The 55186-nt window shown below is 37.2% G+C and overlaps 1 protein-coding gene and 1 long non-coding RNA gene across 2 annotated transcripts in view; both read right to left on the bottom strand.

The window, feature by feature from the left end:
• Positions 1-15460: 15460 nt before the first annotated feature.
• SOX17 (SRY-box transcription factor 17) lies at positions 15461-21529 on the bottom strand. Its single transcript, XM_068671867.1, has 2 exons — positions 21092-21529; positions 15461-20925 (listed from the first exon to the last, which is right to left on the bottom strand). Exons 1-2 carry the CDS (start codon positions 21387-21389, stop codon positions 19976-19978), a joined length of 1248 nt encoding a protein of 415 aa, XP_068527968.1. The 5' UTR covers positions 21390-21529; the 3' UTR covers positions 15461-19975.
• Positions 21530-51407: 29878 nt separating this feature from the next.
• The window catches only part of LOC137851813 (uncharacterized), a 7978-nt gene continuing 4199 nt past the window's right edge, over positions 51408-55186 (bottom strand). The window contains exon 3 of the long non-coding RNA XR_011093493.1: positions 51408-53485. This is a non-coding gene — a long non-coding RNA (uncharacterized lncRNA). The remainder of the gene's footprint in view (positions 53486-55186) is intronic.

Here is a 55186-nt window from a genome sequence, read left to right as displayed (position 1 = left end):
AGACATATTTTATGTTGCCAAAGGAAACACAAAACAGTCCTCTGCACATATACATATACTTAACTATACATATACACACACATGCATTTAGAGGTGCATCTATGTATCAGCTACTTTAAAGGGTCAGAGAGCTAAATACAGTTTGGTGAAACTAGTTGGAAGAAAATATTTAAACAAAAAGCACAATTATTAGGAAATGAGACAGTTGGTCAAGAAGCCACAATCTGAGAGAAAGAAAAGAAAAGAAAAGAAAAGAAAAGAAAAGAAAAGAAAAGAAAAGAAAAGAAAAGAAAAGAAAAGAAAAGAAAAGAAAAGAAAAGAAAAGAAAAGAAAAGAAAAGAAAAGAAAAGAAAAGAAAAGAAAAGAAAAGAAAAGAAAAGAAAAGAAAAGAAAAGAAAAGAGAACTAATGACAGTCATAAAAATCAGGAATAAAAGAACTGTTGAACGCTGATAAGAAAAGACTGAGAATGATTTTTCAGTAAACTAAGAATAATAGAAATCTAATGGTAGTGCTATAAATCTTTGGTTATAATATGGGCACAGCAGAAATATTCAATGAATAGTTCATTAAACTGTTTTATATATGGATAATCAGATGTAGTCAAGCCATAAGATTGATGAAATTCTATTTTATTTCAGTGGTAATTAAGGCTTTTGTAAAGAGCTTACTAAAGTTAGATATTTTTTGATCAATGGGCTGGACCCATGAGCCTGAAGAACAAGTGGCAGAGGAACTCTGCAGAACACCTAACAATTTTCAGGAGGTCAGAGAACACTGTGGAAGAATCAGGACACAGAAACAAATCCAGTTTTCATCACTATTAAAAAGTATAAATATAATAACTTCAATACTACAGAGCCTGCCAACCTCATAAAAGTGCTGGATAAAATAGAACAATGTCTATAGCAGGACTCAGTCAATAAAAATGTTCAGAACAGAAATGATATGCTAACGTATGTGTGTTTACATTAGATCATGGCAACTAACCTGATCAATTTTTTGATGGCATTGCAAGTCTGGCTGATAATAGCAAAGAGTGTCAATGTAATATAAAAAGAACACATTCATTTCCACAGCTGAATGTACTTTCCAGCCCGTGCCACCCATACTTTCTGCCAGCTAGCCAAAGGTCAGGTAGGCTATGCAATTCCAGTCCAAAAGCCATGGCACGTGCTTATAAGCAGGATGCTGCTCAGCATGGGACTAACATGGCCATCTAGACATAAGCTGACAAGAAATCATGTGTCTTTAATGGGATTCTATAGGATCAATTCTTATCTCCTCCAGCTTAACACTTCTGGAAGAAAACAAAGTCATTACAGAAGATGCAAAGGCTAGGGAAAAGGCAAATAACAGAAAGGGTAGAGTTCACTGATACAGAGCTATCTAGATCACATGGTAACATGGACACAAGCAGTTGCAGTGTATTTGAAGATAAGGAAATGTAAAATCATGCATGGGAACAAAGACAATGACTTCTACTCTGGTAATCAGAACCACTGGAAAGGACAATCAACTGAACATAGGTTTTAGAGAATTCTGTGCCCAGTTAGCCTTATGTGATTCTGTGATTTTTAAAAGGAGAAATATGCAACAACAGCAGAAAATACAAGCAGAGAACTTCCATTATCATTCTGTTTGGTGGTGCTGCATCTTCTCTTAGAAGGCATAATCAGATTTCAAGTTAATATGTTAAGAACACTGACAAACTACAATGACATCAAAGACAAGTACAGGAATGATTCAGACATTTGATGATGCAGGACTCCAGAGATTCAATCTTTTTAGCTTAACAAAGAAAAGCTGAAGCAATGATTTGATCACATTCTTTAAGTACCCAGAGAGAGAAGACTGGCAGTACAACATTTTTTCAGTCTATCAGCAAAGATATGGCAATATCCAATGGCTGGAAGTTGAAGCCAGAACAGATGGGACAAATGTTAATAATGAGAGTGCTTACCAACTAGTTAAACTCTTTTTTTTTTCCTGATATTTAATAGTAAGCATCTAAGAGCATCAGTTTATTCTGAATATTGAAGTAACTTAAACAGAAAGTTGATGTACTCAGACAAAAAAAAATAAAAATAAAAAGTATCAGAACAGATTTTATTGTATCCAATTATAAATTACATAAAGTTGGACTATTTTATTAAAATACAAAAACAGTAACAATATTTTTAAAAATGAATGAATTCAAGATGCAAATGCCTAGACAAGGTCTCTGTCTAGGTAGAGTTCAATTTTTGAATAAAAATTACTAACAATGTTAGAGAGTTGATTGTTTTTGCTTAGGCTTGCAAAACAAACCATACTCAACCATAGACAGGATCTGGAAAATAATACTTCCAATGTATCCATTTAAACAAAGGAAAGTTTAGAGCAAAATTATTGGGAAAGCTCAGATTAAGGTTTTGCTGTACAATTCATAGAAAAAAAAATGCTGGGAAGATAATGAGTCGTGTAAGTAAATAAACATCCTGATTCAGGTAGCTAAAGCTCTCAGCATTTCATTTGCAGAATGAAAATTTAAGCTCTAAAATATTTTAGTATCTCTTAATGTATCATCACCATATGTGGTTTGAATGCACTAAAATACTGTTTACTGACATTGATCTGTATCACTTTGTAAATTCTAAATTAAAATCAAAACAAAAAGGTTAAAATTAAAATATCGTTCCTGTTCTTAAAGATCAATTGTTTGGCCTTTTTTTAAACTTCCTGTTTTGCTATATAGGAACTCTTCTTTATCACACTTGATTCAAGGAACATGCTATTATTGTTTGCCTTTGCTTTACTCCCCATCAGCAAAAAAAACTACTGCACCTGAACAAGACACTAAACCCCTTTTCCATGCGTGTTTTCTCACAGAATAAACTGACATCAGTAGATTGTTTGCTTTTAACCCTGACACCCCCCTGACCTATTTTTGAAACAAATTTTATTTTAGGATGTCCTGACTCTGATACCAAATTGGAAACCCTGGTGTGAATTTTATAGAACACAATTTCCTTTTATAGAGGATGTTCGCAGCTAATCTGTCATCTACAGGGCAGACAGAGGCCAAAAGGCTAGGAAACCAAGACAGGTGGCCAAGCAGAAGCCTGAAACCTAAACTCTTTCTGGTATTTTACACTAAATTGTGGGGAAATGGAGTATTTTCCCACTGAACCTTGTTTTATTAACATTATAGAAACACTCCTGTAACAGAACAGCTTTCTGGGAGAACAGAGACAGGTAGCAAATTTGCCCTGTTTCCTACAGGTCTTATCCCAAGAAGTTGCATGAGGAAATGAAGAATCCAGGCTTGTCAGGCTTCCCCTGCAACCCTGCAAGTACCTACTTGTACTTACATGTTTTCAACATCTCTTTAACATGATTTTACCAATCCCCCCTCATTCTATTAAGTTATATATAATAAATAATCAGATTATTCTCCTATTAAGCATCACTCTTTTTAATCACTAGCAACATGTTAGCTACTAGTTCCATGCATTGCCACCTGGCCCCATGGATGTGCAGCACATAGCAGTGCTGTCACCAAGGCAAACCTAAACACAAGGTCTGGGACTCCTCCCCTGCACAGCATACCAGCCATCTCCAGGAGATAGCCGGTACTTAGTACCCTGCTTCTTGTAGCCTGATAAGGCAGTGTGATTCTGAAAACAAAGTGTAGTTTGTCCTTGTGCAGGCAAGATAGTGTGGAGATAGGCAACCTAAGTCTGTGGGAGCTATCTGGAGTCTAGAACAGTAGCAGAAATGGGTTACACCAGTCCACATCCAGCTCCTGTGCCTGTATTGTGTCTAAATCCCTGAGCTAGTCCATTTATACGTTAATTAGGAATGGGATTTCTACTGTGCAACACAATGTGAGGTAGCTCTGACCCAAATTATGCAGAGGAAACCTTGTTTTGTTCACAACTTGAACTGAAGTTAGAGCTCTAACAGCTCTAACACTTGCAAGTGAACACATCCAAAGCCTACTGCACTGCTCTTGGCACCAGTTCAAAAAGATGCATGAGGTTTCCTCACACACAGCACAATGGTATGGAACACCCAAATATGCTGCAACAACACACATTCTCCTTTTTCACGTCAGCCTTCCATTATGCCGAACCTTTTAATTTGGGTGCCAAATTTGGGTGCAAAATTTGGCTGAAGGCATCAGTTTGCAAGCATTCACAGAAAAATTCCTTTTTGAATGTAGTGTTTTATAGACTTAAACAGCAGGCTCAAACCTAAAGGAAGAAATACTGCTAAAGATACAACCCAGAGGAGTTAATTTATTGAAAATGTTCCCAGTTATGAACACAGTTATACTGGCTTCTACCGTTATCTTTCTGAAGACAGACACCAATCTGCCTATTTGGGGAAGGGACTTGCAAAACACAGAAAGCAAATATATTTGTCTGTGTTTATGTCTATGTCTGCAAATGGGGTGGAAGTATATGTGTCAATAAAAATAATTTCTGCAAAAAAAAAATAACTGTTAATCTTCATTACAGTGCTTCCATTTAATACCTACAATATATAAAATATTCTACTAAAATAATAACACTGCAAACCACAGAAAAATGAGATAGTATGTACATTTTGAGAAAATTCCTGGCTTTCCATTCCTGGCAATATCTCTGTATTCTCAGACATATTAGATAAACACAGCTAGACTGGCTTCAGTTTTCTCATGGTTTATACACCACAGTCTCCAAATCTGCCAAAATCTGCATATATGAAGATAAGATATCAGGAATGAAACAACAACAAAAAATGTTTTCACTACTGCATTTTTCTACTCTATCCCACCTGTAAGCAGTTTCTCACAGGAATATCTTTTTTCCTTAGAAGGCTACGTTTAACTTTTCATTTTAGACTTCTGATAATAACTCTAAATGAGATGTTTTGTTTATGTGAAAAATTCTGCAGCCTTGTGAAAATGCATTATTTTCATCAATAGCTTTTCCATACTAAGATAACTTCTGCTTTTAGCTTGGGATGTTTCTGAAGAGGACATCTGGCAGAGATGGAAGATAAACTTTATGAACTTGATACTTTATGAACCATGATACTTGAGCCACAAATGCTGAACTAACAGGAATTTTTGCTGTCTCTCCCCCCAGTGTCCCATTCATATTTTGCACAAACTTCTTCATCTCTTCTTTAAAGTAAAAGTACTACTAATCAAAAGGTTCTACAGTGATTCTAGATTTGCTATTCAATGCATTAGTGTAGTCCTATTTTTATGTTATATTTTATCTTGAAATATGTTAAATATAATTTGTCAGCAATTACACTCTTATGTTGGATTGGCATATCCTTTGTTAATTAGAATAGTCCTCCTAAAATAATCTGTGAGCCCCTAGCCTATCATCAGCACCAAAAGTTTCTTAATTTTCACCTGCTGAGATAGGATCAGCAGACTTAGGTTTGGTTAAATGAAATTTCTGTTTGGCTTACAGGCTGAAGCTGCCTACACATGGGTGTACACATCAGGACAAACAGACACCATAGGTGGCCACTATCCAAACAAAAAACATTACTGAAAGTTGGCTGTACATTTAAAAAAATAAATGAAGGTATACAAGACAAGCATCTGCATTTACTGTATTTCAAATAACATAAAACTAATTTTGTTAGATTCAGAGTTACTCTACCATAAGCATTTTAGAGCTCTTTAAAGATAAGTTTTAATGTGTCTGTGAGAACAGTTACACATAGACTACCAAAGTTTTCAAAACTAATTAATAGTTATTAGCCTAATTGTATGAATCTAACACCTTTATTTCAAGAATCCAAATATTATTTTTTTTAGAAAAAATAATAAAACACATTTTCACAGTATTTTAAAATTAATTGGAACTTTATTTTCTGATTTGCTTTAACTAGAAGGTTAGTTTTCAATTAATCTTTTCAGTAGAAAGTATCAAGAAGCCTGCTATTTGTGGATTATGTTTTGCTTTGTTTTGTTTTTCAAAAAAGCAGTTTTCTGAAAATACCTGAATGCTATTTAAAAATAATAATTATCAAGAAATAAATCAGAAAATAGTTTTGTTTTGTTTTGTTTCTAAATGAAAGGACTCAGGTATTATGAAGTCATGTTTCCAAATGTTTCCAATGTGTTCCGTAAAATTTTGTGTATCATAGTTTTTTCTCCCAGTGTATCTACGATGAAAAGAACTAAACTAATTGAATCTTAAATGTTTGAGTTCCTCTTAAGGAAATGTACTCCTGATTTGCACTGTCTCCAGACTTACATATTTCCTTGTGACTGTCAGATACTTGATTATATTACTGTTTTTTCTAGTATGAATCAACTACCCTGTTTGATTTAGAGATTTGCTCCCTACTGCAATGTATTTAAGTAAAGTTGGCAACTAGGAACATAACATGATAACCTGATGATGTGAATGGTTAAAATCAACAAATACAGAGCTTTTAGTTGTGAAAACAACCATTAAACCTTGAGGCAAGCCAATAATGTTTTCTTGTATATTCTCACCAATTAAGTAAGATCCTCTTTCCTCGCCTGAGGTGTGTGCAGGTTATCAGGTGTGTGTGTGCTTTTAGGATTAGCTGTGTTGGTGACAATACCATCACCTTCAGGAACTGGGAAGCATTCGCACTGTCCAAGTCCAACTTTTCAATGTTCCATTTCTCATGTCACAAAATACCAGACATTCAATTTCCACCGATTGCTGACTACACATTCACCTGCAGCAATAATTATGGTTCACAGTACAGTTTACCAGGTAAGGTCAGTGTCTCTGGCTCTGACATAAAAAAAAAAAAAAAATGAATGCAATATAGCACATTATGTCCATTTCTCAATTTATTCACTATGCATGACTACTGAAAAATTCACAGATACTTGGGGTGCCATAGTAAAGAAAAACATCCACGAAGGGGCAGGCACTTTTAGCAGTGGAAAACATATTTACTTTTATAAATAACTGTTACTGCAGTGGTCCTATAATCATGAGAACATATCATCTTCTATTCAACATCTTGCATTTTACTAGTGAGGGACTCCTCTATAAGGGACTGAAAGCTAACAGAGGTACCAAGTAATTCTTTTAATAGGGACTAAATCATGTAAAACAATCATCCAACACATTTCCCAGGCAGGCAGTAAGGGAAAAAGTATGAAATATTTTTATACATATACATACGTACTCCTTATCGCTGTAATGCACACAGAAAACTACAGTCTTGTGATATTTAACTTTGCTCCCTAAATGATTCCAAATATCATAACTTCTCTTAACTAAGTATGAATTGAGTATTATTCTCCATTCACATAAACCTCTGACTTTCATCTACAGGCTTATTTCCATCATCTGTTATTGCAGTCTTTCTGAGGGAGGGACTGTTGCATATACTGTATATATTACACCGAGTGTGTATATATACTGTAGATGTTGTACCTAGTGTGGGGCTGTTATCTTGTCCTCTATCACAGTGAAGATGCTGATCTTAAAACCATTAGTCGTGTCATAGGAGTGACATATAAAATCCAAGGTGATTTTGTTTGGACAATTTCTCACTTGCTGTACAAGGTCAAATCTAAATTCAGAGCCTGGTCTTTGCAACTGGGCAGTAAATGAGCTTTCCATCCATACATTAGAGACGGGTGAGTTCAGGTATGTGCTAAGGACAAGGTATGGCCCTGAATGTGTAAGTCTTCAAATGAATGAAAATATTAGTACAAAAATACTGATAATAGTGAAGTAGTATTATAAAATGAAGTCATATGGTGAGCACGTTGCAGGAAGAGATGATGGTGATTAAACAGCACGTGGCTATTCCCATGAAATACTATGGGAGTAATTTAACAAACTAATTTCCATCAAATTATACATCATCTCACAAATTGCACAGTACCTTCTCTACCACTACCAAGGGTAGATGCTTGCTCCTGTACAGGTGTTCTTGGGATGGGGAAGGTGTGTGAGGTTATGGAAGGTTACCAATGGATGAAATGTGGAAGATGGCTGCAGGGGCTAGGAGTAATCTAGAGGAGGACATGAAAGGGAAGCTGGTGGAGTCATTCGATGTACAGGTGTGGGGGTCTGTGATGAGCTGAAGGACAGGAGGTACCCATGAGTGTTCATGTCATACCGAGCTCCATTATTTTCCTGCTCAGTCTCTTGATAACTTTTCCCTCACGGCTGGGATCCAACACATGAAACAAAAGTAACAGAAATGGAGCAGATCTACCTGTCGTGCCCTGTTAGCACATTTCAAGAGCTTCATACTGTTTCATTGATGAAGGAAAATATCAACATGCATGTTATTACAATCTCTGAAATACTATTTGCTCACACAGTATTTCATATTGTGAAGGCAATTGCTCACATGCTAGCACAATTCTATTTGCATTGAAAAACACTACTAAAATACTTTCTAGTCCTATTTTATTTATATTGTAGGGAAATAAACTGAGATAAATCATTTTGCCTTGTGGTCATGCAGAACAGCTGATCATCTTTTCTGCAATGTTTTACATTTTGAAACTAGAACCATGACTCAGTTTCCTCTTTCTAAAGAAACAAGTTTAATTCCTTCAATCTCGTACTCATAAATCATGTTTTCAAACCTCTGTCCCCCACTTTTACTTTATCTTTCTCTTTATTCAAGTGTGGTGTACAAACATAGAGGCAGTACTCACCTGAGGTCTCCTATCTATTGTGTATGGCAAAATCGTTAAAACCTTGGGTGTCACATATGTTCTTCATGCATGTCAATATGACCTTTGTTTTTTTCACAGCATTTTTTTAGGTCCACATCATTAAGAATGTGAAGAGAAAAGAAAGCAAATAAGGTATTGAACTTTATTTTACACTGAAGGGAACTAGGCTTGTAAATACAGTCAGTTATTATATCTCTACTGAGGTGTAACTCCCCAATCACAGCAGCTGCTCAAACTGTTCTAAAACATTTATAACCCATAGCATTCTTTTAGATAAGGGATTTCGTTCACACACCAGTGTTGCTTTGAGATTCTTCCCATCCTCATTTTTTAACAGAAATAATTTAACAGGTTTTTTTTTTCTTTATATTTGTTCCTTTATTAAACTGTGTTTGTGCTTTTCTTGAAATCCATCTTGTTGCTTTCAGGCTATTCCTCCAAATTAGAAGGACCAGTTTAAATTCTCATTTTATCCTTTATAATTTTTTTTGCAGCCCTTCCCACATTGATAAAAGAAAAAAAAAAATCTAGTCTGTATTCATCCAACTCAGTACTAAAAGTACAAAATAAAGAAATTGGAACATAAAAGTATTCCATATAAAATCAGCTTTCATATTTATAGGTGAAGGCACTGATAGCTATTCTTAACTGTAATTTAAAATCTGGACCATATTTCTGGACCATAAATCTGGACCATAATTTAAAATCTGGACCATATGTCCTTAATATAAGAGAAAATAGCATAAAACAACAACATCAAAATATATCATCAAGCTATATTTACCGTTTCTGCCTAAAACACTCTACTATTTACTCTGCTAGCATAGTAAAACAGTTTGGTTTGACAAAATTAATTCCTGAAAAACTCTGTTTTCTTTTAATCATAGAATATCCTGAGTTGGAAGGGACCCTTAAGGATCATCAAGTCCAACTCTTGAAGGATTTCATTATCCTCTCACTAGTTGCAATGTAGTGTTAATTATTGTTTTTAATATATTTTTGGTTGTCAAAGTTAAGCCAAATTATTTGCAACTCTCCATGTCAGGCTTTCCTTAAGAAAAATACTATGTTCATCCTTTTCCATTTGAGGGAATCTGCCCTAAGATTGTGAACTTGTAAAATTTGTAAAATTGGAAAATGTCACGATGACTTTCACCAAGTTACCTCTGATGTCTAGATTTTCCACCAGTGTCAACATTGTGAATTTTAAAAAATTTGAGATTACATAACTAACATTTCTGAAAATCTTACTATACCTATCAGTATAAAACTGTTAATTCAATGGCGTAATCAAGCAAAAGTCAATTACTTGAATTATTTTTCCCCTTAGTTCTTGACTGCTGTTGTGTTTTTTTGTTTGTTTGTTTGTTTGTTTGTTTTTGTATTAGTTGTATTAGTTCCTCAGCATTTTTTATTTAATAACCTATAAATACAGCACAGTGTTTTCAGAGAATGGTCTTCTCAATCTTGCTGGAAGAGGAGGGAAAACTTGTTTGACAAATGAGCTTTCCAAGCTGTGACAGTCATAGTTAAGGTTGACACTGTTTGCCTTCCTGTTATCAAGGATAATGAAGGTAAACTTTGGAAAACAGTTAGTTTCTCTTGCTTTAGAGTGAATCATGAGAACTCCTGAAGGTTACAAATATTGGAAAATATCTGTAATTCCTGGATATTGCTGTAGTTCTAATTTTGGAAATATGAAGAGTCAAGTTAACGTGGTTTGTTTATATGAGACATCGCAACAAAGTTATTGTTCATCACTTGGCACAAAGGGAAGCTTGGAATATTTCCAAACTATCTACAAACTGCAGAAATTTCACATAACACTTAAGACAGCTGAAGAGGTTGCAGGAGATGTGGCCTTTTATCTAGCTCAGACACTGTGATTCACTCCCAGGTTTTAGGTCAAGAACACTTCAGGTCTATGACAAATTCAGCTCCAAAAGGAGCTATTTATATGGTATGAGCAAGTGTGTATTCCAGCCAAGACACTGTTGCTGTTCCACAAGGCTGCAGAGGTCTTCAGCAAATCCTATGCCACATCTGCTTGTCCTGTGCTATTGTCTTGAATACCCTGAGACATCTCAAATGATGTTAGGCTTAGGCAACCATAGTATTATTTGGAAGGTATTTGTGCTATGAAATCCATTTATGTAGAATACATTGAAAACCTTGAGAATATATTTCACAGGCTGTAGATGAGAGCATAGCTCACAAGAATGACAGCAAGCTTTTCTAAAACTCAGAGATATTCCATGGCCTTGTTGTTGATGTAAATTCAAAGACAAAGTTAAAGGGAAACTTTCTGGCATGCAGTTACAAAATGTTTAAACTTCTGTTCCCTTTCTGAGATGTTCGATTATTACCATATTTTGTACCTCATTTGAGGAAAGATTCTCTAAACCATGAATAAAAAATGAAAATTGTAAGGTTCTTGATTAGGCTCACAGTCTGAAAATGCATCTGAAAAGATTAGTACATACCACAGTACATGCTTGCCTGTAAAGTCAGTCTGTTAAGCCTCTCTCCAGAAAACAGGAACACAGTTTTGTGTGCAATAGGAGATCACACTGAAAAGCCTGTTGGCTTTCCTTTCAGATTTCTAACTGATTTAACCCCAGTAAAACACAAAAACATTCAAATTCAAAAAGCTTTTCTAATAACTTTATGAAAATGTGTCAATTGTGGTTACAGATCATCAGCATCATGTTTCAAACTCTAACCCCAAAAATGGCAGCACCCATTACAGAGATGAACACTAATATTATAGCTGAAATTCAAAATATAAAGCAGATTGTTTGTTGCTAGCAACAACAATTGGCAACATTTTCTGAAGGTATTGGATAGTTAAATGAGCAACGCAGGAAGCAGAGCAGTGGAGGCAACAGTCTTTCCCAAGGAAGAGGAAGCAGCTTAGTTGCCAGGCTGCACATAAGCAGAGGTTGAGAACGGCATAGGTTACACAGCAGAAGGCAAGCACGGAATTTCTAAGATTTCATTTCAGGGAAAAATTCTCATTTTATATGCACTGCCAGTCACACTTGCTAGCAGCAGATCATAACTAAAGGAGACTAAAAGCAGACAATGTTTACTATGTCAAATAAATTTTCTGCAGTAGTATTATAGTGTTGCATAAAGTAAAAAGCTACGGTATTATGCAAATCCAAACTAAAGCACAATAAACAAATTGCTTCTGGAATAGAAAAGGCAGCTGAAGGTCTAACTGCCCTGCTAATATACTTCCCTGCTGAGCTTTAGGATCGGTGTAGTTATTTCTGCAATACTCAGGCTATGCACACACAGCAAATTGTATGAAGGCCATTTGGGAACTGTGAAGTGAAAACTCACGTCCAAGGATGTGCGTGGTAGCCAAGGATTGTTATACAAATAGAGGAAATAGCACATTTATGTCAAGGCTGTCAGGCAGCAGTACTAGCCTGAACATGCCATGCTGTGTTACTGCAACGGGCAGCTTTGCTACAGTAGTAAGCCCATATGGAGCCAATTATTAGCAGGATATACATTTGGGTAGTAATAGGAATTCATTCCAAATTAGCATAGGCACAGCAAGCACATATCCTACGAGGAGAAGCTGGGAGAGGTAGGACTGTTCAGCCTGGAGAAGAGGAGGGTCAGTGGTGCCCAGTGCCAGGGCAAGAGGCAACAGGCACAAACTGGCACACAGGAGGCCCCCTCTGAACATCAGGATACACTTCCTTACTGTGCAGGTGATGGAGCACTGGCACAGGTTGTCCAGAGAGGTTGTGGAGTCTCCTCCCTTGAGATCTTTGAAAGCTGCCTGCACCTGGGCCTGGGCAACCTGTTCTGAGTGGCCTGAGCAGAGAGCTGGTCCAGATGGCCTCCAGAGGTCCCTTCCAGCCTCAGCCATTCTGTGATGCTGTGATTCTGTGAATCCACACAGCTTATCCTAACCGGCAGCAGCACTGATGTAGTTAGGAATGCAAGAACATTCATGTCCAATTCACCCCTACAGAGTTTTAGGTATCTGTCAAAAGAAATAACACTAATTGTGTCACATCAAATCATTCAAATTCTGCTAAAACTAGGAAAGTATTTACAAACACAAGCAATTGGTCTGCTGTCTGCTTCTAAGTATAGATTGTGTACACTGCAACATTTTCATAAATTATAGAAATGCAGATTATGCCAGAACAAATTAGTTATCAGGTACTATTTATCCTTTCTGATCTAACGAGTGGTCGTGCCCCCTGGTAAGGCTTTCCTTGGACACAGGCAGCAGAAAAGAACTCCAGCTACAGTTCTATGAACACTATTCTCCTAGCAAAACTGGATTAAAAACAAAAATAAATATTTTAACCTGGATCAGTGTTATTGGCTTTGTCACCATGAAAAATGTTTGTGGAACTACAGCCTCAGGTTTGTCACTCTAGTTTAAAAGCCCTGACACAGGATTTTCAAACAGCGTTTTCTTCTCTGCCTTGGAAGTGATTTAGTAGTGATGCTCTGCATTTGATGTACTTGAAGCAAATTTTTGTTCAGATCCTTTGCTTCCCATCTTGTTTACCAAGGCTCTCAAATTTCTAAAGAAAGTATCTCAATGAGAGACAGCTTTTTTGCAGAATCGTCTATCCCGGAAATCAACTTAAATTTATAAGGATGAAATGTGAAAGGTTTTGAAAGACAAAGCTTTTTTCTCTGCATCTTCCTACCAGAACAGACTGTAAATGACTACATAAGCTTCCTTACATAAGTACACCAAACCACTCAGTACAACTAACCCACTGGATTGAGGCAGTTGTCCCCTGCACTAATGATACAGGGTATAGGTGAGGTAGGGTATAGCTGATGTTACACTTGCTAGCAAGTTAGCAAGGAGTGTTTTTATGTGTTGTAAGTGCAAATCAAGCTCTTTGCATCTGGATGAAACACACCTGTCTCTGAGAGTCCTTGTGGGGCACTAAGAAAAGGAGTAGATTACTATAGAGTTGTTTTTTTTAGGCACTTCAATTTACAGCAACAAAATAACAGCCACCTTCTGTTTTTTCATATCTCTTGTGAGGATTTCCAGACTATATAAGAGTACATATAAAACAGCATCGTCTTCCCCCAAAACACTACTCTGACCTACTTTGGAGTAGCTGAACAGCTTCTCTTCTTTTGCCTCAGCTTTTCATATGAGTTTCTCATTCAGCTTTCCAGGAATATATGCAGTGAAATAACATGAAATTCTGAGTGTAGAAGTGATAACACTTGTATCTTGACAAATTCTAGCTTATTTTCTATGAATTAAATAGCTCACTACAGGTTTAACCAGATCAGTTTCTTCATTGCACTCCATTCACCAAGACAAGGTTTTGATGATCTTAGAGGTCTTTTCCAGCCTAAATGATTCTGTGATGCAGAACAGCTGCTGTATTCCAAATCAATGGTGAATCAAGTCCATTCTTTTTAAAGCAAGTTCAGGACTTTGTGAATCAAGGTTCTTACATCAATATCAGTATTTTTGTAATATTATGCTTTCAGACATCATACTCTATTCAAAAGTATAATATATATATATATATATATATACATTGCATTTATCTGATACAAAATCTGCTTTCTTTTGCTCACAGAAACATTAATTCCAGCATTGATTTTACACAGCAAAATGACCATACATGGGTATCTTGAAAGCACGTGCATGTAATAAAGGCAATGTATAGGCAATGTACTCACCATAGTAGCTGACAGAAGTGAAACTTTTCATTAAAATATTCAAAGCATGAAACTAAATCAAGATTATATTAGCCTGACTGTACCTGAGACTCATCCCGTAAATGCCATTCTGTGTATTTGAAAGCAGAGTTTATCAATCAGTTCACGTCCATGAATTCACAAATATGAGTTTACCTTTCCAGTTAATGTGGACACAACCTTTAGCCACAAAAACATTCTAATATTCTTTATCTTTGTTCAACAGGAGACAAAATTTTGTTTTGAACAGGATGTGTGCAGGATAAATTCTGTTCCTAAACTGCAATAACAAGAAGCCTTAAAGTAAATCAGACACTGTAGAGCAACTCCACAATACCTTGGAAGAAACCCAAGATTGCTGGTACCTAAATATATTCTCTGTGGGTAAAACGAGCTGCCACCCTCAATGTGAACAATGACCGTATTCCCCTGATAACTCTGTGGAATACTCTGTGAAACAAGTTTTCTCTCTGATAAGGAGTAGGATGGAGATTGATTTTCTCTGAATTGTTGCTTATTTAAAATGCAGAAGATGCTGAAATCCTACCTTAAAAATTACACAGTAAAATTTGATTTTAATGAGGATCTTTGTTTCTAAAACTTTACTTCAGTATTTCTCAATGTCAAGGACATGAAATTATTTTGCACCACAGTGCAGGTATGATACATAAATATAAGATTTAATAATGAAAGGGGATACGCCTAACAATAGAACCTCAACACCTCAAGCATTTTTACTTTGCTTCTTATTGTCACTATTAGTAAAATACATTCCTGTAACAACTGTTCTGATCTAGTCTGAAAACAAATAGAAACCAAAAATTAAAATTGATTTCACCGTGAAATTCAAGGAGACTGCGACAAGTTTCAGAACAATCTGTTTTAAATTTATGAATATTTCAAAGGGCATTTCTACACGTGTTAAAATGTTCTGTGTTTTTCCTGGTGTTCTTCATTTTGAGATTCAGTTTACTAAAGAACTCATGAGATCATGATTGATCTCTCAGTTTCATCTGTGTTATGTGATGTATATACCATTACCTTTCACTGTTTCAGGTTTTTGTTGTTGGCTTTTTTTTTCAAAAGTTGAAACTTGTGTGATTAATATTCAAAGATCTGTGGCACTTTCAAATGGAAGTGACACATACAGTAGGTATTTTAATGTTTTAACTACGTCTAGGGCAGATAACTTATAATTATATTTAATCTCAAAAAAAAAAAAGAAAAGATAAAAAAAGAACTAATGAGGGTATGTTACAATGTACTACCTGTTTTTTAGTGAGGTCTTCCATGGACAGTAAGACACCCAGTGAGAAATCCCCTGTCTCTACACAATTGTGTAGCCTTTTAAATACATTTTTAAATCACCAGGGTAAGACCAGGTGTTTATTTATAATTTACCTGATGATAAGTAGAAATTTGCCATTATTTAGGACTATGCTGACAAAGTTAAATTGCTTTTGTTCCACTAACTAGCCTAGGCTTCTCTACTTTGTACCCCTAACTTTAATGTATGTAACCCTAACTTTAAAATTTCTGTATGAATTTAGATTAATGTAGTTCTCATTCCACATAAAGCCATAAATGTATTGGTTGCTAAAACACTTAATAGCTTTTCCTTGTCTGAATATCCGTATTCATTTCAGAATGGATAAGATTTTCAATAGGTAAATCAATAGTTTTAAGAACATCTGCAAAGGGAACATCAGTTTCACTACATTAATATGGAAATTAATCAAAGCAATGTGGCCTCTGTAAAATGGATCTAGGAAATAAAATAAAACAAAATAAAACACTACTGATGATGAACATGACAGATACTGATGCCCACAACTAGAGTCATCTCAGACTTTTCATTTCAAGAATATCAAATCAGTTTTTAATAGTTTTAGCAGAATATTTGAACAACCAGGAATTTTTCATCCCAAAGAGCTGGCTCTAGAGGAGGGCAGAAGTTTCCAGTAAAATTGGTCATATGCTTCTGAAAACGAAATATGTTCCTTCAAACATACTAAATCAATCCTAGAAACATTTTGCAGTACAATTTTAATATCTAGCCTGGTATAGACATCACACAGAGGTGTGACTAGTATTCTCCTTTGTGAAACTCCAAAATAGAAACTATTTAAAAAAAAAAAAAAGTCTGATGAGAAGCACTGGAGCATGAAACGTGAAGAAGGGAAGAAGCTGGTAAAGATGAAGCCACCTCACAGGCACAGGGAGGAGAGAAAGAAGAGAAAAGATGAAGGGACATAATGAGGTAGGAAAGAGAGCATGGCTGGGGCAGGAACAGAATCAGAGGGAGTAGGGATGTGGATAGAGAGAGTGGGGAACTACCAGCAGGAAACAATAAGAGGTGAAAAACAAAAAACACTTATGAAAAGGAACAGCATATGGTATATGGGCAGAATCCAGACAGAGGGAAGAAGCTTGATTGTTTGAGGATAATACAGAAAAAGGCTATTTGAGGAAAAGGTTATGCATACCAGGTAGGGATGTTGCAGAAAAGGAAGAATACTAATGTGAGACACAAAAGGAATATAAGATTGGCAAAAAAAAAGTATTGTAAAAGGAAGCTACTGCAAAAGGAAAGATGCAGAAAAGACAGGAAAAATAACTGCTGTCCTTCCAGACATGGAAATCAAACCAATTATTGCACAGCCCTGGAATCATTTTGCTGTCCTAAATTTTTATCTCAAAAAAAAACACTATCGATGTCTGTTTCTCAGTCCTCACCTTGTGTCAGGTCAAAATACAGGCTCAAACTTCAGGCTGGAATACATACTGTTTGGTAAGGCGTTCCTCAGCTGCTGCTATCATACAGATGATCAAAAATGTTCTAGGAAAAAATCGGTATTAGAAGGCAGACAGCAAATGAAGAAGGGACGAGCAACAGCAGAGGTCAAAGGAAGCAGGGAAATGGTCACCTCAAGGTCAGGGCAATTTAATGGTACTTTGGAGACCTGCATTCTGTATTTGCTATGGTTCTATGCAGTAAGAGACTTTGAGACTCAGAACCTTGCACCAATCCATCTCTTTACACCAAGCAGTCAGTTTGGGACCATTTGCAGAAGTGTTGAGCTCTCATAACTGCAACTGAAGGCAAGAGGAACTTGGCTTGGGAAAGAAAAAGTGTTGTAACTGCTAGAACTACAGAGCCTTTTGGTTTCAATATTTGTATGTCTGTTCTATGTAAGATATGGATTACCTACATTGGGGTTCTATAGAAAATATGCACATCCATATCCAATAAATGCTTGTGTCATAACATTACTCTCTAGAAATTATTTAGTGGTAACCTTAATTCTGGACATTCTTTCACTTTATTTTTGGATTTCCTAAACTAAGCTTTTCTTCTTTAACTTTCTTTCACAGGAGGATTCTTTTAAAATTTTATCACGTAATTCAGTTAGGTACTGTTAATAAGATTTTTTCTATAATACAATAACATTATAATATTGGGACATCTGCAACAAATTAATATAAGAAAACAAAAGCAATGCCTACAAAAATAATATGATTTCAATGTATCTAAATGTCTACTCTGAATGTAAGCATCTAAGGCATGTCTTCACTAGTCTTTTGCTCTTTTAGAAAAAAATACATTTATGCAATGACTTGAACAAGAGCACCTCCTAGTTTTAGCAGTCCATAACGGGGGAGTGTGAGAACCATGATGGTCAGATGACCCACTAGGGCTGGTCATCTAGGAGCTACAAAGGTCTTAAAACTTTTAAGTTAAACTTGTACTCGCTGTTAAACTTGTACTCGCTGTAACATATTCAGTGTTTTTTTCCAGACGAATTAAAATAAGAATGTAAAACACTAATGTGTCTTACTTCCCATCTTGTACTTAAACCTCCTAATATCTGACACCACACCCTTCACATTTTTCTCATTGTAAAAATTCAGAAAGAAATGATGCCACAATAATCTGGGGCAACCACAATTCCAATTGAACATTTCAACACCCTGCACACATGCAGTTAAAAGAGTTTACATGACTCAGTGAAATCCCAACTCCATTGAAGTCAGTGGACATAACCAAAATTTCCTCTGAATTAAATAAAATTACACTTTCTGAAATATATAAAAGACTATCTGATCAAGAATGCTTCTACTGGATTATTTGTCTGAAAATAATTCAGCTTGCGTTGCATATGTAAAAGGTGTTCAGCAAATAACCATTGTCATAGACCACAATTACCATAACTTTGACAAAACTGAACACAGATTACACAACTGAAATTTTTGCTGGTTTTCTTCATCCACAATTCAGTAGTCTAAGAATCTAGTACAAGATAAAGTACTTTTATCTAAAAATATTTATATTATGAATATTATTGATATCTCTTCCAATGTTGTTTGACAATTAAAATATCTGAAACTCTTTACAACAGTTATTGTGTGTTGACACCGGCCAGCACCTTCCAGACAGAAGAGTCACGTATGCTTTATGCATAAGCAGACAGTGTTACAATGACAAGGAGATGTAGTACACGTTGTTGCATGGGCAGAAATGTCACAGGGCAGTACAAGTGAATCAGTAAAAAAAAGCTCTTGTTTTAATGGGTAATTTATACCAGCAGTTGACTGAGAGCAACTGAGATGAGCATTTGGACAATTTTTTTTTTTCTCCTTACTGGTGGAAGCCTGAATCCCAAGAGGCAGAATGGCCTAAACTTTCTTGTGGTAGGTGGCAGAAAATAAAAGAACTTGCAAATACAGTACAAATACCATTTGTGATTCGTTGCAAATAATTTGGTTTAAATAGAAAATGTAAGGCAAAATCACCTTCATGTCTACAGGTATCCAAATCTGACAAAGTACTTTAAAAGCAGTATCTCAAACTTACCTAGCTCCTTCTGTTACAGAGATTACACTTTCAGGGCAGAGGTTATTCCCGATGCATTAATGACAATTGCAAATTCTAGTTGACACTTACAAAAGAGAGGGCTAAAAAAAAGAACGCTTACAAAGGCCACAGCTAGGTACAGTCACATGTGTCCTAACTCCAAGGGACAGAGATCAGCATAGCTCTGGCCATCCAGCTCTGGGACAGGAACCAACTCCCGGGGTCCTGGTGACCGTTTTACTCTTCCAGAGTCATTGTTATGGTAAAAAGACGTATCACAGGGCACCTGCATTCCCCTCACCGCACTTTAGGGCATGAATGATTTAAGTAGTTTAGCCTCCCTAGAGGCCCGTAAGACCGACAAGAATGACAGAAGCGGCTGTACATTAATTTATTTCCTTGAAGTACAAAAAAAAAAGAAAAAAAAAAAAGAAAAAAATAATTTATAGTTAAAAGCAGCTGGTAAAACTGTGCTCTGAGAAGACAAGTAACGGTGCTGATGTTGCAAGAATGAGCATAATTTCGGGCATGGACGTAAAAAATAAGAAGTGTAAACATGCTGGCACATCAGTCCAGGACCAGTTTGAAACACATGCTTTTAATCTGCACGGCAACCGCACCTTTCCGCCCAGCCGGAGCCTGCGAAAGTGTCCCGAGAAGCCTCCAATAAATTACATAAATAGGAGCGGGGCCGGGCGGCTCCGTGGCAGTCCCTCCTCAGCCGTCGGGGTAGCCGCAGTAGTAGACGGCGCTGCTGGCGTCCGACACGGCGGCGGAGATGGGCCCGGCCGAGAGCCCCTCGGCGGCGTCGTGGCCGGCCAGGGGCAGCCCCAGCTCGGCCTTGCAGGCGAAGCGCAGGTACTGCTCGAACTCGGCGCGGTCCACCTCGCCCAGCAGCTCGTCCTGCGGCAAGTGCTCCAGCGCCTCCCGGCACGGCGCCGCCTCGGGCGGGGGCGACGGCTGCCCCCCCGACGGCAGCGGCAGCACCGGCGGCAGCACCGGGGGCAGCACGGGCGGGGGGCCGCGCCCCGGGCCCGGCGGCTGGCACATCTGCCCGTAGTAGGCGTGCAGCGGCGCCGGGCAGCCCAGCAGCCCCTGCAACGAGCCGGCCGGCCCCAGCGGCTCGCCGGCGGCCAGGTGCCGCCGCAGCGCGGCCCCCGACGGGCTCTCCCCGGCCGCCGCCGCCGGGTACTCGCCGGCCGCCTGCGGGCCGTAGCTGCCGTAGGGCCCCGGGCCGCCCTCCTCCGGCAGCCCCGCCGCGAAGAAGGGCGCCTCGCTGTCCGCCGCGTCCAGCGGCGACGGGTCCGGCGTCGGCAGCCCGTAGCCGTCGAAGGCGGCGCCCAGCGGCGGGCAGTCCCGGTAGTGGCCGCCGCCCGGCCCCGCCGCGTAGCCCTGCTCGCCGTAGGGCAGCCCCAGGCTCTCGGCGCACATCCTGCCGCCGCCGCCGCCCTCGCTGCCCGGCCCGGCCGCCGCCGCAGCCGCCGCCGCCTCCGCCAGGCCGTGCTGCAGGAAGCCGCTCTCCACCCGCTTCAGGCGCTTCACCTGCTTCCGTCGCCGCGGCCGGTACTTGTAGTTGGGGTGGTCCTGCATGTGCTGCACCCGCAGCCGCTCCGCCTCCTCCACGAACGGCCGCTTCTCCGCCAGCGACAGCGCCTTCCACGATTTACCTGCGCCCACACGCACCGTCACACCGGCCGCCCCGACGCCCCTCAGCCCCCCGCAGCCCCCTCAACCCCCTGCCCCGCAGCCCACGGCCCCCCACAGACCCCGCAAACCCCCCGTCCCCCCATCACCCCCCCCCACATGCCCACCCGCAGCCCCGCCGGCGCTCACCCAGCATCTTGCTGAGCTCGGCGTTGTGCAGGTCCGGGTTCTGCTGCGCCAGCCGCTTGCGCTCGTCCTTGGCCCACACCATGAAGGCGTTCATGGGCCGCCGGATCCGCGCCTCGCTCTTGCTCCGCCCGCCCGACGGCCCCGACGGCGCCGCCTCGCTCTTCGCCTTCGCCTCGCCCAGCGGGCTCAGCGCCTCTGCCCACGGGCAGGGGCCCACGGCCGGCATCATGATGGGCAGCGAGCACCGCCCCTGCGCCTGGTCCTCGCTGCTGGCGTAGCCCGCATCGGGGCTGCTCATCTCGGGGGCTGCGCCCGGGCCCCGCTCGTCCTCGTCGTTGTCGCCGTCGCCGCCCCCCCGGGGGCCGATGCCGAGAGCTCCGTGCGGGCCGGGGACAGGCTGGCCGCCGGGCCCCGCTCGCTGCTGCCGGCTCCCCGCGCCCGGCCCTATTTGAGCAGCGGCGCGGCCAATGGGACCGCGGGGGCGGGCGCGCTGCGGGGCGCTGCCGGCGGCTCCCGCTGCGGCGTGGGGCGGCCCCGGGGCTCGCCCGGCACGGCCCGGCTCGGCCCGGCACCTGGGAGGGGGGGGGAGGATTGGGGGTGGTGTTTGGGAGAACACCCAGACACGCCTCGGCCCCGCTCCCCCGTTGGGGCAGCAGGAGGCGGCCCTCCGACGGCACGGGGGTGCCCCGCTGGGTGCCCTCCCTGCCCCTTAGTGGCCGGTCGGAAAGGCAGGGCGCTGGCCGGAGCAGGCACGATGGAGGTGGAAGGGACAGATCCTTCCCAAGCACAGCCGCATGTCCCGTAACCCCCGGAGCGCTCCTTTGAGAGGCACGCTTGGGAAGCAGCGCGGTCAGAGGAAGCCAGTCCTACACCCTACACCCTACACCCTACACCTTCCCCTACCGCCTGAGCACTCCTCGCCTCGCAGCGTGAACCCCTCGGGGCACGGCACCCTACTGAACCCACAGCAAACCCGCTAGATATCGCCTACCCCCTTTTTCATACTTTGTAGTGGGGCTCTTCAGTATTCCCCCAAAGCGTGCCTTTAGTGCTGAAGTCGCCTTGGTTGTTCCTAAGGAGCACTTTGCAGCACGCACTTTTAGTTGCACTTGGCTTCATATCGTGTGCGTGCAGAATGTCCACGATTCCCCTGCTTTGCCCGAATAAACCAACTCTAAACACAAGCAGACACTTGCAGTACGCCGGTCACATTAGAATAAACGCATATTCTATCCGGCTGCCATTTATGATCTTTTTTTTTTTTTTGGCATACAATCTAATGTAAAATACGGCGTTTTCACGGGCGCTCTGATTAATATTTGCATTGTTATGTGGCGCCATTAAATGCATCGATGCTTACTTGAGAAACCGCCGGGCTTTAAACTGAAGATCAAAGAGGTTTATTTGGTTAAGGACACCTTTGTTTGGGCAACCGCTTCGATCAAATAAACCAATACTGTCGGGATTCTCGCTGAAATGAAATGAATGAAGCCAGCATCACTGTTAACGAACTCTAACATTGCTTTTCCTCCTAGAAACCTGTTGCTTTACACTTGCCAGCCCAGAAGATATTCCGTAAATTAAAAAAGCAGAGGTGCAGGGGAGCAGGACTGACATTAGGGAGAGTCATTCTCGAGACACTTTGCACCCCATGCTCTCCTCTCCCCCGTGTTTGTTAGAGACTATAAACAAGCGATGTGTTTCCAGATTTAGGATAGCCTGCAGTTATTTATATGCAGATAGACTAAATCATTGCCAAAAGAGGAGCACCTGCCTAAAAGCCAGCAAAAAGAAACTTTTCAGTTTCTTCCCACTCAAGCACACGCGTGAGTCCGGCAATTCAAGCACCTCTTTTGTGTCCTTTTTTTTTTTTTTCCTTTTTCTTTACATCAGGTGCCGTACAAAGTGGCGGAGTTGAAAACACCGTTTGTATGCATCATGCCTGTGTACACCGAGGGCATAGTTGTGCACCACCGTGTAGCAATCCCTACAGAAGTGTCATGCCTTTAATACGGCTTGTGAAAAAAAGCCCGGGACTGGTGGCACCGGGCAGGAGCTCAGCACCTTTCCAGCCGCGGTCAGCTCAGCACCACTGAGACCCCACCGTAGGCTAAAGGCTGGAGTGCCAGAGACTTTCTTTCCGTGCCATTCCCGGCCCGACGTGCTGAGGACTCAGGAGCCCTCAGCCCAGGCCAATAGTCCGAGGGAAGCTCGATGTCGATGCAAGGCTGCGACCTGGGGAAAAATCTAAATTAAGCAGAAAATGGAGCTTATCTGGAGCAAAATCACGCACGAGGAGAATGCACAGAGCAGCAGACGCAGCTGAGTGGAGAAAGCGAGACAAGGTCCAAGGAAAACAAAAAGCGAAAAGGCAACAATGCCCTACAACAAAAAAGGCAACAACCCTAACGAAGTCGGTGCGTTCCCAGTGCCTTCCAGATCAGTTCCCAGCTCACTGCCTGGTCCTGACTTGGGCAAAACTGACCACATAGGAGTTTAACGCCTAGAACAAGGTATTAGCGTTTGTTTTTTGTTTTTTTTTTTTTTTTTTTTTTAATTTATTTTTCCTTTTTCTTTTTTTTCTTTTTTATTTTTTTTTATTTTCTTTGTTTTTTAAGAGTTGATCTTGTTAAACTGTTAAACCGTTCTTTTTATTGTATTTTGCAGAAATATTTTCGCAAGCCAAGGGAACAAATCCTGCCAGACCTGGCGCTGATTAAGCAGAGGGCATGCCTGCAAACACACTTCGCAGTAATTTGGGGGCTGTCACTTCCAGCAGAAGAGAAAATGTTTTTTTGCTATATAATGAACATGAGGTAATAAACTAAGCAAACTGCCGCTGACTTTGTTCGGGAGATTTGTGCAAACTGTTTCTACAGCTCATTGATCGAGGATCAAAGAAGGAAAGGTGTGTTTTGAATCGAAGCCGAGAAAGTAAAAGCTCCCTGGTTTGTACGGAAAATGCTGGCAGTCTGTGACCCTTTCGGTGTCATAAATAGATTATCTCACCTCTTTTCTCGCTTTCCGTTTTGACTCTTTAGGTACTTTTGAGCTGTAACTTCAAGCAGAGAGCACTGACCGGGAGCCGAGCTCGGCTCCTTACACCTCACTTCCCCGGGGCGTTTCGCAAAGCGCTGCTCCCGGCGCTCCCGAAACCTTCACGGTCGCACGAATCCCGGGGTCATTCGTTAACTTTCCCAACCCAACAATGCCGCCGGGAGTTCATCCTTCTGATTTATTGACCTTTTAAACCCGCCGGGACGCGGCGCGGGGATCCTCCGGCGAGCGATGTGTTTCTATTTCAGAGCGCGGGGTTGGAAGTGGTGCTCCCAGCGTTATCAGAGCCGACCACAAATGCCACATGAAAAGCAGCAAACATCCGGAGGGTTTCCTGCAAACCGAGCAGTTTCTCAAGACAAGAGCCTTTTTTTTTTTTTTTTTTTTTTTTTTTTTTTTTTTTTTTTAACTCGTGTTTAAAGGCAGCACGCTTCGCCTCTTTTAAGCGGTTCAGATCCATTAAATGTAAGCCGCCTCTCCGACGGCACTGCACGGGGCAAGAAATCGCCCCGAATTAAGACTCTTAAGGACGTTGAGTTAGGAAAGTGCTTGGATCTCAAGAGCCCCTAGCCAGGGATGACGCCCCATATATGCGAAGAAATCAAAACCCCCAAAACGAAAAAAAAATCTCCCCTCTCCGCCTTCCCCCCACTGGCAGCGATCGAGATGCAGGCTGCTCACCCGCATATCAACTTATTTTATTTAAGGATTAAGGTGATCACGAAGATCGCCACGATCTTTGGTTTTCTCCCCGTGAGGTTAGGGAGCAGCCGCTGGACTGCACCGGGAGGGGCCGGCACCGTCTCGGATCTGGAGCCCTTGGGTTGGAGGCTGAGCTGTGCAGGGCCAAAAAGCGGTGCAACACCTGGGGCCGGGCAGATACCCCGTGCCTGAATTTCCAAGAACAGAAATCCTGTTAGTTTTTATGCTTCAGTACACGCCAGCGATAAGATTTAAAAAAAAAAAAAAAAAAAAAAAAAAAAAAAAAAAAAAGCGCTTGATACAATGCTGGAGCTGCTCCAAAAGATCAAGCATCTGAACTAAGCTAAACAAGTTAAACAGTTAGAGCTAGCCTATTTGTATTTATGCTGGTTTTATGTCAGTGGAGTTAACACAGGCTTGTAGCAGCACAAGATTTATTGTGACAAACTAGATGCTCAAGTCGCGGTTTAGCAGAGGACAATTAATGTAACCATACAATCAAAAAGCTGATCCCAACTACATTGGAGTGAAATGAATTTCCTCTTTGCCATCACCCAGCTCCCATCTGCTTACAATGGCCAGAAAGAAAGAAAGTAATAAAATATGCTCTAGAAGGTGGGATACGTTGCTATGTATTAGGATGGTAGATGTTAGCTTTATAGTGTACATGTATGTTTATATTTTGCATTCTTTCATAGCAATATTTCACAGTGTTTCACACGTGAAAAGTTCTCTGCCTTTAGCCAAAAGAAAATTGCTGCATTATACAAACGAGAAAGTTGATGGGGCTAGAGCTGGGCAGGTAACATGCTGTCATGTCAGCTACCTCTCATCACAGCAGAGGTGATCTAGGATTTCAGCATATATAAATAATCCTTCTGCTGGCAGTTTAGCAGAAATACATAAATGCTATTACTAGAAGTATTCCGTGACAATGACACTTAAAATCTCAACAGCTTGCCTTCTGCAGTTCTGATCAATCAGCAGTAATGAACGAGATCAGAAAGAATTTAAGAACGTCTTTAAACCTTAACACTACAGCTGAATAAAACTATATAAATTAGACTGACAACATAATACATTTATTTTTCAAAAGAACCAAACAATCAAGTAAACAAACAAACAAAAAAATCACTTTTCTTTCCTTTGCTGAAATTGGAAGTATTGGTAATGTTAAAAATATCTCTTCTTATATGATCAAAAAGGGCATTTTTTTTATAACCAAGGCATCTGAGTGTAAAATTTGATGTTGTTTTTGCAAATCAAGATATTAATTTGTTTAAGATTGTAGTCTTAAAATTAGCCCAATGAAAATGCTATACATTTTCATTTTTTTTCTTTAAAATTATATTCACTAATTAAGCACACTACAGTTCCTCAGTTCCTGACATCTGACGTTTAGGTAGATCATTAAACTATGAAAAGAAAACAAATCTGGCAAACAGAAGGTATGGGTTATTGGTAGTTGTGAGTATTCAGATTTGTGATGTTTTTTGATGGATATTAATAGAGAAAGTGAATGTTATTTTTAGCCTATTGGTTAACATTCCACTAGCAGTTTCTTTGAAGCATCGCAGAAAGCTGCAGACTATCAGAAATACAAATCAGTCTATCTGATCAGGTTTTTAAGGATTACTATTTACCAAGCATGAAGCAGTGCCAGTAGCAGTCATCTGCTTGTTTTACAGGGCACAGACAAGTTACCCTGCCCAGGGTGCGTTACACCTCTGACCTGCACTGAGCAGTGAGAGAGAAGGGAACACAGCTAACAACTGCACTGCAAAAACCACAAACCAAAGATGAGCAACACATGGAGGCTGTTTTTTTTTTTTTTCCTCTTTTTTTTTTTTTTTTTTAATCCAATCAGTATTAACTTGGCCTTGAGATGTGTTTAGAATTATCTAGGCGCAGTTCATCATTCACAGCTATTTTATTTGCTTGGTGTATTTCTGTTTAATTAAAACCTGGGAACCGAAAGTCCCCTTTCCTCTTCTTTTGTCCCCTTAACATCACCGTTTTATCTTCAGAGCTCCCTTTGAAGGATATTTACTGAAAGGATGAGAGAGCAGTTATCACAGAGAACTGAAAACTTTAAAAAAAAAAAAAGGACTTTCAATAAACCTAGTCTGTAGCTACATCAAGAATTAGAAATCCTCACTTCTAGTGCAAACAAGTTGCAAGATCTAAGACAACTTCTGCCCAGCTATCACAGTTTACCAGTTTCATTGAGATAGGATGCCTGTTTAACCAGAATCTAGATGTAAATGTTGTGAGAATATTCAATTTAGAAGCCTTACTTCAATGATAAATTTAATAAAATTTTACACTTCTAAGAATTCAGTCAAATCTTTTTAGGAGACTGTATGTAGTACCTAGCTGTACCATCCTGACATCTTTCAACCATTAAAGCCTGCAAAGGTTTAAATTAATGACACTAAGTGGATGACATGGAGCTTCAATTTCTGACATTACATGTGTATGCATATACTCTTTATAACAGCAAAGTGTACTCGTGTCTTTCAGTTCAAAATAGCATCCTACAAAATATAAAGTTAGTATATCACTCATCACAGAGTAAACTGAAAAATGCCTAAAAAACAATAACTAACTACACTGGTGATTTACTAGGGCCAGAGTTCGAACGGAAGCACTACAGAATTATGTTATGTGATTGTAATACTTAATTTTCCATAGCCCTCTCTTCCTAGTGGTAGTCTCCCAGTCTTCTCTCCTAGTTGGTGAAGACTTGCAAGGCTAACTAGAGCAAGACCCATGCCCTGTCACAACACAAAGACACCAACTGCTGACAGTTGTTTGTGACACTTTATACGATAGGGCACGTGGGTGCTCAAGTAACATGAGTCAATTAAAAAACTAAATCCAAGCTTAAACAGCCCAAAACACAGAGACGTTTCCATTGACAACCACCCATCCACTCACCAGAGGAAGTCCATTTTCCCCAAAAGCCAAGGTTTGTAGCACGACCAACCTGCTACCCGCTGAGGCCTTCATGCAACCCATCGAAAAGTTTGGTAGCTGCTGTGAGGAGCAGCTGCCAACTAAGGGAGCTGCACAGACTGCCAACAGGAAAGAAGAGGACTACGTAGCTGCTTGCTTCATAGTGTTTGCAGCACAAAAGGTAGTGAAGAAGATGCTATAGCTGTCTTTCAGATGGAATATTTCTGAGGGAAACCATTCTCATAACCACAGCATGTTACTGAGAAACAATTTATGTTGTCCTAGGTAGCCTTCTCCATACTGTTAGTTAGGTAGTATTTGTAATATATTTCCACTGAATACTTTAAGATATGATTTCAAAAGGAAAGTATTACAGTATTTTTGAGTAAATAAACTTTTTTTGATAGAAAAATAAAAAATATTTCAAAAAATACACTTCCCACCTTGTATTTCCTCAAGGGGAAGAAGCATCCCTCTAATGTATTCTCATGTATTCTTTAAGATCAAACTGAAAAACATTAGTGATCTATCTTCTATTGCAACTGAGAGTAGAAAAAAAGCCTGGGCTCAGCTAGCACTAGAACTGTGCTACTCAGGGAGGACGTTCAGTGATTTTCAGGGCCAGACTGAGTGTGCACAAGGAGTGCTGGGCACAGGGCAGAGCCTCAGTGCTTCTTGGCAGCTGTCACAACCCCATGAAACTGCAAATGTGTCCGTGTGTTTCATTTGAAACTCAGGATCTGTTCAGCAGTAAAGCTACACTGCTGCCCATCTAAACAGGAAAGGCTTGCTAGTGGAGGTGGTTACATCAGCCTGCACGTGTTCCTGGCACTAAATATTACCCACCTTGCATACCTCCTGAGAGCTGTCCTTTTTTTCCTTCAATATCATGAAATATTATTAAGTTGCTACTTCTGCTTTTAGTGTCTCCTCTGTTCTTCTCGTCTGTTTCTTAATTACCGATTAACATATTTTATTACTCATTAATATAATTAACTACTTAATATTAATTATTAATGTTAATATAATTAATATATTTTAATTACTAGTTAATATAATTTCCTCAGCATTTTGATTTTCTTAGATAGCCCTAGCCAGAAGTTACTTGATGCCACAGCACAGACCTGAACTGATGATAAGTTAAAATCTAGCTGCATTATATTTTTTTTCAATTAAAAAAAAAAAAAAAGAATAATAACAATAACATACATATCAATGTAATCGGTTTTTGTTGGGTGGGTGTGTTTTTAAAATCTCTTCATGTTTGCCACTTGACAGATTAATTTAATAACAAAATCCAAGCAACAAGGTCCTGGGCAACCTGCTCTAGTGTAGTAGTGTGGGTTGGACCAGATGGCCTCTAGAGGTCCCCTCCAGCCTCAACCTTTCTGTGATGCTGAGATTCGGTAACAAAAACTTGATAAAGGTAAATAACAGTTGTACATAAGACAGCCATTCAAAATTGTAAAATGATTTGAAACTAATTCTTAGGGGGGGGGGGTTGTTGTAGCTCCAAAAGCATTCTGAAATACAGACAACAAATATGTGATGACCTGACTAAAACCAAATATATGACCTGTCTTTGGCAGAGGTCCTTATTATTAGGGACTTGTTAGTCAATCAACTTTCCCTGAGTAGATGCTGAACCTGAAGATAGCACTGGCTGGCACTAGCCTATCAGAATTTCACTTTACTAGAGCACCAAATTCATTTGAAATTAAAACAAGAAGATAAAAATAAAGTTATTTAGTTACTAAATTACATACAGGCATGAGTACAGAATGTGGAGTATTCCTCTGATAGATGCATATGTTTGTGTCTCAAGAGAAGTCTTTTTGTTGAGCACACAAAATGGTGAAGTACTCCTTAGTGTTTTTTCCACTAAACCATTATGTTACAGAATATTTAGTATTTATGCTTATTGACTTTCTGTGTCTGTTTATAAACCACAGACTTTTATGTCATTGGTTCAGCCTGAAATTTCAAATTTCACATTTTGAAATTTCCTTAAACTAAAAGCAAACACTGCTGCTCGTAGTTATCTGTAAGTCATCAGCAAACATGCATTATCATTTTCTTTTTCAACTAAAAAACAACAACAACGACACTAAGTGAAGCTTTTTTTTTTTCTTTTTCTTTTGCAAAGAATTTCAACAAAAGAGAAATTTTTAAAAATGCTTATTTTAAAACCGGTATACTGTAATACGCATTGAGATGCTGTCACAAGCAGAAGTAGAAATTCTTTGTCAGCTTGTGATGTGTTTTCTTGCACAGATTGATGAGCAGAGGCATACAACACTCATTCTTATAATAACTATAGTTAGAAACTGATAGTGTTAGAGCAGTGACTGATTGGACAGCTGCAATGGCACTACTTACGAAAACTTGAAATAGCATGCAATATTCAATTATGTAGTTCCCTAAGTTGTATTAAATTAGGATTTAATTTTATATTTTTTATAACATTAAGGACACTGGTTGCTGATTATTGTCTGCCTTTACAAGGCACATCTTTATATATCATTTACAAGGAATATCATTTTACATCACAAAGAACTTACAGGTTCACGTATATTTAAAGTGATTTCCTCTATCAGCTAATCATATTTAAGGTCATTGTGAAGGTCAAAATCTATCCTACAGTACTCAAATAAGAGGTGAGTAGAAAGACATACCTCTGTGACAGAACTGGACAGCAAATATTGTGAATAAATTACTTTTTCAGATCTGTAAAATTCAATTATATATCTTCAGTAAATAACTTAGTTAAGTATATTTTACAGAAAGAATTTAAATGATAAAACAAATTAAATACAATACAAAACATCAGAAGTAATTTGAACACATGGGTGGGAATATCACAAAGCATTCAAGGACATGTTTTAAATTTCCAGCCTGAATCAGTAAATCTCTTCTAGTTATTTCATTGCATGATACATTCCTTAGGGAAAGATTTCTTTATTTTTATATATATATGTACAATATCCACAATACATATATATAATATGTATTATATAGAGAGATATTATCCACTTATTACTATTGAAAATAATTTTAAAATGGCTAACCATCTTAAATCTTAGAAGAAGAGTTGGATGCCATGTTAATAGTATTAAAAGAATCTTCCAGATAATAAACAATTCCAAATCAATTATGTAAGTCAATTAAGTAAGTCAAGTAAATCAATTATGTAAGTTCCACAGCAACAAATTATCATAAAACAAAGCTCCCAATCTGAAGTGTTTAACCATCTTTTTGACTAAACCTAAAAGAAGCTCTGGCCCAAGCTGAATGGAATAACTTCATGTCTGAACAGAAGAGTGCAGCAAGGAAGAAGCTGAGAACTACCATTTGAGAAGACTCTAAAGGGCTGACAGCACACCAAGGCCACAGAAATAGATGCAGCTTTACCCCTTTTCACATGAAAAACTGGACATTATTTGGAACAGCCAATGTATCACAAACTAAAGGAAAACAGTAAGAGGATATAAAATGCCTTGAGAATTCTTATGTGACTGCAGCCTGCAGCAGTCAACTGATGGTCAACTACAAGTCGTGTTTACCATACCTCTACCTACTTACTGTTTATACCCTGTAATCAAGGACTTTCTGAAAAGAAAAAAAAAAAAAAAAAGAGTTCATACTGCTGTGTTACACTTCTTCTAGACTGAGCTTCATGCTACAAAAGGACATTTGTATAGTACTTTTCATCCAACAAACACTTTACAAAGATATGCTAATATTATCAACAGCATTCTGGACCTTTGAGAAGTCAGGACAAACAGCTGTTTTGCTGTTTTGACTAACCTGGCCAAAACTGCAACTGAACAGTAAAAGGATGTGGATTGTGTGCCTCTCCCTTTTCCCTTTCCAGATCTCAGTACGGTTTCATGGTGAACTTCGAGACACTGATCTCAGCTTCCCCTGTGCCCATCATCCTGCTTTACACCATGACAATCGGAGCATCCTTAGGACTCTTCAGCAGATTGTGCCAAGAACTACCTGCCTTTGGAAGGATGACTCATCAGAGATTAGCAATAACAGACTGATTACAGTCAGTTGGGAAAAGGGTAAATCATTGGTTCAAAAGATAATGAGAAATAAGGAACCCAAGCCAAATTCAAACCTTAGTTTTTACTGTGTGTTCTATGAGCTAATTATGGAAGTGCAGCTTAACTCTCCTATCTTCTAAGTTTAAGTAACCTTTTTTTTTTTTCATATTGATCTTAGAAAATTGCAAATTGGTAGATCATACAGATAAAAAAAAAATTGCCATATTTGTATATAAACCAGCACAAGTAATGTGTTTTCTTCCATACTTATTGTATAGTATATATGACATATATATAATCAACACTACTGATTTGAATCAGTATTTACCTGATATTTCATTATTTTTTCATTATTTTCATGTATAATTAACTATAATGTTTTATAATTATTCTGCTAATAAATTAGTAAAAGAAACAGATATAATTATTCATTTTACAAATCATATTACATACCAAAATAATTAACAAAATTATTAGGGGGAAAATCATAAACACAGAAAACAATGTCTTTATACATCTAAACACTCACACTTAGATAATACAGAAAAATCTAGGCCATTTGATGAGAAACCATTTTTTACCTTTTTGTTAAATTAAGGGTACAGAAATTGCTGACTTATTATAGATCAAATTCCAGTTTGGGTAATTTCTTTTGACTTGCTACAGTTTGTTTTGCACAATGTTTTCATACTGCCCAATTTTAAGCTCTTAATTTAGGGATTAGAGAAAGTAAATTAAAGAGAAAAAGGAAGAATCCCACATTAAAAAAAAAAAAAAAAGTTTTATTCTTTCATTTTACATTTTTAAACACTGGGTAGTGCCAATTGTGAATTATTAGACTGCAGTTGTAGTCCATCCAAGCAACAGCTACGTCTTTCTTATAAGTATTCCCTAATATATCTAATTTGCATATAAATTTTGTGTTCTTCTGGGTAAGGTCCTTTATAGATATGTGCAATCATTAGAGATATATGTTGTTTGCAGTGAATCAAAGATATCCTTTCAGTTACTGCAGTAAAACCTTCACAGAGAATAATGTCCACAATATTTTTTTTTCATTTTTTTTGTACAATGATAATCAGATGTTGTTTATCAATGTATGTATGTTCCATATGTATGTTCTCGGGAACCTGTGAAGTGACCTTTCCTTTCTCCTTCAAGAAGAGGAAAAAGCATAACAGTCTTCATGTTCCTAGATAGTTGATGCAGTATAGGTTAATATTCACAGAAAATGGGACAATCATGATATAGTTAACGTGCATTAAAGAAAATTAAACTCTAAAAATAAGAAAAATAGTCTAAAGAAGGCAAAGACAGAGATGTGTTGAAATACGTTGCCTATGGAAAATTCAAAAACCTCTGCTTTTCATAAATAAAGAAAATATAAGTCTGAAAAACAGGCTGACAAGCTTCTATAAGAATGTCACACCTACAGCATTTCTTGAATCAGCTCACAGGATGTCTGAGGCTGGAAGGGGCTGGAGGCAACCTGCCCAACCCCCTGCTCAGGCAGCCTCTGAAGTTCCTTCCAGCCTTATTTTTCTAAGCTTTTAATTAAAAATGATGTAAACATTTTTATTTGAATTTAAAAGCAAATTTGCTGATTTTTCTTCATTCCATACTTAAATTCTTGATTTATCATTTCAATTTCACAGTATTGCTTTGTTCATTTAGAAATTGCTGTTCTAAAACTGCAGAGAACACAAATCATTTCCTGAGTTTTAATCAGTACTCAATATATTACTATCTAATGGTCCCCCCCATAAATCCCTAAAATAGTGAATTCACTGAACCGGTCTTAAAGATTTTTGTTTGTTTTGTTTTTGTTGTTTTGTTTTGTTTTTCATCAAATGATAAAAAGACTTTCTAAAATAAAACTGAATAGGCAAATTTTATACACAGGAAGTATGCAAACAAAAAAAATCTCTCAGCAGCGTCCCCTGGAGGAAGAGTTTTAACTGTGCAGTTCTGATTTCATGTTGTGCACTCATATTGTGCTAATTCTTCACAATATAATTTTCAACCTCATGCATAAAGTACATTAGTGCCACTGGTCTGCCTTGCTATGAACAGAAGGCAGGTGTTCCGCTTATTTCAGATATCAAATTATCAGATACCAAATGCTAAAAGGCTAATTTTTAAGCAACTTTCAAAGATGTTTTCTAACTCAACTTGGAGCTTAAACTTTAAAATTAAGACTCCAGTTTGAAAACTGTCATGAAAAGGAAATACCAAAGATATCTTCAAAAGAAGCACTTTCTCACTTTTAAAAGACATTAAAAAATAAGGGTTATATTTTATTTTCACTTTCTTCTAGTCCGTGTTATATAAAGTCAAAACTAGCAATCCAGGATATTAAAACTAATATTGTAGTCATTAATTGCCCCTTCCTCAATATAAAAACATCACTGGATTGTATAATTCAGTTTTTATTATATTTTTTTCTGTAAATTGAAATATATTATTAAAGAAATTAATTTGTTCCTAAGGTTTAAAATGAAAAAAAAAACTTATTTTCTTTTTTTATACACCTAATTTATATTTCTGCTTTATATCCCTACTCTGCTTTCATCTTAAATGGTTCTGACTTCAGTACATGGGGACACAAACCCGTCAACCAACAATAAATCAAATCCTGTTGGTTTGGGATTTTGTTTGTTTGTTTGTTTGTTTTAATTCACATTATTTACCCTGGAGAATCTAGTAAGATTATCCATGTGAGTAGGATGACGGGGATTTGGCCAGATATTTGATCAGCTAATGAAAACACCTGTCTGAAGAGCAGTTTGAAAAAGAAGAAAACAGGAATAAATAAATCCAGAATCATATGTGTGCAGTACTGACCTTTCAATTTATGTTAGTACATGACAGATCACAGGTGAATAACATCTTTGTAAGCATCTCTATCCTACCGTGGTTCTGTTTTAAGATATTCTGCTACATCTTAGAATACCTTTCCTAAATAAACTCCAGAGAGTAAATACTTAGGACAATAGCAAATGAGGGGTGAATGAATGTAAGAACATCAAAGGTTCTCTGAAGGAGCTGAGCTACAAGTGAAGCTTTGAACCCAGGTTAAAATGTCACAGGGTGCTACCTGAGCACTGCAGTTATCAATTTAATTCCTCCAGAATCAACAAATAAACTTTGTGACAAAGATAAAGAAAATTTAAACCTATATTTATTTCTTAAAGGCATCTTTGAAGTTACCTCTAGTAATGTATAACTACCATTTTAGACACACATTTTAAAACATTTAAACAAATTTCCCAGCCAAGTAATGAAAGATGTAACGATATTGATTTACAGACCACCAACCCCCCTCCAAAATCATTGAATGGCATTATAGCACTAAAACTATTCTTCACAGATTTTTATTTTTATTTTTATTTTAGAATTTTAGGATATAAATATCAGTTCTCTACTTAAACAGTGAATTTCTCTTACAGAGATGAACCTCCACAGACTTTAAATGTAACAGAAATTCCTATAACAAAGTAAAACACATTGCAGAAACTGAATCAAGGAGAAGTTCACAGAACTGAAGAATATGCCCAGATTTATCAACCAACCGTTTAAAGTAGGAATCTAAAGCTATATTTGTCCATCTAAGTATTAGCAGCTAAAGACTTGATTGCTTTGATGTACTTATCAAAAGGTTTATTTAATTGCTACCTGTTCGTAGACGGAGCAATGTGTTTCTGTGTTTCTAGAAGTTACTTCTCCGACAGCTCTCCACTTACTAAGGTACCTAAACATATATATTTTTTTTTTCTAATTTGTTAAGTCCTGGTACAATTCACTCCACAAAAAATGCTGAGTCTCAAAACACTCCTTGTTCACACAGTGAAAGGATTGAGAGACCGCCCCAGTTTCTGGTTGTTGTTGTTTCACTTTGACGTTGTCTGAACTCCAGCAGGTAAGAATACTTCTGATGTCCAATGAAGAAGATGGTGAAAGGAAAGGCTGTCTGCTAATGCCTTCCAGTATTAGAAGAGTCAAAGAAAAAAAATAGTTGATGTGACCTGTGAAGATGTAATGGTAAATTAGCAAAAAGTTACATTTTTTTCAGATGCATGATACATGCATAGGAATAAATATGATGGAAAATGGAAGAATATTGTATGTATAGATCTAAACTGATGAAGAACAACTATTTAAAAAGGGTATTAATTTTACTTATCTACTGTAGAGGAATTTCTTCTAAGAATTTTTAGTTTTCTAAAACAATCATTGTGTGTTTTTTCTCCCCTCAAACACTTCCAAGAATGCTCTGAGGAACTAGTGAATACAGTTCACTTAAAAAAAAAAACATCTGGTAATAAATTCAGTTTTGATAACTCTGTGGTATATACATTCACAGTATCAACCACCGCTTTTTCCACTTGTTAGAGAGACTAATGCCAAATCCCAAACAGGATCTTATGACTTTATGATAATAAATCAATTTCAGCCTAACGCCCTTCACAGGTGTTTGAAACCAAATCAGTGATGAGCTGAACTGGTAAGAATAAGTAAAACATAAAGTAGTTATTACTGAAACAAGTAGACATTTAATTCACAATGAAAGAGTACATTTCTGGAACTTATTTTGGGAATAAGAAAACATGTACCACATCTTTGAAGGAGATAAGAGAGCTTAGCCTTCCAGATGAGGAAAAGTAAAAGATTAATAGACAGTGATAGCTCTTAAAGGGCATGACTAATTTCTCTCAAGTTGTAAGATTTGGAGTACTATGCTGGCCTGGAATAGGGTAAAGATAGTTTTATTCTGTAGTCTATCATGCTGGACAAAAAAACACTTCCTTGGAGAAGTTGTGTCCTGTGACCAAGGACAATGTACAACATTAGTAACAGGTATAAAAAAAAAAAAAAAAGTGGTAAAATTAAACACCAAAAATTCACACCATTTACTTTCCCGTGGGTATCAATAAAAGAGAAGTTTCTTGAAAAATCCTCTTAGATATTAGAAATTGCATAGTAATGCATATACACATTTGGGGAAGCATCATGAAACCTGACAATGTAAAGTCAAGACTGCACAGAAGTCTTGCAGCCCAGTTTAGCAAATGTTACACTCTGACACATATACTATTATGAAAACCAGCCTTTAAATTGGACCCTTGCATTCAAATGCTGCTTTCCTGACAACAAGCTGCATTGTTTGGCATGATTTTCTGATTAAAAATAAATAAATAAATAAATAAATAAATAAAGGTTGTTCCAAGGCTCTCTAGGACAAAGATTACTGAGTTTTAATCCAAAGATTTTATGAACAACATATGTATAATCTTTTTGGGGAAATACCTGGCAATAATGTTGTAGAGCAATTCCAACCAGACAATCTGTGTAAAAGATAAGCAGATTTAGCAAAGTGTGCTTTCATCCAGGATTGCAATGCATACAAAGGATCCTGAAAGACTTCCAACTTCAGAAATTAGCTGTTTATTTTGGAGCACCTATAGCAATAACAGCAAAACATACCACTAAAGTACTAACTGCTCATCTGCCTTACAAAATCAAAAAGGAATGTTTTGCTTTTAAATCACAGAAGGAATAAAATAAAAGGAAATGAAAATGAACTGTCATATGTAGATCTGCATGATAAAAGTACAAAAAAACCTAACAGCTAATTTACAGAGCCTTTAATTTTTACCACCACAACAATTCCAGGATGTTTTCATGACTGAAGAATTAAACTGTCTCTGGAATTTTGAAAGGAAAATTCTATCAATACCATTACACATCTTCCCAAATATCGTAATGCTAGCATCTCAAGTTCATTAATGTGACTTTAAGGTGATGTTAACACTTTAATGTACTAAAGAAAGTAAAATAAAATAAAGTAAAATAAAATGATTTTAAAATGTACCTTACTTTACTTAGTGCACAAAGGTGTTAACATTACCTTAAAGTCACATTATGGTGCCACATGTACTGATCAAAAAAAAAAAAAAAAAGTTGAAAAAAGTTATACCTGGTTGGCTGATAGTTATATAGCTGCCAAAGGGCATCAGACCTCCCCCAGCACAGAGTTGAAAATTACACCTCAGAGAGCAGAGACAGGAGCTAAATACTGAAATTAGGACAAGCTTTGTATTTCCAGGTAAGAGAGAGCTTTTCCCTTGATAAGTCTGTCTCTGTGTCACTCGTGGGCTGGTACTTTCCTATACCATCCTCATCAGGTCTCTGTGGACCGTCCAGTGTTTTTCCACAATTCTGTTCTTCCTGTGTGATAGAAATGTGAAGATGTATATATGATTTTATTTAAATATATGTCCATTCCAGCTTATGCTTTTGAAAATTATTTTCTATTCAACAGATGTAACTTTTTTCCTTAGGACAAATTATGAATCTGAAAACAATTAAATCGTAACAAGGCTTGTAATTTTTGTAACATTTCAGCTTGCTGCTCATAGAAGACAAAGACATTCTCATATCTCTGTTCTTTTTCTTTCATCAGTTTCAACAACTGTTGCATTAATACAGTATGCAATAGACCCACACATCAGCACACTAAGTTTTCTATCAAACTGCACTTTCTCTGGAAGTGTTTCTAAAATCTGTCTTGCTAACACACTATTGCTTCATACCTGTCTGCAGTGAGCTCTCCATGTAAAATAAACATATGCCTAGTCTCAGAAAAATGCCAGAAATTTGCTCTTCCCTGCTCTAGCCAGTATGTACCATTTTTTTATCGGATTTTGAACTGCAGGTTATAGCATGGTAGAATTCTGCAACATCTCTAGCTACACTGTTATCTAGCCTTTGGGGAATTCTTTGTTTTTATCTCTTTGTCTCTCTTTGTTATATGTAACCACAGCTGCTTGTTAGCTTTCTAATATTTACAGTCATTCTAAGTACCCCTGTTTTTCCAGATGCATGTTTATCCTCAGGCAGCATATATGTGTACTTTGGAAAGAAATTATATTCTCGTTGCTCTGTGAAGGCTGCCAGTTGTCTGTGGTGGTATAATTTAAGTTCATTAACATCAAGAGTACCAGACTTGTTCTGTGTTTGACTTTCTGACAAAAGGTGTATAAACATGAGTATATACTGATCTTCTGCATTTTCTCAGATTGTCTTTAGAGTTTGGCATGGAAATGCAGAATGACAAAGAAAGCATCCACCAAACACATCAAAGATCTTGTGTTTGTAGATGTATTTCTTGTTGCAAAGCTAGGTAGGAAATATATATATATATGTATTAGCTATACATATCCCTTCTTATAGCATTTAAAAATATATTTTATAGTTATCTACAGAGAATTTATTTTCCTTAGTTTCCACTCTGGAATATGTATTGAACTTGCTTTTGTAAGATATTTTTTGGAAAATTTTTGTTAAAGTTACTGGTTGTACCTTTAGTAAGACCTTCCTCTAAGCCCTAACTTCTAGGAGTCACATTAGGAGTATTTGTGCCATTAAATCACTCGGTAATATTTATAACACTGATTAGCATATCCTGGCTATTCAAACACATCCTAGTAACCAGAAATGCCCATGTAATAAAATGAAGTGTCTAGCAGTGTAACAACATCTTTTTTCAGATGTATTTTTTATTTTGCCGATGCCCATATGACATGAATCATCAACAATTGCATGACTGAGGATTTGCACATTCATTTCAGAAAACTGTTTTAGCAGTCTACCTTCATGACCTAAAGATTTGTCTTCTACATTTATTCACCTTGTAATTTATATTGTCTTCTTGGTTCCATAACTTTGCATTATGTAGCTTTAATATAGTTTCTTAATTGATGTTTCCTTTTGAATTTGCATCACGCTAAAGATGCCGCTGTCTCTGCAGCTCAACATATTTATTAGCCAATCAAGATTCCATTTCTTGTTTGTCTGCATTTTCTTCTTGCATTTGCATTTGATTAGTTGTTAGTCTTCAACTTAAAAAGCACACACTTTTATATTACAGTAACTGATAGCAGCAAAAATCTCGTACTCAGAATTGTACCGCTAACTTCCTGATACAATTTTTCTTTTCCTACAGACCACACCATCTTATTATTCTTGCAACAATTTTTATAAAGGAATAGATAGGATTTTATGTTACACTTTTTTCATGTTACGTTTACGCTTGTTTTCTCTCTAATTCCTCTGTGTGTGCGTATTTTATACACATTTGGGATATATTTTTCTTTTTAATTTCACTTACTCTTCAGGTTGTTTGAAAAACTGTCTCAGCTTTTAGAGATGAGCTTATTTTGCACCTTATTCTGCTTATTTTTGAGTCAACACAAATTTTATTCAAGGTCCTTTATCTTTTTTTGCCTGTTACCTAATTTAACAAAATTAATTCGTCTATAATAAATCATATACATTGGGCACTTTACAACGCTTGGCTAAAGTTACCGAAAAGATACATGAATATCATTATGTTTGGGTGGAAGAGACTGGATAACTTTTAAAATAGCAAGTAAATTTGTTACTAACTTATCTAATCACTACTGAAACACATGGAAACCTTTGTCTATTATGGTCACTAATGTGGCTATTTTGATTTTGTTTTCTTTTTATTTATTGCTACTCCAACATCACAGATTTTCCACTATAAAGTATGTTTGTTTACTCTTTATCACATTTTTTAGTAGTTTAATTACATCATATTTTTATTACATAACAATTACATAACACTCAATATTACATCTCTTTCCTATCAACCTCATTTATTTTCACTATTTATCATTTTTATTTTAGGTGATATTTTTCAGCTTGGATTCCCTGGGATTTCAGAAGCTGACTGTCTTCTGACAACATGAATAGTACCAAGGCTTAACAAGAGAAATCTGAAACTGTATAATATTTAGGCTCAATTCCCCTTTTTACATGCAATATTTAACAAGATCCTCAAAGCACAGTTCTCCAAATTCTGTAGACAGAAGTGGCACACTCCCTACGAAACTACTCATAGTAATACAGTTTTTAATACTGGTTAGTCAAAAGCAGATGTACATCGGATGCTTGGATGGAAAGAACTTGATTGCTATACTGCATAGAATAAAAACAGAGTGTTTCAAAAATGCAATGCTATTGAAAAGCTCACAGCTAACAAGTGTGGAGTCCTGCCAGTGTAACCAGCCAAATGCCACCAATATGCTAAATAAAACTTGGAAAACTTTTATTGACTAGCAAGCTCAGCATGTTGGAATAATAAGGAAGTTTGGAATTTCCTCTCTTATTTGGAGAGTCTTTGCAGAAATATCAGCTGGTATCTGCATCAGACTGTGCTATGTATAGCTTTGTTGATTTACAGAGGTCTTTAGAAAGCACACACCCAATGTTTTGCTTCACACGAATAACCTTTATAGATAAACCGCCTAGCATACCTGAAATTTAGTTTTTGCAGAATGAGAGTTAAAATTGCTTTTTAAAGTTTAGGCCATAAAAAGGGATACTTGTCTAATTTCATCATTATCAAATTGAGGTTATTTAACAGAATTAATTTCTTATTATGAAAGCTATGCTCCAGACTTCCAAAGGACAACTGCTTGCAACATAAAGCAAGTTATGAAGAAAATGGGGAATGCATTATTTCATTCCAGTCCCTACACTCAATGTAATTCTTATTCTCCACTTTGTTTTTCTTGAAAACATACTTCCCTTGAGATTTTTCATAATGTTAATTCATTATTTTTTTTAATCTGTTATTTTTGATATTCCTAACAGGAAATCATATGAAAACATGAAAAAAAAAATTGTCACTCTTAATTAAAGTGTTGTTCTTCAAATATTCAAAGTTACTGCAACATTTCAAATATTTGCATTACAGCAGTGCCTACGGATCACATCTGAGACAGGGCACAGTGTGATAATATATTTCTTTGCCAAAAAAAATATACAGTAAAAACAAGAACACATAACTACATACTACTGCTCCTTTTTTAATGGTGTAGAATAGAGTGAGGGGTTACACTTCATGTCACATTGGAAAATCTGTGACAGAGGTCCAATTGAAATTTGGTCTCATGAAGAGAAAGATGCAGTCAAGCAACAGTCATACAAGTAACCTCATTAACAGAGCTCTGTGGTGGCTATTCTACATCACATTAAGTCACCTTAGCCACACAGCTTGTTTTACTCCTTCCTTCTTAACCTTCACAAATTTTGCCCAACTTTGAACAGGAGAGGGTGAGCAAAGCAGGAGAAAAGAATCAGCACTCATTTCTGAATAAATAAACACACCATTCTGATAATGTTGCTAACAGCAGAGAACACATGTAGTGATTCAAATATACTTTGTTCAGAAAATTCCTAACAATGCTGAATGCAAAACTGCCCTTTGTATTGTGTTCTGCAAGATGCCTACCAGTCATGGAGAAGTGTTTAGCATTCCTATTCCTGCTCAGCATTTCTGCAAGCCTGCATTTTTTTTATTTATTTTTTTTTAAGTTACAGCAAGCTTCAAGGAAAGAAGTTACAGATCTACAGATAACAGAACGATTTCTGAAAACCATTAGCAAGATTTCTCCTTTAGCAATAAATAGTGTGTATAATGAAGGGTTTACTTTCCCAGAAGTGCTTATGGGACTTAAGATTGCACAAAAGGGCTGTGAAATGTGTTTCCCTCAGTTCTGGCTCTTTAGTTCCTGGAGCCTCAGGTCACATTCAACTCATAGTTCCTATCAAGCTTTTCCCAAAGGACCTTTGGGCTCCTGCAGTAGCCAAACTTCCCTGGAACAGGAAACTCTATTTACACTGATGTCTTAAAGCCTGGTGCTCATCCATAAAAGGGAATAATAATACTTTTAGGAACTGCATTTTTCTTAACCTTTAACAGACCACAAGTGTAGTCTAAAATGTACATTCTGTAAAAGTGAGTTTTCACAAAACCAAGAAAAACTATTTTTAAAAGTAAATAAATAAACATTCCCTTTAAATGCTTGCATCATTCTAACAATATGCAATACCTTTACAGAAATGTGGAACAGAAAAACATTTTGAGTGGGCAAACTTCTTTTTCACCTATCCACTCACAGGGAAGAATCAAAGCCACCCTTGGAGAAGAGGCCTTGCAAGAAATCCACCAGGAATTGAATGTAACCCTATGAATGAACATAATGACAGTTGGCTCTGGTGCATAAAGGTTCTGTAAAATCTGCACCACGTGATAAATTACAGCAGGTTACTGGAAACATCTAGAAAGTAGCACTTTTCCCCTGCTTGTATTACATATTTCTGCTCCTCCTCACCCTTAATAGACTGTTATTTCATAAAGAACATATGTAGTTTCCATTTTTCAAGCATTTTGACATTTAAAAAAAAAAAAAGTCAGTTTGCAGACAAGAGAATAATCAACTAAGTCAAAATGAGGATTTTTATTAAAAAAAAAATCCATGAACACCCACTGTGACTTCATCTAAATCATGAGATGCTTTTAATTTCAAAATAAGTTTATCTTCATGCAGATATCTGTTTTGATTTGCATTTTGATTACTTCAGTGCCAAGATCAAGCCTTCCTGTGTTACTGTAGCTTATAACCATATCCTCCGTCTTTCATTCCCAGTAACATTTTTTGTCTGATGCTTTTTTTTTTCTTTTTGTCACATCTAAAGTGAGTAAGACTGCCAACTCCACAGTACCAACACTTTGAAGTTTCTGTAAAATACTTAACACAAAACACATGAAGTAACATCATCTGTCCTAAGTCGTATACATTCTCTGAAGGCTGCTTTAAGATTCTTAGAAAAATCCATCTAAAAAGCAGACTTGCATGAGCTGCAGGAATGCTACTGAAAATATGCCAGATCATTCAAGGTTGTAGATATTTGAGTTTCAGTATAAAAAGCCTCAGCTGTGATCTTTATATTCAGATAGAGGTTTTGTTTTTAGGATGTACTGATGTTTTCATGGAAAATTGTTTTCAATGTTTTCAATAGAAATTCCTTAATTAGATTACTCTCCTTGCAAAATCATTGTATCAAATCGAGTATCTATTCAATAAAACAAGATACTTCAGTTTTGGATGCTTACTCATATTTTTATGGAAATGATAATGTTTCCAAATATTAATGAACAAAGAGATTTCAACTCCATTGTTAAAATCAATTTAGCACCAGTAAGAAAGTGAGGTATGGACAATGTAATCTCATTACAAAGTGAAATTTCAGCTTTTAACATAGCTGCAAATAACAATGCAAAAGATGAAGGAGCTGTTACAGTTGCATATTTTTAGTGATTTTGTTTGTTTGTTTGTTTGTTGCATGTAATCAAATATTACAATTTTTGGTTTAAAGATGGAAGTAGAAACAGAATCAACTTACTTACTAAGAACAGCAAACAGTAGCTACAAGACCTTCTCCAAGTTATATTTTAATTCAAGGTCTTCAATTCTTTAAAAAATATGACTTCTCAGATAGATGAATTTATTTACTTTGATTTCAAGTGCTGGACCATTCTTGGCTACAGACTAACAGTCTGAAGACATCATAGTTACATTCTAGGACATTAAAGAAAGTAGAACAACAAAGGGGTTTTCCATAACTTTCTTTCACTAATCACAAGGACTTTACAATGTAATGTCTCTAATTTGTCATCTAGGAAATGAGTAAGGTCCCTAAAAATAATTGGGAGTATCCCAAGGTGAATAAGTCCAAATCTAAAAAATAAAAATAAAATAAAAAAAAAAAATTGTGCTATATAATGTTGTGGGTTTCTTTATCTTGGCATTTGTCCATCTCTGTCTCATTCTTGTGGTGAATTCTCTTATCTGTCTCAGCTGCATCATCACCTCAATTCTACAAGCTGCTCAACAAGACTAGTTAGATTTTTCATTACTTCCTGTTACTACATGCTTATTTAAGGCTGAAATTTAAGAAGAGATAAACTTCCTATTAATAGAAATAGCTTAATTAAAATGTTACTCTCCCTCCAAATTTTGTGTCTATGATATGCATGAAATAAGTCATTGTTTACTGCTATATAAATGCTGTTCTTCCATCTAGATTTTTAAAAAAGATTAATGCATTTGATTCTACCAGATTTATCTGTCTAGTGGTCATTATTTTGAACTTCTGTGTATGGTCTTCGTTTTTAAATATGAAGCCTATGATACCACATAATTGGTGTTATCCAGTTACAGCTTTTTGGGTTAGAGTACTACCTGCACAACAAACCTAAAAACATACCTATTTGTAAAACATAAAAATGGTGTTACTAATGTAAAGTTGCAGTTGAGCCTGTTTATAAGACTCTGTGTTTTTCAAACTTATGAGGTACCTAATAAATTCAATTTTAATCTGAACATTTGTAGTTTATTTCCATTAAAACTACTTCAGAAGTTCAACAATTAACAGTACTGATTCAAAAATACTATCTAGTAATAACTAGTAAAAATACAGTTAAAAGTGCACGAGAATTACAAGTTTTACAAAGGTGTAAAGTAGAAATGTCTAGAAGAAGAAAGTATCTCCCTAATATAACCTATATTCCTCTTTTTATGTATTTTTCCATAGAAATAAAATAAAATACTTAAGCTGTTCTGTTTCATGTATAAAATTAAAAAAAAAAAAAGCAACAAACAAGATATACCTAGAACCCCCAGCTCTGAATTCGCTTTCCTCTCTCATCTGCTCTCCATTTCAAGTTGTGAAAGTATCTAGAAGATGAGAGATATAAGAGCACATCCATTGTAATTGCATTATCTAGATTTACCTCTGAATTAATCCAATCCAAATTCTATGTTCCAATATCCAACTAAAACACAGATTTGCAATCTGGCCTAAATGACCTTCACCTCTGTCTTAATTAATTCTCTGTATTAATTCTCGTACTCTGTAGTCCCAAATAGATTTCTTTTCCATCCAAAGCTACTGGTCCAATTCACATATAATATGACATCACTGACTTTAAATTTTCACTAAGTGATAAATTTAGGGTTGGGATTTTAAAGTAGCTTCAAGTATTCCATCCTCTTGCAGAATTGTTTTATAGTAGTCTTTTTAGAAAGTCAGTCATTTCCTCTTCCTTTTGTTCCCTCATTCTTTCTTATCTTAAATTATAGCAGTGTTTATAATAATAACTCAATGATACACTGTTTAAGCAGCAGGAGCCATCTAAAACAATCACACAAATTCAGTAGAGATTATTATTCCTCTCTTGGAAGAATATGCTATTCCAAAGGAGGATCTCTAACATAAGCAGCATAATCCAAATTTCTCTTTTAAAACCAGAAGTTATGGTCCTGATATGCAATGATTTCAACACGTCTATGGAAGTTTTTGTGAGAACATACAGCACAATGCTGTATGCAGTTGTATCAAGGTCAATGTTAGGACAGGATAATGAACCTGACCACTTCTTGAAGTGTGATATACAAAAATAAGATATAATTCACAAATGTTAGAAGAGTAGTGGGGAACCACACTGAACATTGACTTGTAGTAAAAGAAAACTTTGCCTCTGAATGAAGAGACTTCCATTTATCAAAGGGTAAGACATGGTTCTTGCAAAAACAGGCACAAAAGAAGCACTAACTGAACCAGGGGCAACTTTATGCTGCCCTACACAGCAGGGATGCATACTTTGCCTGCTTCCAAAAGAGGCAGGTTCCAGACTCAAACATCTACTCTTTTCTTTTGCAGTCCACTGCTATAAGGTTGAGATACAACAGGCTTTAGAGATGGCTGTAGACCATGTTTCTACCTCTTGGATACTTCTGCCTCTGGTGTCACCAAGCTTCCTCCTTCCTCACATTAGGAATTGACTCCTTGACTTCCTTCACAGGAGCCCTATTCAGAACTGGAAGGCTGGAAGGAAAAGTCAGGAAGTGTCAGAAAAAGTGAAGCAGAATGAGAAGACTCCTGTACTTACCTGTATTCCTCCAAAGTTTCCATTAAACCCACTCTCCCAGGCACCTTTTCATATTCAGTCTTTGAAATATCAGCTAATTCTTTACCTTTTCCATCTGAAACTCTGCTTTTCTAGTCCAGAGCTTCAAAGCCTTCATGGATGTGTCCTAATCACTTTCTCCCCTTCCATTTTTTATTAAGTGCAAAACTGAGTTTGTGTACACTGCCCAAAGGCCTCAGATCAACACTAGCATATCATATGGAACTGTCATTTATGTGGAGTTAATTCCCCTTTAATTCTAGCTAAATATTTATAGTGAAAGCTAAAAATGCAGTGGCATTTAGGAAATATTGTATCTAAACATCATACAGGGATAAAGGCAGTCATAACATGTATCTGTGCTGCAGTCCAAAATGTAACCCTAGCTTGTGTTGACAGACAGCAGTTTAACACAGCCTAAGCCAGGTATCAGTGCAGCCTGATAACACACACTTTAATATCAGCTGCTAAGTCTGACTAAGCCTCCAAGTAAGCAATGGCTAAATCCTGTGTTACCAGTTCCCAAACTGGTGACGTGAAAATAAGCTTAAATGCATTTTAATGAACAAACACACCATCTTCAGAGAGAGCTGAATGCATGTGTAGGCAGCAGAATGGGAGGAAGTCACAAATACAGCTCATGTATCATGATGAACTCTACAGAAGGAACAAAAGAAAACTTGTCCCTCTTAGTTAAATCAACTCATGTTTTTGTGATCAAATCAATGTAGATTAATTATTTAGGTGGAAAGAGTCACTTCTGTTTTATGCTACATAAATATTTCTCAAAATATGTTTTTACACATATTCTAATGAGGATGTCAGTCACATATACTCTTATTATTGTAGAACTTCTGTGATCAAGTAATAAGAAAAGAAAAATCTACAGAACATTAATGGGCTTATATATACATATCACTGCTAACTATGTTGACAGAAATCTGCGAGGGAGGTATTTTACAGATCAGTGGAAAAGCTCTCTTTAAGTTTTACTGTAAGAAAAGAAGCATTAGAAGTCTTTAGAATTAAAAAAAAAAAAAAAAAAACACCAAACTGCTTTACCGATGTCATAAATTCTATGCAAGTGAACACTTGTGGCTTCCCATGAAACAAGCTCTGTCTTTCATTTAGACATTGAAGTTAGAAAGTGTTAACCATGGTTTCTTACTCATCCAAGCAGACTTGGCAGCTAACATGTTTAGCAAAGGGTTATCACCAGTCTTGCACATGTGAGCATTACAGACACTTCAGCATGCAGCTGGCCAACAGATACACTTGTGAGGTCCCTACCATGACAGGAAATCTATAAATCTATAAACATATTAAATACCCACCCATTCCTCAGATTATCTCTTCAGACAGATAGACATATAGTTATTAAACTAATTATCATCACTTACATGCATAAAGTACAATCAGACAGAAACAAAAAATAAGAACTGTGATATTCATGAACTTTTACACTTCAGAGTGATTGTAGTCTGAGGATCATCAAAATTTTAAGACTAAGGAAAGAATCATCTAAATGTTTGTATTATCTGGTGAGCAGAAAGTAGCCACAGATATGGCTTTATGAATGATTTTTCAGTCAACTTTGAAATTTTAATTTAGACACTTCACAGAAAATGAACAGAAGCAACAAGGAATGTTTGTTTCAACACATTCTCTGCTGAAAATATTTCTATATATCCAATATACAGGTAGGTATATTTTCCCATCACACTTTTTCCATTCTGTAATGAAACATTAAAAAAAATTAACATGTAAATTGGCACTTCAGAACAGGGGACTAAGTAGTCTGATGGAGAAGTAGCAGTGCAGAAACTACACTTCCACCAGTAATAATGTATGAAATAACTTTCTAATAAAGTTTCTGTGAGAAAGGGATTTATTTTTCCTTTTATTAATAAAATTGCCTTAGACCAAGCTGAATGATCTTATCTTATTAGCATGCACGTGATTCTAAAAGCACAGTCAGATTTGTACACAGAAAGGTTACGTGCACAGATGTAACCACAGGAATTAGTTTTAAGTAAACCAGTAACACACATGAAGACAACTGTTATTAAAATAGGTTCTTTATTTCTATATAAGGAAATTGACTAAGAAAAAACTAAGAAACAACTAAACTAAGAACTAACTAACTAAAACTAAGAAACAACTTTTCTGTACTTCATTCATTCTAAACCATTCAGCCAACAGGACTGTAGAAAATTAAAGGTAAATCACCTTTTTAAAATTTAGGAAAAAATGTTCATATCTGATAAATTACTACAGGACCACTAGAAAAACTGGTAATAAAAAGTGTTCATAAAAGAGATGAATAAGGATTGTATTGCCATACATTCATACGTAATGTGGTCACACAGGTTGCTCTGATGAAACACTGTAGGATCTTCATGGCCTATTTAGAAGAAATAGGACCTCAGTTTTGTAGGTCTCCATATTGCACACTGGTTTTACTGTACATCTAGGTAGCTGATTTCATCATCTATATCCTGTTTATTTATTTACAGGCATCTTCATTGGGAGGGCTAGTCATGCACACAAGTCATAGAAAAAGCACTGCACACTTCCTTTTTGCAAAGGGAGCTATAGATTTAGACAGTAATCAAATTATACATATATGGCAAATAATATTTTCCTGACTATCAGGAGACCTTCTCACCTGGACTTTTATAAAAACTCCTGCAAGATACAAGTCTGTCAATTATTTATTCATTTTAAGATTAAAAATGCAAAGAAAAGTAGATAAAACATTTTTAAAATCTTGTAAACATTAAGCAGAAACACTCACAAAAAAAAAATCTTTCGTTTTCTTTGGTAGATCAGATGTTTGATGTCATCTGGTAAACATTCTTGTGTTAACAGAAAACTGTCTTCCTCCAAATAATGCACTCTGATTCAGGTGGTGTAGACAAAACCATGTCATGCTGTGATGATTGCACTGGTTTAACTGAATGATGATTATAATAGATGATTTTCTGAATAAGTCAAACATTTTTAGACTTGTGGCCTATATCTTTTTAACATATCACTATTACACAAATTCCAGTGTTGGCATTATTGACTCTGCCAAAACTACAGCTACTGTCTTAACAAAAAAATTGCACTTAATAAGACCTGAATTGTCCCCTTTCCCTACACTTCACTAAAAATAAGCATAAATACTTTTGTTAGGGAATATATAAATACTTATGTATGAGACCAAGCAGTAGTAAGCATGAAAAATGTTTCCTTCTTCCTCCACTGAGATTTGGTGAACTACACAGAAAAAAAAAAAAATGGCTAAGCTTTTCAGATACTATTGGCAGAGTCTGCTCTCTCCACCAGGAAGATAACCTGTCAGACACATGTCTAGGTCAAATGAAGCTGAGAATCTAGCCCATCACACCACTATATGTGTGTGTCACAGATTAGTTAAATAAACTGTCTTTAAAATACACCTAGAGTAAACAGTTATTACTTTTTCTAAAATAAATTAATGGCAATGTTTATTAAATCTAAGTTAGTTGTTAATAGTTCATTAACATCTTGTAGAAATCAAGACTGTTCTACTCTTCATCACCAAGGGGCACATAATGTACCTCAAGAGCAAGACACACAACAGAACCAGAAATACGCATGGCAGACTATATTGGTCTTTTTATGTCCTTTTTTATTTTATTTTATTTTATTTTTTTAAGATGTTATGTAAGATACAATTTATTTTCTAGTAGTTCTGCTCCCTTTCTTATATATCTAAAATAGTTCACATTAAATATAACTTCTCAAATCCTTACCATAATTAAAATCAAGCCAAAGAATGGAATTGATTTTAAATATCCTGCTCCTATATGCAGAAATTAAATTGACATTTACTGCGAAGACCTGCTAGACCATTACAAAATTAAAAAGAATATGCATTCTTTTAGGACAAAAAGAAAATCATTATTTAAGAATTTATATCATTTCTATTATATAACTCTGCTGGTTTTATAGGAGCTGAAATAGAAGCGTATTCCCTTTCCCTGCGTGACTCACAATCTTGTCGATCATGACAGAAGCGACTAAAAATACAATGCATTACTGCATGCAGTGCCTGTAAATCCCAGGAAAGAAGTAGCTTTAGACATTTATACACCTAGTCTGGCGACCAGGAGCTGGCGAGGGTGTCAGCGAGCGGTTGGAAAAGCGGACACTTTGTGCTGCCGCTGCAAGGACAGGAAGCATTGAGAGTTTCTGCAGCAGTGGCTGGCCTGAGATAATGCCATTGTATGAGCAGCCCGAGCGGCCTCTCCCAGCGCTGGGAGCCCAGGGCCTGGCGTCTGGCGGCCTGGCCCATGGCCAGCCGGGTGCTGGGCTCCGCAGGGAGGGTGGCCAGCCCCACAGCAGCTTCGCGCGCAGTCCGGACCGCGCCTCGCCGCACAGAGGAAATCTGGCGAGGCCTCCAGACTTGATGGCTTCTTCTTTACGAGGCCCTTCTTTTTTTTTTTTTTTTTTTTTTTTTTCCACTTCACTCAGCTAGTGGTGTTCACCCTGGGCTCTCAGGGAACTATTTAAAGTCACAAGCCATAAATGAGCTGGTGACAGGATTATTCAAAAAGTCATACTTTGCTACCCCAAAATGCCAATTATGTTCCTCACACTTTTTAAACAGCAGCCATTTGCTACCACCATTACACAGAATAAAAGATTCACTTCATCAGGCCAGTTCTCCGATTTTTTTATTTTTTACCCTTTTTAATTCTTCCAGGTTTATTTAAGATATACGTTCTGTTTAAAAGAGACATTGTTCTTAGCACACAAAGGAGTTCAAGGATGTGGCATCAGTGTGTTCCCACCCACCATTTGCTCTGATTTTCTGAAAAAAATCATGTTAGTCCCAGTGCAAGTACAAAATCTACATGAAAGAAAAAAAAAAAAGAAAAAAAAAAAAGAAAAAAAAAACACCATCACACAAGTACGATATAATGCAGACAGCATCTGGTGCCTCTGTTACTGAGAAGCCACATTTTACAGTCCAGGCAGTTTCTCCAAAAGAAATGTTCATATGCCTTCCAAACATACATTTACACATAAACATAAATGCTCATCATGTTGGATTTATAGATCTTAAGTGTTTTGTTGAAATGACAGCAAATGGAGCAACAGGAGGTACAGGTACTTAGTGAGAATGACAATATTTTCATTTTCAAAAGTATCAGATATTTATTAAAATCTCTGGAAATTATTGTAAGACAAGGAATAATTTCTTATATCAGCATTAAGTAAATCTATTCCAGTTCTTACACTAAATAACCTCTAAAACAGTACATAGTAATTCATAGCTTAACTTTATCATAAAATAACAAGTGTTTCAACAGGCGAGTTACCTTCCTGTATTTGTTTTATTAAAATATTTCACAGAAGCCTATCATTAAGTAATACAAATTTAATTTATTATGTATTATGTATTAAAGCAGTAAAATTACTACAGCAGCAAGCCTGTTCCTAACTTAATTTCCTAAACTGCATATGCAAAAGTGGTCTGCTATTTAAGACACTGCACTTAACCTGATTCTACAGAGGGGCTATGTGGAGTAAGATCTCGTCTGTGAGACTGATAAACCATAGACCATGAAGAAGTCAAAGTCCCCAGATTCAAACAGTTATGGCTGTGTTAGATAACAATTTGCATTAAGAGAAAGATTTCACAAATAAATTGTGACATAGTTTTTAAAATTAGTGCTTAAAATAGTTTTTAAAATGCTTTTAAAACTTGCTTTCTTGAATTTTCAAATTTTGAATCCTCTCAAGGAATTGCATTTTCAAACTGCATTGTAATCCAGAATACTTTAGTATAACAACTTTCATATTTTTTAAGTCACACTACTTGTGGAGGAAAGGCTTCAAAGGAATATGAAATAACAAATTATTCAAAGCCCTGCATAATTAAAACAATTTTGATATACTCTGGAATAATATAATAGCAATTAAACTATTTCACACTTCTCAGCCAAACTAATATGGGTGTCAAAAAGTGGCTTATTACAAAATAGGTATAATTTAAAATAAATTTACAACAAGTTATGTTCACACTGGATCTATCAATATAAACAAAATACTTAAAGAGTGACATATGTAAAAACAAAGTGATGAGTAATTCTAATCACAACACATCAACTTGACAGGTCCTGAAGGTCTCATTTTTCGAGATGATTGCTCAATTAATACAAAGAAGAAGAAAAAAAAATGTTTGCTTTTGAACAATTAAGGCCAAGAAACTGAATTACAAGCTTCTCAGTTCCTCTAAAAGTTGTAGTAGACAACAAGGGTTAACATTTTCCTTGTCATGCTTATTATTTCCATGCAGTGACAACACAGAAAAACTGGTAGCAGCTTAGACATGACCTTGGAGTTACCCTACTGAATGTACTTCTCTGAGTGTCTCCTTTGGACTGATCCACCTGGTTGTCCAAAGATCCAGTAAATATTTGCACGCACCAAGTAAGGAAGTAGCACTTTCTGTGTAGAGCTAGTAACAAGACACAACATCTCAGCTCTGTGTCAACAGCGAAAAACAAACAGTAGCTGCTAGTAGAGAACATCAACTTTCATGTAACAGCCAGCACTCAGCTACTCATGACCGTGACCTACACACTTTATCACACTTCGATCTGCATTGTGAAGGCAGAGACTAGATCGGTGGCCGCCCACAGTGCAGCCATGCAGGCTCTCTGGTCCTAACATGATCTTGTCGGTTCTCTTCTCCATTTTTCTTCCTGATACGTTCTACCTCTTTAAGCAGGTGCAACAGAAGCTCTGTGAAGGAAGATGAGAATTATCTATGTAAGTGTTGGTCTCAAAAACATGTGCCTGCAACCCAGTGGCAAACACGAGTGTTGCACACCGACTACTACTACTAGTGGTAGGAGACAGAAATCAAACTGCAAGGAGCACTGCAACCTTTGTCACCAAATAGGTTAAAATGCAGTCAAATTTAATGAGAAGCTGGAATACAGTATCTTACCATGTGCACCTATTTTTCTATCCAGGAAGAATCCTATTTAAACAACAGTGGCAATGATTTTTTTCTAACTGTGGTGAGTCCTGGTCTGTCTTACAGGTCTACCATCTAGTCTTTCCCACCAAGTAGAGCAATTTATTAATTCTGAACAAATACAGAATACCTTGTGTTTCAGTAAATTATTTATGAGTCAAATAGTTAAAAATAATTTGCTGAAGGGAACTAGCTTTACAGAACTTCAAGTAAAACAGGGGCTTTATAGAACCAAGAACCTATCTAGTCTGAGATCAAAAAGGGTCTGGCAAAATAAGGGTCTGGCAAAATCCTTAACTAAGACTTGATGCATTTCCCTTTTTTAATTGCACGTTTTTCTTCAGCCTCCTGCATAAAGCACTTTGGGCTGCAGTTTCATGTTGATCTACTCATATACTACTTTTCAGCAGGATCCACATTGCTAAATATTAAGGTTTTAGTATTAAGGTTTTTATATTATCAACCTTGATTTGGAATAGAAGTTCAAGGCAACTGAACTATCAGAGGGAGGTCAGAAAATATTATCTTTTTCCTTCCCCACTCTATTTCAGTTGCATAAAATGAAGATTTTCATAGTTTGGAAAAAAAAAAACACACACACAAAAAAACACAGTGTAGTCCAAGCTAAGTGCTAAGGCAACCCAGGTTTGTAAAAGGGTGAAATCCTTTATAGTTTGGGGCAGATTTTGGATCTCTACTGGAGGAACTCCAGAAAACCATTTTATTGCAACACTTTGCACAGCCCCAAAGATGACATAGATTATATTTGTGTAGAGTTTAAAAGAATATGAGAGCCAGGTTCTGTTTCATCATTTTTGACTGTTGATTTTTGTTGTTCTTGTTGTTGTTTTGTTTGTTTGTTTTTTGTTTTTGTTTTTGTTTTTGTTTTAAAGAGAAGAGTGCCAAAACATGCAGAAAGAAACCAAAAAAAAAGTCCACAACAAAATAGTTTTTCAACAGATGAGGACTTGAATGGTGAAAGAAGGATGGTTCTTTAATGAAAAGGATCCATAGTCAAGCAAGAGAACAGGTGTAAAAATAAATGTTTATAATGAGCTCAAGAAGGATTAGAACAATAAGTAGTTGGAATTCTTTTGCCTCTGCCCTTTCACCCATACAAGTTCCAGGGTTCAGGTGTGATACTCAAGTGATAATTTTAGACCAAAGTAATGGCAAGGAATTTTGTGATCAATAATTTGCTGTGGTTGGTGGCTTCAAGACTGTTGTTAAGTGACATGCCACAAAGCAGAAATCAATACTCAGATCTGCAAATACTAAAAATCATGACACTTCACCAGGAACAAAACTCCCCACAGAGCACATGACAGAATAGGATTATAGCAAAGTTAGGGAACCAAAGTTTCAATGTTTTGTGATTACAACCAAGCTGCAGTTTATCAAATGAACTTTTTGAATATTTCTTAAACTGTTTGTAGCTGGACATCTGTGTCACAACTGTATTT

Source organism: Anas acuta, chromosome 2 (genome assembly GCF_963932015.1).
Source record: "Anas acuta chromosome 2, bAnaAcu1.1, whole genome shotgun sequence".
Classification (NCBI taxonomy): Eukaryota; Metazoa; Chordata; class Aves; order Anseriformes; family Anatidae; genus Anas; species Anas acuta.
This window is presented reverse-complemented; position numbering and strand designations above follow the sequence as displayed.

Excerpts from the sequence above, each read along its gene's own strand:
- SOX17 (XM_068671867.1), bottom strand. The coding sequence starts at position 21,389 with ATGAGCAGCCCCGATGCGGGCTACGCCAGCAGCGAGGACCAGGCGCAG. Across the intron at positions 20,926-21,091 it reads CGAGCTCAGCAAGATGCTGG|GTAAATCGTGGAAGGCGCTG; the intron begins GTGAGCGCCGGC and ends GTGTGGGCGCAG.